Source organism: Ornithodoros turicata, chromosome 8 (genome assembly GCF_037126465.1).
Source record: "Ornithodoros turicata isolate Travis chromosome 8, ASM3712646v1, whole genome shotgun sequence".
Classification (NCBI taxonomy): Eukaryota; Metazoa; Arthropoda; class Arachnida; order Ixodida; family Argasidae; genus Ornithodoros; species Ornithodoros turicata.
In genome coordinates, this window is record NC_088208.1 from 2974652 (window position 1) to 3046740 (window position 72089).

Genomic DNA, 72089 nt, shown 5'->3' on the forward strand with positions numbered 1-72089 from the left:
CAATTTTTGAAGAATTCGGGTAAAACCCGATATCTACCCGAAATCCTTGCGGCCCTTGTCAACTTGTCGTTCTAGGTAAATCTTCGGAAAAGTGGATCATGATATCAGCAAAGGAGCTATTTGTGACAACCTATTTGTCCTCCTTTTATAATCACTTCCTGCGGGAGTCAGAGGCGAGCTTTTTGGAGCTCGTGCAAGTGTTTGAATACTGCAGTCATTCACTGCCCCAGTTCCGAGCGGAAATATAATGATTCTTGTTTCTCGTCCCAGTGTCACAGCAGTGGCTCGTTTCCTATGCCTTTCGTTTCACCCGAAAATTCCCCAGTGACATATCAAACAGAGATCACAGCGCCCAATTTCTCCCCGAATTCTGGTGCATAAATAGCACCCGATTTTCCCCTCCCGAATTTGTGGAATCATAAAACCCGAAAATGAAGAACCCTATATGTTTGTGGAACACAGTAAAACCCGTCTTTGCTGGATGATGAGCCTCTCAATCGCAGTTTGAGTAGCAATCCCAAAACCGTCCACTGTCGATAACATCAGCTAGTTGATTCTTTATGATTGTTCTATTCCCTTTTTCAAGTTGAAACTGTGAGCAATGGTGCCATTGCTCACTGTTTCAACTTGGGAAAATCTTTATATCCTATTTATACGCTGTGTTGTTGTGTAACAATACAGTGTGCAAACAGGAGATAATTTCGGTGCTTCTGTATATTGTCATAAACGTTCCTGAGAAACTATAAGCATTTTTCTCGAATCCTTTTTCATATTTTCAGGACCTGATTTGGAAAGGCAGCTTGGTGTGTCAAGTGAGGCTTTTCATTAATGAATTCTATACACCGATCAGCTCCCAAATACATCGCTCCTGTTCTTTTACGTATATAAATATATACGTTAATTTTTATGGTAACTACCATCACTTGTTTTGTGTGTGGCCCCCCATGATATGGTCTAAGGTCAATGCAGCCCGCGGCTCGATTTGAGTTTGAGGCCCCTCCTCTAAAGGAAAAAAAAGTGTTTTGAAAAACTTGCAAAAAGGTGAGGATTACATGAGAAGGGACCTTAGGCACTGCACCACAATGGACATGAACCACTTCCTTGATACTGTCACTGATCATTTAAAACATTATGTTGGAAGCATTAGTGAATACCTTTATTGTTCATTCTGCATCGCACCGACGAACTCATGGATCCATACACTGCACTTATAAAGGCCCTCATGTCGTGGTTGCTTTAAGCTGACCACTGCCTCGTAATCTTCTAGTCCAGCTGTTCAGGAACAACAGGACCAGAGGCAATTAATGCAAATTAATAATGCAACAACAAGGTCAGAGGAGAACCTGCACCATCACTAGCAATGTGCTAGTTGCCTAGCTGGAGGAAATCCTAATTTAAAGGAGAGAAAGAAAAAAAAATCGTTGAAACTGCGCTTGATGAATTGTCCCGCTACCATGCGGCAGGACACGAAGGCGAAACCGTATTAGTTTCCTTGGCTAACGTGGATCACGAAATGGACGACAAAAATTAGATGGGAGAGCTGGTAGAACCAATCTTCTAACCCAACTTGAGCCTTACGGATAACTATATGTCCTACCTCCCGCTTTCTCATGACATGAAAGCATGATTGAAGTAAATGCAATCCACCTTTCCCCGACCTTGTACCAGAAATCGCTCTCATTTGCGGCACATGTTCAACTTCCCAGATTGAACATTGCGCCGATCATCATGGCCGGCTGCACACCTCGAGGACGTAGGCTACGCTAGCTAAACTGTCCCTCTATCCATTGTCATTGGTGCTGATTGGAAGATTACCAATGAATTGCCAATTGAATATGAGGTAGAACCATGGGTAGAAGCACGCAGAACACGTTGTGGAGCTGCATATTCTGGGCTGTATTTTTATGCGTACTAACCACGATCCCGCAGCAGACGGCATTTCGGAGGATAGGCGTAGATTTAGCAGTGATACGATGTGGCCAGATGATATGATTGCTTACGGCCCACGGCCAACCGATACTTACATGAAAGGTTAATTTCGTAGTTTCGTAGTATCAATCGAAACTTTTTCTTGTAAAATAGTGAACTGATATCATAAAACTTTACGCATGACTTATCTATTTATTTTTCTGTTTTAGAATACACAGAATGGATACTCAAAATTTCCCATATCTTGTGTTGTATTCTGGTGCACATGTTGCTCCATGTTACTCAAAGTGGTGAGTGACAAGAACGACAAGAACCCCTTCTCGGTTTCCTTCGAAACATTGTGTTGCCGTGTTTATTGTTTGTATTCCTCACATATGCAAACGTAAGCATGGGAAACGATAATTCAGAGGCGATTGTCAAAAACTTTGAAAACATGCTGTCCAAGGAACCAAATATGTCTCCAGCTGTCACGGCGTTGCGTGTACTTCTGGAATTCTTGGAGAAAGACACTTCGAAGACCATCAACGGTTTGATCGAGGAGTTGAAATCTGCCGCTGACGCTATGGTAGCAGCGAAACAAGCTGTCATCTGCGTTCGTTCTGCCTGCGAACTTTTCCTTCGCTTCGTGACTTTGATCAAACTGGACGACGACATCGACGAATGCAAGAAGCTCATGTCCACACGGGGACGGACCTACCTGGAAAAAATCGACGCTGCCCGACCCAAAATCGCGCGTCTCGTAGTGCCTTTCATCCTCGACCGATCCACCATACTGACACACTCGACGTCGCGCGTCGTCAGGGATACTCTCTTAGAAGCCGCGAAAGGAAGCAAACATTTTCACGTTTACATCACCAAATCCGCACCGGATGACAGCGGCAAGCATCTATACGATGTCCTCGAGAAGAACGGTATAAGTTGCACGCTGATCGTGGACGCTGCAGTGGGGTACATCATGGAAAAGGTTGACGTGGTTCTCGTCGGAGCAGAAGGCGTCGTTGAAAGTGGCGGAGTCATCAACAAGATTGGGACCTACACGTTGGCCATGTGCGCCAAGGAGAAAAACAAGCCGCTGTACGTGCTTGCGGAGAGCTTCAAGTTTGTCCGCATGTACCCTTTGAATCAGAGGGACCTCGCGGGCAGCTTGCGCCAGACGGAGGAATCTACCGCGATGGTGGATTACACTCCGCCGGCGTATGTGACTTTGCTGTTCACGGATTTAGGTATTCTAACACCTTCCGCCGTGAGCGACGAGCTCATCAAGCTGTATGTGTGAAATAAACGCTTTTCGCAAAAGCTGTGTCTCGTCAAACGCGAATCGGATATGTGGCGTAGAAAGTGATTGTATCGGAAGCAATAATGTACCGCATGCAGACGTAACACCTAACAACAAAGCTCGCTATGCTCCAAAGCGTAACGTAGCACAGTCAAGAACTGTAGTGAGACGGGTTGCTAGCACGTATTACTGCGAGTCTATCCCTTTTGAGGCCAGAATATGGAAGCAGAATCGTCACGTTAAGGAACTTCTCGACGAGTTCAAACTTGGCCAGATAGGAGCATCGGTGAAGCAACGTCGTGGCAGAAAGATGGCTTGCTAAGTTCATACCTTGTAGCCTGAGTTTGGGATTCAAGACTCACCCCTCAAAGACCTATCACAGTTGACTGTGAGGTTGTCCTTTATGCAGGAGCACTCGACATTTCACAAACAAGTGTCCTTCTCCACTGGCATGTGCTCGGGAACATCAGGACGTGTCATCATACGTATCGTGACATGTGATGAAAATATCTCTTTTAGACACGGTTTCACCAACGTTGGTTAAGTTTGGACCGAGACCAAGGGTCGCTAAAACTTGAAATTAACACTCAATTCTCTTTCACAAACGTTAGTTAGTGGTGAGATGAATATTTTAGTGGCAATGACTCCCTTTAACGAAGCAGAATTAAGCTTTAAATTACAGTGAACGGACCGCTGATTTCGGTTCAAATGTTAATGGCGATGATGGTTCGGTTCAAGCGTTAATGATTGGTGAAACCGGGCCTTAGTAATTTTCGCACAGAAATGAATGGCTCGACCCAAGTCTTCTACCACAGTCTGTTGCTCAAACGGGGAGTGCTCTGCACAAGGTGGTGATGCACGTGCGGTGATACATTAAAGGGGTTGTGAAACCATTTCCAGACTTTTGAAAAAGTAACGTCGTAAATATTGATTTATGTCTGCTAAACATGCACATCAAAATGTCTTGTTTCTGCAATCCCACGTTACAAAGCTATTGCACTCTGAAGGCCGCGCGATGGGTGAGCTTGTCAATCTCTCTCACCTCTTTAACTCCTCGCCCATTTCTGCAGTGACGTTTTATCGTAGAGCAATGAGGTGAATACATTTCCCCGTTTCCGTGACGACACGGGGGTTGTAAAGGGAACTGGTCACATGGGAACGACCTTCGTTATAGTGACCTTCAGGTGCTTGAGGCAAGTGCGCCCAGCTAAAACGTCACTCCACCCGTTTCGTGCCACCCTCAGCAGTGGCTCGAAAAAAATCGCAGTTTAAAAAAGCGAACAGTTGAGGAACACAACAGAAGAACAGTCTCTGTTTGAAATATTGACGGCTCTCACCCTGAGGCAATTCCCTTCACCCATTCTACAAAAGTTGAATAAAACGTTCAATTAAGAATGTGGGACTTTGCACGTGAAATCCATCGACTACAACGTATGAAACAGAGCAGTACATTTAGTGCCCAAATGGAGCTCTGGCATCACCATCATGCTGTGCTCTACTCAATTGAGGCGAATGTATGCGGCTTTGTGCTGAAAGGACCCTGACGTGCTCAATGGATGGGTAGAGGATTGGGTAGGTGGATGGGTCCTCCTGCAGCAGGACAGCACTTCACCACCGAGCGGTGTCACACCAGCACCCAAAGTTTGACACTACGACTTTATTTCGAGGATTGAAGATCAATGGAGTCTCTGTCGTCGGGGATTAAAACCGAACCTCCTCAATGTATCAATACTATGCGTGATTCACCCTAGTAACAGTGAAGCTGAAGATGACAAATAATTCGTAATTGTGCCAGGTGATGAACACTTTGTAAGCCACAAGTTTCTTGTGCCATTAATAATACATACATGGTGTCCCAGAAAACGTGTCATTGAGTTTCAATTTAAAAAAAACTATGCCTCAGGCCCTTCTTTTTGTGCAATTCCGCGATTCTGCAAAAATTTGCGGAATTGTGGGTCCACCGCGGAATATGATTTTTTGCTCAGAATTTTGCAGAAACCACGCGCTTAAGTCAGTTTATGCGCGAGATAAACAGACTTTGCTTGCACCGGGTCGGCTTGCGTTACAGCGTAGATGTGCCAACTGGATTAGGCCACCAGGCCGTGATATGGCCCCATCTGTGTGCTGGAACAACCCTCTAACATATTGGGATTCTGGAGTGGAATGCAAATGCTGACCCCTGCTTTGGTGTCCATAGCTGTCAAGTTCCTCTGTGCGAGAGTAAACTCTGTACAAGTGTCCGTACATGCAGAGAGGTAAACTCTGTACATGCAGAGAGGTCACCTAGCAGGTACTATTTGATAGTCAGTGACAAACGTTACTCTGTCTCAGAAGAAGTCACAAAAGTTTTTGAAGTTGTAACCATGTTCCTCCACACTAAGAGCTAACAAAGAGTATTTTCTGTCTGAACTAGGGCAATTTGCCTTTCACCGTGGAAAAATGCAGAATTCATAGTTCCTTGCTGCGGAATTCAGGATTTGCCGCAGCAGGAAGAGAAGGGCTTTAACTATGCCACATAGAATCATGCGGTCAACGGCATTTGTTTTTACTAGGTTTTTGCCACCTCCTGATGTGCATGCCATGTGACCTAAGTTTAATTATGTAAATTTTTGTGAACTCAACTAGGAAAATTGGCACGGAAATCTGCCTCGGAATTTTAGTAAATTTGGCACGCTCTTCATGTTGGTGGGGTAATAAAGTGACATTTACTTGGGAAATTTCTGAGTTCACTTCGCAAAAATTTACATAATTAAACTTAGGTTACATGGCATGCACATCAGGAGGTGGCAAAAACTTAGTAAGAACAAATGAACAGAACTTGACTGCATGATTCTAGGTGGCATAGTTTTTTTTTATTAAAATTCAGTTATACGTTTTCTGGGACACACTGCATGTGACAAAATTGTGGCAGTGATATTAAATAGATGCACAGAGAAGACCATAATGATTTAGAGACACAGTGTATTGTTTGTAGCCCAAAGTTTATTATTTAAATTGTACTCGTGCACAAGTGTAGAAACACACATGGTTACATGTACAGCTGCTAAGCTACTTATCTGCAACTTCTTATCTTTAGGGTCGTCAATAGCCATGTTTTTTTTTGGGGGGGGGGAAATTGGGGAGTAAAAATGAGATGAGATAAAAATTTGAAAATTGGGGAGTAAAGATGGGGCTTTATTGGGAGCCGCGAGACAGGGCAAAAATTCAGCAATATTGGGTGGAAAAGCATATTTCCGAGTGGAAAATAAAAATTTCTCTAAATCAAAAAAATAAAACCTCGCATTTTAGATGAACATAAGCTGTGGAACACCCAAGCTAAACGTGCATAGCGTTCTCGACTGGCTATACTGATGGCTGTATTGGCACCATGCAAAGTTTAAATGCGTGCACGCATGCACCACGCATGAAAAAAAAAAGAGCCCCATTAGCAAACGTAGCTAGTGGTTTTAGGTGTAGCCAGAACTAGAAACACATAAAATTCTTGATAACTGCAATATAAGGATGATGAGGGGGAGTCTTTGTACAAGAGGGGCAAGCACTTGGTTGAAATCGTTGAACATTCCCTCGTTCCTTGCAACGATATGGTCTCCTTTTGGTTATCTGGCTACTGTCTACTACCTCGACCATGACAGTCACCGTGTATTCACACGAGCGACATCCCCACGGAATATTCCAGTGGAAGAAAAAGCGAAAACACTGCTCATAGAGCCGAAGTTCCGTCCCGTGTTACGTTGACTATTCACATGGTGCGGAATATCGGGAGTGGCGTACTGCGCATTTAGCAGACGACACCGTCAGGGTGTTTTCCTGTCGTCTGCTACGGAATATCTTGTGGCTGTGTAGCAAGATATTCCCCACGGCTAGCAGTGTGCGTGAAGACACGACGTTGAGCGCGAGCGCTCAAGTGACAGCAGAAAGCTATGACGCTTTTCGCATCTTCCACTTCAGGGGGAATGTCGCTCGTGTGAATACACGGTCACTAGAGCTGAGTGAATAGCAAAATTTCCATTGCAAATAGTTTACCAATATTTCACTTGCACTCCAAACCGAATCCGAACGATTTCTTCAGACGGCAAACTTCAGAAGGTCAGTCGAATTTGAATAATCAGAAAAGGCCCAATTTGAATGATTTCCAGTGGTGAAATATTTTGTGGCATCGTGCTCATTCGATATGATGTTCTGCTCCAAACTTGTGAGCCTTTTCACCCAGCATAGCATATCGTGAGAGAAGGGTCCCTCTGTGTTGTGCATGGTAGACTGCATTAGTGGGATGACCTGCACCGAGAGTTAGTCAACATGTTCCACGCAGCCTGCGTTGTGTGCATCTCCTCATTTTTATGTTTACATTGTGAATTTCCAGTACTTTTTTTTTAGAAATTGCACATACTTTCATCTGTTACTGAACGTAACACTGAAAGTTGGGAGCACATTTACTGAAACATGCAATGCCGAGAGTACAGTGTTGACCACGAGGTCACAGAAGTTGTAGACTTTGGTGACATATAATATTGTAAGCAGTGTAAAGTGGGCTTCACCTAACACTCGGGTGTAATGAGGCAGAGCCCACTTTCAGAATGGCGATATAGCGATACCTCGCTTCTGTAACTATTGAAAAAATATTCGAAAATTTTGAATAACTGAAAATAGGTTGTGAATAGCATTCGAATAGGATCAGATGTTCGTTTCATATTCGAAATAATTTCGAATATTTGCACAGCTCTAACAGTCACTATAATGTGAGTTATACTTTCCATTAGGGATGGGCCAACCGTATCCCCGTGCAAAAAAAGGGAATTGAACCTTTCGAATACACACACAAAAAAATGTGTGTTTCTTTTTAAAACTGGCGCCTCTGGAGTCCGCCGAAAGCGTGCTTGGTCAGCGGGTCCCCGGCATATAAAAATTTAAAACTTGAAAACAGCCGTGTTTTCAACATGTTTGTTTGTTTACATTGCTCTGGACCGTAAAAGAGTTCAGGCAGGAACTCTTACATTACAAGTTTAAAAGTAACATGGTTTTACATTTGATTGTTTCTTAGTTTTATGGAAAGAATTCAGACTCGAGAGTTTATGTAATCTCCTGTAGTCGATGAACGACACGTTAAGTAAATTATACATTTAAGAAGAAGTACATGGGTATGTTCTCTCCTGAAAGTGAACTATCAATTAATTTGTTTTTTTATTATACAACGATATCAAATTCTGCTTAAAAAAACTTTTCAGTAGATTAGTTCTTTTTCCTGGCTTTTCAAACGCTTTTTTTTTAAGAACGGATTCGAAAGATTCGTAAGATTTGCAGAACCTTCCTTGGATTCAGATTTGCCCCATCTCTACGTTCCATATAGTATACCAGGATTAAATACTTTATCAGAGAACTCGTTCCATGCCAGACTCAAACGTTCATTACGGCAACATTACGGTCCCTTGATAGTACTGAGTGACCGTAGTGTCGTAATACCCTGGGCTATCTTCAGTTTCTTTTTTTTTTTTTGTCTGTCTCTCTTCTGTTCAGACACTATGGCTGGCCAAAAAATTAGTGAGAACAAGGTTAAGTAAACTGTTAAAACCACTTTAAAAACGTGGACGGTCTTTCCTGTCTCTTCCTCGATGGCCGTAACCTCTACAAATGACTGAGGCGAGACACCGTGATAATGGGTAACAATTTACAATGTTCGATACAATGTAATCTTTTTCTTCTCCTCTGCTACAATTAAAATGAATTAAAATTAAAAAGGACGCGAGAAAGTTACCATGCAGTGCAACTGTAACGACAAGTCTTTAAAAATCATTAGGAGCCTCTAGAACGTTATGCAACGGAAACTTTAACGTAAAGTCGTAAAGTATACTTGCGCAATAGTCAAGATTAGAAAGCACTGTCCATATGTACAATATTCCAAGAAGTCCATCCCAACAGTCGCTCAATCACCGTGGTGTGCTACGTGTCGATTGCAGAAAAGCTGTCGCATCGTCTTCACAAGCTGACCGAGGCGTTGGTGCCGATTTAGATCATCAACAAGGTCTGGAAACTGCGGTACCACCGGATTACTTTCGATGGCTGCGAGGTAAAAATAAACGTGCATTAGACATTTGCTTGTGTGGTGACAGGCAATCCTAATTTCGTCTTCCTCGAAGTTAAACTATAAGCATTTTCCTGTCTGTGCAGCAGACCTGTGGTGCACGAGGTTATTAACGAATGTAAATATTTATCAACCTCCATATTCGATGAGCAGACACGGAGGCTACTTCTGTGCCACTTCTCTACAGAGAGGGCATCTACGACAGTTGATGTGATTGAAATTGGTGTGTTGCTATCTGAGGAGAACACTCCAGTTGGTGAGCTATAAGAAAAGTTTGAAGTACTCAAATGCCATTAACCAGAATTCAAACTGTATAGTACAGGGTGTTTCACATAATCTGAAAAAAAAAAAAAAAGAAAGAAATCGTACTAAAAATACCTTAATACCTTACCCTAACCCTTGAAATTGTTCCCTAACCCTTGAGCACTTTTATCAAATTCAATTTGCAAGAAATTGAATTTTCCTGATTCAACTCCAAAATTTGCACAAGTCAACCTCGCATATATTCAGAGAGTGCATGCTGGATACACCCCACACTATTGCAAAATTCATTCACTACTACAATGATCATAGCCAGGGAAGAAGTGTCGTTTCGAGGCGTGCAAGAGGCCACGCTCAGATCTCCGAAAGAAGCGATGCGAGGAGGTCATATACCTGCCCCTCCACTTTCTCTTCACCAAGCTTCTGCTGATAACGTCAGCGTGGTTGTGACACAAAGTTATCTGTAAGAAGAGTGAGAGGGAAACAGGGAGGGGCAGGTAATTGTTTTTCTTTTGCCACATCTTGCAGTAATTTGAAGGAGAATTGAGCTCCACTGACAATTTGTGCGCCTCGAAACGACGTCTTTCGTTGTTGTTTTTTCTTCTTCGTCTTTTTTTTTTTTTACTATTACCAAAGGAATGGTACTAAATTAAACTACTACTAAATCCAACCTGCGCTTTTTGTTCGTGTCAAAAACAAACACGAGGTTGACTTAGCAAATTTCAATTGGGAAAATTCAGTCTCCCAGGAATGACATTTGATAAAGTGCTCAGGGGTCACGGTAGACCAAATCTCCCCCGAAACGCTGCTCTTCCTGTAATGTTCAGATAAGTGATTTTAATTTCTTTTTTTTTAATTTTTTTATGTCACGCGAAACACCGTGTATAATAGTTAGCTGCGCCGGATTCACAACAACGTACCGCAACAGCCCAAAATCAGCAAAAACGTTCACTCTCCAAGAGGACATGACCACAGAAACAGGACGCATGGGAGGAAAGGGGAATTGTTCACCAATAATATAGAGAACAGGGTCAGCGAAAGTGAGGAGGTCAGAGGAGGCGTTTGAAAGCAGCGAGAATAGACACAGTCACTATAAATAGGGGTACAGAGTATCGCAATCCTTTTTCGCATTTTTTTGTGTCCGCGATTGGGCCGATCGTGTCACGTGGTTTCTCCTTCCCAGAACACGTCGTCCATGTTGAGTCCCCTCCATACAAAACCGGTTCCCTCTGCGCTGTTCACATGTAGAGAAGGGGGAGATTGGCATCCCGTTGCTCGGCGACGCAGCCGCGCAGGGACACAAGATGGCGGGCACGCTCACTGGTGTGGCTCAGTGTCGTTACTCTGCTCCCTATTTAGTGACTCTTAATAGACACAGAGGGGCACCTAATACACAATTACCCACACTTTCTTGCCCACACTAATACAATTACCCACGGCCTCTGAGCTTCTTACTTTCGCAGACCCTGTTCTATTCCCATGCGTCCTGCTTTTGTAGTTGTGTCCTCGTGGAGAATGTTTTGCTGGTTTTGAGCTGTTGTGATGCGTTTGTTTCTTCGCGTCTGCTCGTGCTGAGGCTCATCTACTATAGAGCTTGTCCACCAGCTTGCCCGTATCTTCGTCATATTATCCGTCACGCTTATCAAAGGTAGGGGCAGTGGCGTCACTAGGGTATGCGTTGCACCGTCACCCCCCCACACACACACACCCTGCGCCCGCAATAATGTGTCCCTTTCCATCCGAGGCCATAGACGATGAATAACAGTACCATATCGTACGCAGAAAAAATCATATGCTCACGAAGGGCTTCTTATGCTGTTTTTGGCGTCACCTCACTACTGAAGAAGAGAGGAGGAGGCGGTACTGCTGCTGCACGTCACCCCCTACTATAGCATCCCCCGGTGCAGACCGCACCCCCCGCACCCACCTAGTTTCTGCAGCTATTGTCAATCAAATCAAAGCCCTTAAAGAGAAAGGAAATGATATTGAGAATTGCTCAGGACCCCCAATTAATTCCCCAGCAGTCTAGCGGGAGCAAAGCTGCTTAAATTACTTAAACAGTGTAACTGGGTTACAGTTACTTGACTCTGAAAGTATTTATGTTGAAGGAAAAGCTGAAAAGCTGAAGAAGCTGAAACTAACTTCCCAGTTACCCTTCTTGATCACGAGCGAAATGCGTGCAAATATTTACCTTATACTATTTATAAATATTTATAATATTTATTTATTTTATTACTTATCTATTATATAATAAATATTTATAATTATTTATAAATATTTTTACTTGTTTTCGCGTGTGAGATCTTAAAATTCTGTTGTCAGCAGAGGCATGCTCACCATGCCAATGCCAAGGCTCACGGAACTGCGTTAAGTTCACGTATCCAGAAATTTGTTTTCCGGACGGTAATCGGTGAGAATAGAGGCATCTGGGTAAGCCAGATGTGACTGTTCGTACAAGTAAAATAAAAACAAGAAATGAGAAGTATTGCTGTTTCTATACAAGAAACAAAAAACAAAACAGAGAAGATGCTGCAAAACAATGAACTGGTTTCTCACCCCTGTAGTTTCCGTCTTCCAGAGCAAGCACGAAGCTATATTCCTCTGACGGCTGTTCTGGGTCTATCAGAGTGAAAGCAAACTTGATCTCGTTTCCTGCATGAAGCATAAGGCAGTTCTTAGCCCACATATTGCATAATGTAATGGGATAATGCATGTGGCTACGACACACGGGAAACGCTTTGTAGAACACTACGAGGATCATCATTCGGTTTCATTTATTTTGATGTTATTATACTCAAGATACGTCTTAACGGCGAATGATAGAGATGGAGGCGCTAGAGGGAAACACCCGGTTGAAGGCTCCTCCTTGAAAAGTGCATCAATTACAGCAAGGGCACAAATCGTAAATCGTACGTGTGTCGAACATGACAGGAAACATAAGTATCAGTAACTGTTAATTAACAAAACATTTTTTACCTGTCTTCTAAAAGATGAATAAGAACATCCATTTCTTATATCAGGCGGCAGCAGGTTCCAATCACATACCCCACGAAACGAAAACGATTGCCTGCCGTAGTTTGTACTGATCTTTGGTAGATTCAACGTTCCACTATATATATAAGTGGAATTGGAAGAATGCGGATGACCACGAAAAATGAAGATATTCAATAAGAATCAGAAGTGGAGACAGTTCTTCTACAGGGAACAATATAAAAGGGGGACTTTATTAAAAGCTAAGAGGGCGTATTCGACGTTTCAACAGCGCCGCTATTTCTTATGGAATATATATATATATATATATATACCGGGTGTCTCAGTTAAATCCCCGGGCTAAATAATTCGCGAGTGGGTGCACCAATCGAATAACTTTCTTTTTTACAAGTATCTGTCCAGTACCGCCTACAAGATGCGCACCGCGTGAATGAGCGGGAGGCGCTCATTATTTAAATAAAAATTCAAATGAGTTTCGTGAAAAAAGCTAACTTCTAAAGCAGGGCGCCGTCGGCATTAAAATGGGTACTACCCCTTTTGAGACCTTCAGTGGACACCTTTTAGAGAAAAATCTGCCACCGAAGCGGGTCATTTGTTGCAGTAATAAATTGGTTTCGGTTTACGTATTTTTGCCACGGCTGGTCGCGGCGAATCGCAAAAGGATGTAATTCATTGGTGTAATTCATTGGTGTAAGGACGTAATTCATTGGTGGACATGGGAGTGAACGAGCGTCCTTTTGCGCTTCACCACGACCAGCCGCGACAAAAATATGTAAACCAAAACCAATTAATTACTGCAACAAATGACCAGCTTCAGTTGCAGACTTTTCTCTAAAAGGTATCTACTGAAGGTCCCAGAAGGGGTAGTACCCATTTTAATGCCGACGGTGCCCTGCTTCAGAAGTTAGCTTTTTTCACGAAACTCATTTGAATTTTTATTTAAATAATGAGCGCCTCCCGCTCATTCATGCGGTGCGCATCTTGTAGGCGGTATTGGACAGATACTTGTAAAAAATAAAGTTATTCTATTGGTGCACCCACTCGCGAATTATTTAGCCCGGGGATTTAACTGAGACACCCGGTATATCTATATAAATGCTCATCGAGATAGGTTAACCAGAGAAACCTTGGAGGCTTTTGCTATCTGTGCCTCAGGTGACCGTCGTACAAGCACACCTTCTGCCGGGTTATCAGAGAAGGAAATGTCATATCTTTGCACGTGCTTACACCGAAGGCAAGCAAGGCTCCTGGTTGAAAGAGTGGGGAGTGTTAATGGATTTAAGAGCTGTGTCTGCCTGATGTTTTTCATTATAACGTCGGAAGTAGCGCCTGTCTCGTCCGTCTTCTTTGCCTACCTGTCCGTGTCTACGATGAGCGCTCCCATTCAAGCGCATGGGAGGATACACAGGGACTGTACGCTACCGATCCGTTTACAAATGTGACTGAGGACTCCCGAATGTTAAAGATAATGGGACAGAAAGAAAGACAATGACTAATATAACGGAGGGTGCCGCTAATTTGCTCCCGATTCCGATCGCTGAGAGTGCTAACACCTGCGGTTTCGAGACTGCAGTTATGACTTTGGATAAAGAGAATTTTCACAAGCAGATCCATGAGAAACAAAAAAATGCAAAGGTAGAGGCTTTTCGGGGACTGTGAAAAAATTCCAGGGTTTCCTATTCCTTAAAAACAGCACTTTTCAAATTCCAGAGTATTGGAGGGTTTCAAGGACCAGTGGGAACTACGGGGTGAAGTTAGGAAAGGTTACACATTTCGATCGAGTCGTAAAAATACGAGACGACATCTCTGGTGCTTCAAACTGTGCAGTCTGACAGTCATCCGCCTGAAGTTTTATCCATATCATTTTTCAAATGCTATCACTTTGTAGAAAAAAAGATAGAAGCAAAGCAAAATCTCGCCCCATGCATTTTTTTTCCTCTGTCTGCTTCACGTTCACATCCCCACGTATAAGGTTGTGCTGCCTGGTAACGAAGCAAAACCAAAACCTACGGAACAAACGACAACCAGATGGCCCAGATGCTAGGTTTCGATGCAGCACCACCTATACATGGGAATGTGAACGTGAAGCAGACAGACGAAAAAATTGTGGTTTGCGAGTGGTATAGGCCATAGGAAATGCATGGGGTGAGAATTTGCTTTGCTTCAAACTCTCTGTCTACAAAGTGACAGCGTTTAAAAAAAAAACATAGATAAAACTTCATGCAAATGACTATCAGTCCGGAAAGATTGAAGCGCCAGAAACGTCACGGTCTATTTTTACGACCTATTCTTACCTTACCCTGTACCTACTGAAATAGACGGGTACCATGCTAAAACCGGCATTCTCCTAATTACGGGTGACAAAGCGCACTTGTACCCACCTGACTTCGGACAAATTCTGAATCCAGCCCAGTCCCTGACTATGTCGATGCGCTCTTTGTATGCCTCGTAGAAGTCAGTGTGCCGTGTCTTCAGCAGATCGACTGCCTCTCTGTGGTGCTCCAGAAGCTTTTCCTTTTTCGAGAGAGTGCACTTCAGTGCGTCAACGTGCTCCAGAACTCGCTCGTGTTCGGACTTTGCTGCTTCGAGTAACTTCTGCTCCTCATTTAGCTTTTCTTGTAAATTTCTAACTTCTGTAAAAATTTGAACAAGATATCACAAATCATACATCATCGTACGTCATAAAGGACATTCGACATCCACGACTCGCTATAAGTTGATGAGGTCACAATAGTAATAATAATAATAATAATAATAATAATAACTCGATACCACCTACAAGCTGCGCATCGTGTGAATGAGTTGGAGCCGCTCATTATTTAAATAAAAATTCGAATGAGTTTCATAAAAAAACGTAACTTCTAAAGCAAGGCGCCGTCAGCATTAAAACAGTTACAACCCCGTTTGGGACTTTCGGTGGACACCTTTTAGAGAAAAATCTGCCACTGCAGAGGATCATTTGTTCCAGCAATTAATTGGTTTCGTTTACATACTTCTGTAACACCTGGTAGCGGCGAAGTGCAAAAGGACGTAATTCGAGAATTCGATATATTTTCTGCTCCCGTATTTTATGCTGCTTTCACCAAATGATTTGGTTTTCCGTTCATTCAACTAGCAGATGTTCAAACTTCAAGGACGCACCCCTTGTACTTGGCTCATTGAAAGAATGGAACTTTGGAGCTTGGATGTATTTCTGAGCACTCGCGCGTGTACCTCTATTTTTGTTAATTAGCTTAGAAAAGTTAGTTCTTGAAAAGACAGAACTGGGGTACATAATGCATTCTCTTCTCCATGACATGAAGCGACGGCCATAGGCGCGTTTTCAATCTGACGGGGGGGGGGGGGGGGTAGCACAATGCCCATCTCCCCCCCCTCTCCCATGCACAGTAGTCGGGCAGGGTGGAGATATTCAAGTTCACTCGCACGATGCATGCAATTAGTCGGATGGATATCCCTTGAAACGATCATTGTGAGTGGCAACTGGGTGACTATCGCATGTGGCAGCAAAACACACGGTTTTGAAGAAAAGCATGGACGGCGCCAGCAACATAAACAATGCCTACAGGGCAGTATCCCTTCATGCACCTGCAGTATTCCTGCAGGTTCCTACCCGGCTTCCAACTACAGCGTACTTACCTACGGAGGCTTTCAACAGTTGTTTCGTTGCAGTACCAGCTGCTTCAACCGACAGGCACAAGTCATTCTCCAGTTGCCGTAATAAGGCTTCTGTTTCTGCAATATCATTGCCTTGCTGAGCTTCACATTCTCTGAAGAAACGATCAACTTCGATAGAATAGTCGCCAAACGCCATTCCTTTGGTCTTTGTAAAAGTTTGTATACTACGCTGGTTGTCTTTTTCCACAAATCAACAACCGCGCGCCGACAAGCCGGCAGCTGCTTTGTAATCCGATGAATGGATTGGATTTAGGTTGGATTGCAAACCGGCGGAACGATGTTGCCAAGTTGAGAGGGAAAGTAGTCGGAAAATCCGTGTCATAAAAGGATAAAAGGTGGAAGTGGAACTTTCTGTAATGAGTAATGACGGAACATGTGACGCTGCTTTGGCTAATGCCTTTTAAATTTGCAAAAAGAAAAATAAATAGCGCCTGGCTTTTGTAAGCGCATGTTAAATGGGTGGGTGCGCTGTTCGGGGCTTTCGTTTCATCAAATTGCGGAAGCGCAGTGTACAATTAATATCATTTTTCTCACTGATGAACGACTCTCCTGAACATGCTGCACCAGGCCGACGTAGAAAGTGTGTCACGAGCAATATGCCATAGCCTCCTATAAATGTGCTAATACTATAATTGCCAGTGCACAGCTACGGAACCAATTGGCAGTTTTATGCCCTGATCGAAGTAGTCGTGTAAAGGGACGAGACATACAAAAAAGAAAGAGAATGGCAGTGGAATCACGTGGTTTTTAGCTAAGCGAAGTTTTTCACGAGACACGTTCGCACGGCCACGCGCGCACTGTTTCCGAACGAGCGCCGCACCTCGAGGCAAGATTCATTCATTCTCGGGATTCATTCGCAGTTGGCCGCTGTCAGCAGCACAGGTAGGAGCTCCTCCTCGCTTGGACAACCCAGCGGAAAAGCGGGTAAGCGATCACCTGCAATGTTCGAGATTTCTGCATCTGACGCGCTTTCGTGATCTTTTTAGTTTCGAAGCTATCCGTTAGGGGTGCCCAGGTTTCTCCTGTGTCTCCGCGAACGCTACGTGCGTTTTCCGAGCAGCCATGGTAAGGAATCTTTTCGAGCCGTAATTCGAATGTTTTGTCTTGCTAGTTTCTTTTCTTACACACTGTCGGACAAGTTTCGCAGCCACTTCTGCGTTCATGTTAACTGATGTCGTACGAGTGTCACTTGCTGCGCTAACATCTTGGCGTCAACGACTTGTGCGTGAGAACACCGGGATGTCACTTATGTTGCCTTACTGCTTGTTCCGCAGGCGTCCGTTCTGCAGACCATTGATACTGCTCACGAAGACATGATTGTAAGATTACATTACAACTGATTGCTTTCTGCAGTGTTGTAATAGCGAGTAATTTCAATTGCTTACAGCATGATGCTCAGATGGACTACTACGGCAGCCGGCTAGCTACGTGCTCATCGGATAAGTCCGTCAAGGTGTTCGACATTCGCAATGGAACGCAAAAACTGGTTGCAGACCTGAAGGGGCATGAGGGACCCGTGTGGCAGATCGCTTGGGCCCATCCCATGTTCGGCACAGTTTTGGCCTCTTGTTCTTACGACCGCAAAGTAATCCTCTGGCAGGAAACCGAAGGCACTTGGGCCAAGTTGAGAGAATTTAACAACCACGATTCCTCCGGTATGTTATTGGTGAGACTGTGTCGATGAGCGTTAATCGTGCCATGTTTCAGTGAACTCCATCTGCTGGGCCCCTCACGAGTTTGGCCTGATGCTGGCGTGTGCCAGCTCTGACGGTTCGGTCTCCGTTATCAGCTCTTCCGGTGACGGCGAATGGGAAAGCTACAAGATAAACAATGCCCATACTGTGAGATAATGCAGTAATGGAATGGGCAAGCTTTAGAAATTCGGTTTTATTCTGCAGATTGGCTGCAATGCAGTCAGCTGGGCTCCATCCTCTAGTCCTGAAGCAGCACCCATGGAAGACTCGGCACATGTGAAGTCTCCTTCTCCCGTTAAGCGCTTTGTCACCGGAGGGTGTGACAGCCTCGTAAAAGTCTGGAAGTTTGTGTAAGTAGCAGTTTAATTAATAAAACAAAATGTGTTGTGAATCGATTCTTCCCCGAAATTGCATCATGAATTGAAGGTTGCCCCTTAGCGGGTTTTTACCCGGCAAACCACACCTGGGACACACACCAACTCCGTACCGGACCAGTTCAGAACCCCGAATTGTACTGGACCCGAATTCGCAAGAATTTCAGTGCAGAGCCCTGTAATTATGTGACCTCTTGCAGGGAGGTCGATAACAAGTGGACCGAAGAGCAGAAGCTGGAGGCCCACAGGGACTGGGTGCGGGATGTCGCTTGGGCACCTTCCCCTGGCCTCTCGAAGAGCATCATAGCTTCCTGCTCGCAAGACAAGCGTGTAATCATCTGGACGAGCGACGACTGCGCCACCTGGTCTCATCAGGTGCTGGCCACCTTCGATGATGTCATCTGGCACGTATCCTGGTCCGTGACTGGCAACATCCTGGCCATTTCTGGTGGAAACAATAAGGCAAGTGTTAACGCAATAAGGCAGAGTATCTGGTGACTGACAGACTAATACTTTCAGGTAACCTTGTGGAGAGAGACCCTTGGTGGGAAATGGATGTGCATCAGTGACAGCTCCAAGAAGGAAACCAATGAATTGGTTGTGCAGTCTGCATGAGCCTACTATCTGGACCCCTGTACAGAACTTCAGAAATAAACCAAAATTGTTCAGATAGCTGATGTTTTTGTGATGGCCAACCGATGGGATGGGCCAACCGATGCCCAATCCACCCAACTTTCCAATCTGCCGAAGCCTGATTGGCCTACAGTTTCTGACACACATAGCTGGTGGCTAGCTTATAAAAAATCCAGAATGCTCAGATTTTCACAAAATACCAGTGCTGCGTCACTTTGAACTGTGGGAGTGGGAGCCAAAAGTTTTTCCTCAGATTTTTTAATAAAGGGTTCCAGAACATTCCTTGCATTCAGATTCGGAAAATTCACTAGTATGACGGTGACACAAGTGAGATGGTGACACAAGGTGAATGTAAACTGGTAGCGAAGGTATAGCGCCTAGCGAAGGCTGGAATCCAAATATGACCTATAGCGATCCTGGGTGTTGATGGTAGGGGTACGATCTAAACACAGAATATCACCCAAATACGTTTTGGTACCGTAATTCGGTATCGTAATAGTATGTACACTTTTTGACTTAGTAGGTTCAGAGCTGTAGAGCAAGACTATTAACATGGCGAGGCCATTGACAAAGAGCTCTGCTAAATATTTAGGTGTTACGATTACAAGCGATTGTTCCTGGAACGCCCACATAGATAATGTGGTTTCCAAGGCGGGAAGGGCACTTAGTCCTATTCAGCGTAATTTAACAATCGTTAAAAGAAACAGCGTACCTGACTTGTGTGAGGCCCGTCTTGGAATATGCTTGTGCAGTATGGGACCCTTCCCAAATAATACTGAGCAATAAACTAGAAAAAATTCAAAATAGGGCAGGGTCGCTACGGCCGACGAGACAGTTGCACGAGAATGAAAACTATATTAAATTGGGAATCACTCGCTTCCCGCAGGAAAAAACTTCGTTTGAAATTGTTGTATTTAATAATAAACGACAAAACGGGTATTAATAAAGATACTTATTTAGAGAGACCACATTATCTATCGCGGCGACTAGACCATAACTTTAAAGTTAGGGATATCCATGCTAGAACCAACATGTATGCAAATTCTTTTTTCGTTAAAACCATTGCGCAGTGGAATCGGTTGTCGCAGTCGCAAGTGTGCTCTGCAAATGTTGATTTGTTTGTTGCAAGTTTACGTCTGGAATAAAGAATAAAGGAACACGTGTGAACACATATCCCCTGTTGCCGGACACGCGAAAGCAGGAGTCAGCTGTGAAGCAACGATGTCATTTTTTTGCAACAGACCCATTATGAATGCGCTAGCATTACAGTGGTCGCTACTATAGAGTTAGTGACCCTACTCGCTACGAAAGAATCTCGGCGTGGTCTGTCTGTCGCCGCGACGCGCATGCGCGGTTAGTGGCGAGGGAAGCGGGGGCGTGTGGAGAGTGTGACGCGGCCACGGCGCGTCGGCAGTGCAGCTATACGGTATGGACAGGTTTCTCATTTCGCATCTGTATGGTCATCACGATGCCCTGCTGTTTGGAGTTAGCACCTATGAGAATTGTATGCATTTCGAATTTGTTTTGATCAGTTCTCGTCTGGTATTGTTGCCCTAGGTGAGTACGGTTCAGTCAAGTTCGGTTACGCTGGTGAGCTTTGGGATGTTTGTTTCTGCTATTCGGACACAACGCAAACGAAGTGCGCGCATGTAAGCGCGTCATGGATAATTATTATGCGCCGCTTATTTATTATCCATACCGTTGACGTCATTTATATAGAATCGTAGTGGTCGATTCAACGGATGGATGGCGCTGACGCGCTCCAATATAGCGAATGGAAGGGCGCTATTCGCTACCTGTGCCTGTGCTTTCCTTCTTTCTTTCGCAAGTTCTCGCTCCCTTTCCAAAACACGAAGTTCACCGCGTTGACGGAAAATGTGCAGGGTGAGACGTAGAACGAATGGCATGCCGTACGCTGTAGCTGTAGCGGTGTGTGGGTTCTCGGTGAGTTGTACCAAATTGCTCGTTTAGACTTGCCTGATCTATCAGATGTTTGAAACGTGGTCCATCCCCGCCCAAAATGGCGCCCTATTTTTCTGTCGGCATTGGTATTGTCGAGAGTGGGGACAGACATTTAAAATAAGAGTGATTTGGAGAGTATACAAGAAGTAACTGGCATATTTCTCGTGACATAACGATTCTTGTTGCACGTAGCCTTCGTGCTCAATGGAGAGATATGTTATATCATGTTATAATTGTGTTACGAAGGCTCTCGAATATATTTATGGACGAAATGGCGTGCAAAGCGATTTGGGATAAAAATACTTTCGTCACATCCCGTTTGCATTGTCTGCGCTGCTACCTGCTGCTTCGAAACGCAGGGCACCGTAGCTGGATCGTTTGACCCAGCTTTCTTTTTTGCAGTGGCAGTATCACGATATATGGTGGTCAGTTGTGTCAAATTAGAGCAGAGGTCTTTCTCTTGGCCTCGTTAATTTTATGCTGCAGGACACACGCCAACGCGCAAGTTTCGAGTAATAACCGCAGACCCAGTTTTACGTGGTACATCACTTCTGATTTGAACCGCCGAGCTTTTCAGCAAAAGAGAAAGTTCATGATTGCGTGCGTGCAAGTCAGTTTTGGTTCTTACCACTTGCTGTTGCTCTTCGGGTTTCTATTGCATCGACGGTTCATTTTCTCAATCGCTTACTGCATGTTCTTTGTGGGCACTTGTTGGTATCATCTGTGTCATGTATGTCCAGCATCTTTTGCGCCAATCCTGTCGGACGTTGTGCTGCGATGACCTTGTAGGCTGGTACTTCGTCATTTATATCTGGATTGGTCCAAAAGACAATCTGTGACTTTGAAAACATTATGCAATTTATTCAATGTACCGGTTTGTCTAAGGTTCATGTTTGTAACTCCAATGCATGCCGGTCACTTGCTAACATCTAGTGCACCGACAGCTTCACTTATTATTATTAAAAATCATTTAGTCGAGGTATGTAGATGTGGCCTAAATGTTTTCCCCTGTCTACTATGCTACTATGCTCTCAGCATCACAGCCCAGAAAACAACGAAGATCCTTGTGATGTTCTCCAAGCGCTTGCTCCTTAGTACCAACTGTGCTATTGTCTCCTTGTGCATATCTAATAGTCATATCTTCTATCTATCCTAGTCATATCTAATAGAAATTAGACTGTTGCGATGCCTTTTTATGCCAATAACAAAATTTCCAGCACTCATAAATTGAGTGATTCGGTTAATGGAAGCAAGGTGATGAAAGGAGGGCGTCGTGAAAACTTGGTACAAAATAGATTTCTGAAAACACAACTACCAGCTTGTTCTGGGTGAACATTAAAGGGGTCGTGAAATGATTATCCCGCTCTTTGGTGGAGTCGTGGCGGTTGGTATTTGTCTCTGAAATACATACCAAGCAAGGTCCCATGCAGATGTCATGTCGCGTTCGGAACTTACGGCGCACGAAAATGCAGCACTGCGAGAGGGGTGCCGTCGCTCCCTCCCTCAGTCCCCACAAATATACAACGTGTTTGCTCTAACGTGTCCAGAAATTATATTTCAGGCGAGCGATAAAAGAAAAGCAAGCGGTACTTTTCTGCTACTTGAGTAAGAAACAGGTACTGCTTCACTAGTAGCGCCCGTTTCTTAGTCAAGTAGCTGAAAGTTAGCGCTCGTTTCTTTTTTATCGCCCGCTTTAAATAAAATTGCTGGACACAATAGAGAAACACCCTGTATATAGCTCTTCATTTATACATATAGTTTTAACAATTTTAAATATTTTTTAAAGATATATTTTCAAATATATCCCCCGCCGGGGGCCGGAACAGGAGTGGACATACTTGTGTTAGTGGAATAAAATATACACGTTCAACAAATACTCTCTACCAATATACAGGGTGTTTCACCTAAGGTGATAAAAAAATTCTAACTGGTGACATACTCACAGGAGGATTGTCGGACTTTCAGCATTTACCTTCTAGAAACCTTTGCCACCATTGAGGAAGGCTTTGGACAATTTTTAGTTGCGGGAAATTTTTTTTTTTTTTTTCAATTGAACTCTGAAAGTTGCCAAGCGAACCCCACTTTTTTTTTTACAGAAATACGATGTCGTCCATGGATAACCGCAGACCCAACAAAAACTATGCACAGTATCGCAACAGAAATAGTAAAAAAAAAAATTCTAAGACTTACGCTTTAGCCCCACCTGCTTGATTTTCGCAGAGAAGTGCGCACAAAATCTGTGTCTAGACGAGAAAATGTTATCGCCTTCATTTGTTTTGACTTCTTTGTGATAAGTCGGTTGTTTTGTTTTCTCTGTGATAAGTCGGTTGTTTTGTTTTCTCTGTGATAAGTCGGTTGTTTTGTTTTCTCTGTGATAAGTCGGTTGTTTTGTTTTCTCTGTGATAAGTCGGTTGTTTTGTTTTCTCTGTGATAAGTCGGTTGTTTTGTTTTCTCTGTGATAAGTCGGTTGTTTTGTTTTCTCTGTGATAAGTCGGTTGTTTTGTTTTCTCTGTGATAAGTCGGTTGTCACCAGCATCAAGGTCAACGCGGGGGAAAGAAAGGTAAAACAAGAGGCGGGAACACTTCCTCCTCTCCCCACAAATACTGTGCGCTTTTCATTGCGACAATCAAGTAGGCGGGGCTAAAGCCGAATTTTTCCTACTTTTTTAAGACTATTTCTGTTACGATACTGTGCACAGTTTTGGTTGGGTCTGTGGTTGTCTGTGAAGGACTTCATATCCCTGTAAAAAAAAAAAAGTGAGATTCGCTTGGCAATTTTTGAAGTTCAAATGAAACATAAATTTCCCGCAATTAAAAATTGTCCAAAGCCTTCCTCAATGGTGGCAAAAGTTTCCTGAAGGTAGTTGCCGAAAGTCCGACAATCCTCCGGCGAGTACGAAGCCAGTTAGAATTTTTGATCACCTTAGGTGAAATACCCTGTATACCTGAAGAAGTGACTGTATAAGCTATGATAGCTTTAGAGTCCACTGTCTTCCGTGCAGGCATCCCAATATTTTATCTCGGGCGTTCCTCACTTTGGTCACTTCCTGCACTTCACTGCGAGGATCAACGTTGAAAGCTGAAACTTCTTAAATATTGGAAAGCTATGCAGAGCAGCACATTAATGAAATCCGCTCAGAAATACAGGAAAATTGAACCTCTGTATGCAATAAGGGGATAAGTCGAATTATCCCCTTTTTAGTGTTTTTGTTGCAATGACATCTACATACCAGTATGTACCTGCTAAATAAAATTTGGGACCATAACGCAATTTATTGACTCGCTACAGGAAGGTAAGAAACGGAAAATGCGTGTGTGTCAATGGGATGGACAGCCAGATCAGGCCCATTTTCTACACATGCATACAAATGGCGTACCCTAAATTTTGCTACGTGGGGAAATGAACTTCGACTTCCATTCGAAAAATATGTTCTTCCTACCTCACCTGACCGTGTCAGCAGTCCTGCTGAGCATTGTAATCGGAAAAACGTGCGCATTGTGCTAATAAGTCATATTTTGCTGGCCCTGCAGAACATTATTTTCAAGATTGTGCTCGTTTAGCAGCACGATAATCACGATCTAGGCTGCTCCAATGCACAAAGGTAACATCGGCCATCCTGCCGTCACCGTGGAAGTCCGACTCGTGAAAACAGTTTTTTCCTGCACAAAAACCCTGCGCGTGCATTGTTATATTGAAAAAGGGGATATGTCATGCTCCTGGATTTTGTTCAATTTCTGCTAAATCACACACACACAAATGATGCGAATGGGACACGCACGTAGAGTAGACACATGCATATGTGTTACACATTTCACACAATATGTATTTGCTTTATGCGAGGAAACCTATCTGCAATTAATTTACCAAATATTCACTCGCAGTTTTCTCGGTTTAGGATTTTTAGACTTATCCCCTTATTGCATACAGAGGCTGAATTGTGCTACAGGAAGAATGCATGACTGGGATGTCAAAGCTATCCTCCTTGCTTTTTTGAAAACTGCTACAGCAAAATTACGCAGAAGTAAACAAAGAAGTAATGTGATACAACAACGCCTATATAGCGTATTGTGAACGATGCCTCAAGTGTTCTGGGTGGGTCCTCCAGAATTTCGCTCGCGCTCGACTTCTGAACAGATTCCGTATCGATGCGCGTCATTTAATCGGATGGTCCGCACAAACGATTTGGTCGATCGTTTTTTTCTCCTTTGTCGAACAGTAGTTCCTTGAATGAACGTAATGTGACGCTCTTTGCCTGAAAGTGCTTTCTGGTCCCCTATTATGGATGCACATTACAGCGCGAGTCTTTATTTGCAGTGGTAGCGTCGTCTGCTCACTGGGAAAGGGTGGAGGCATTGCCAGCGTGGCAGACGTATGCTTCCCACCAAAAGGGAGATCTCAGACGGCGACGCTGCGACGAGGTCGCCGTGGACGTCGCGGGCATGCCGGGGCCCTGGTCACCTCTCCGGGTGGCACTTGTACTGCTTGCAGCTGCAGCCATCATTGGAGGGGCCTTGCTGCATGCCAAGCTGGTGTAAGGAGGATTAAATGTCCCTTTTTTTTTACTCTTTCACTCGCATGAAACTGCCACTGGTATCTAGGGGCGGCGCTAGGGGTGTGCGGGGCCTAGGGTTGCCACCTTTCGTAGTGAAAAATACCGACTGAGGGAGGGGAGGTGGAATAGAGGGAAAGGAGGAAAGGCTCGTGGGTGAGGGGTGGAAGAGCGCACACAGAAAACAGAGATAGAGAGAGAGCTCAAGATAATACGAGGAAACGTATGTTCCTGCGTGTAATAACAATAATAATAATAATAATAATGAATAACTAAGGAAAGAACTGGTGACTGCGGAGTTGGGTCTGTGCTCCAGATTTATTCAAGCTGTAGTGGAATGTTGAAGGGAAAACCCCACAAAAGCCCATATGAAAGGTCTTGAGTCACAAATACCCGCAAAAGGCTGCCGGTATCTCTTTCCTACCGGCAGAGCGAGTAAAATAACCGGCCGTGCCGGTATAATACCGGCCTGGTGGCAACCCTAGCGGGGCCTCAGGCAAAGGCCCATTGCTGCGCCAGTTTCACACCGGCAGTAATGAAAAGATGAGAAATGATAAGATAAAGGGAGATTTTAGGAGTACGGGAAATGGCGGCGGGAGAGAAGGGTGCGAAATCCTCGGTATAGCTTGCAGGGTTGGCAGATTATCTTAAAAGGGGGACTTTTTCACATGACATGACGGAATGGCACATAACACGATTCTTCTCTCATTTCTGTTTTAGTCGAAGATCGTGTGTGCGATTAAGTGCATACTTGATATTAAAAATAATAATAATAATCCCTGGTTGAGGGCTTCGTGCGCGGGGCCTATGCGAGCGCGGGGCCTATGGCGGTTGCCTAATTCTCCCCCTACCACCAGCCCTACGGGTATCGCAACTTTGAACCACGTCTGCACCTGTTCTTGGTGTCGAGAACATACCATAGTTGTCAAGTGTGTTTGATCAGGTTAAGCTCCTAAATGTAACATGATAGCTATTTGTTACGTTTCAGATTTGAATTCGAGTGGTAGTACTCAACTAGTATACGTGTCTTCATTGAACACACAATGGACTTCGGACTTTCTTTCTTTCGTCATTTTGACCAAATACCTACGTATTGTCAAGGGGGGCCCGGCAGTAGAGATGGTAGCAGATGCCAGTGGATGGTATCGTCTGCCACTAAACCTGTTTTCATAACTTGTAAAGCACGTGTTATCCCAGCAACCCTCGTTCTTTGCTAAAATTTTGTTTACTGTGCCACCTAAGCTCAAAACGTGCCATCATTATTGCGAAAGAAGAAATGCAGCATTGAAACTGTCACCTTGGCCTGATACACGCTGCTCTCTGTTATGCAACACTGGTAATGCTGCCACCACAATAGAAACAAAGACAAAGTGTGACAAAGTATGGCGTGGATGCTTCTCTGTAGGTATATGCATGAGAACGTGACACGTGAGACATACTTGTGACGTGGACTTGTTCCCAGAGGCACTCCAGGAGTGCAAATGTGTAGGGTTCTTCGGATTTTATGATTTTTCGAATTTGGGAGGAGGGGGGTGGGGAATCGGGTGCTATTTAGTATTTACACACGAGAGTTCGGGGAGAAATCGGGTGCTACAATCTCTGTTTGATATGTCATTGGGGAATTTTCGGGTGAAACCTAAGGCATTTGAAACCAGCCACTGCAGTGACACCTTTATACCTATAACAACAACCTATACCTATATAACAAGAATCTTTATATTTCCGCTCGGAACTGGGGCAGTTAATCACAGCGGTATTGAAACACTTGCCCAACCTCCACAAAAGCTTGTCTTTTTTTCTCTTGCAGGAGGTGATCATAAATAGAGGACAAATAGGTTGTCACAAATAGCTCTCTTTGCTAATATTATGATCCATTTTTCCGACGATTTACCTAGAACGGCAAGTTGACAAGGACCGCAAGGATTTCGGGTAGATATCGGGTTTTACCCGAATTCTTGAAAACTTGTTCAGGTGGGAACTATTGTGAAAAATTAGGTTTAACCTGAAAACGAAGAACCCTACAAATATGCCTATTGTAAAGTTTACGTTGGTCGTTGAAAAACAAAAGCACCTTCAGGTTGTTCATAATTAAGGCCGCTGGTTTTCTGCTGCAGCAAATTCAAAATTCTGAGGCACTGACTCGTAAATTCCGCTGTTTTCCACGGCAAGCAGTCAACGGCTGCTTGAAATGGGAAACACTTTATTTTTCTTGGATGATGTGGGGACAGAAATATTTTATAAAATTACATCTTGAAAGCAGTGTTGTGGCTCTGCATTACATACATGATATCTCGATTTCCCCTCTGAAAAAGACCTGCAAAGGTCTGTCACCTGCAATTATTTTATACTTGCTGAAAGATGTTTCGCCATCTACAGAGTTTATAGGGAGTTTATAGCAAGATTATAGGAAGGAGCTTACAATACATGCTCTGTGGAAATTTACAGACACCTTTTTTGTTTCTGGGCTGTAGGCATTATTTAAGAGTCTTTAAAGGCAAACTTCCAAACATAAAATCAGAATCCCCCACTGCAACCGCTAAACTGCACACGGGAGGGTGGCCTTCCCTTCCTCTGGCGGAGTATGCGCAGTTAACTTTGGCTAATGTTATCTTGACCTAAACTACAATCTGTCTGTGTTGGGCCCTGCAGTATGGACAATTTCGTAAAGCAGGCTTCACCTCATGCAGGGAAGCGTCAGGTGAAGCCCACCTTCGTGAGGGGTCGTTCATACTCTGCGAATAGTCGGATATTCGGAAATCCGAATGTTGGGTATTCGATTCGCGAATGAAATACAGGGTGTGTGCAGAAAAACATGACCCGCATTTAGGCACATAGCTTGTTGCCTACCTAACTAACGAACTTCCGGTGGCGCACGATGGCGCATTTATGCGTGCGAAATCTGCAGAAAAATTGTGAAAGCCATACTCAGCTTAAAAAATAAACGGAACAACGAAAACGTCGGCTTCCGTGCATCAGAATAGGGCAACATGGTGGACAACAGGGTGTGTGTGAAAGGGCAACATGGTGGACGTAGGAGAGTTGTGTTCAAGTACCGCTAGGGGAGCTATCGGTGCATAAATCGAAACGATGTCCCACATGGATGCTCATCGGCAGTACCCCTAGCGGTGCCTGCACATAACTCTCCTGAGACCGAAATGCACTATCATGCACTGTCATGACCGCCCTTTTCTAATGCATGGAAGCCCATGTTTTCGCGCTCTGTTTATTTTTTTACACTGAGTATGCCTTCCAGGATTTTTTTGTAGCTTTCGCACGCATAAATACGCCGTCGTGCGCCACCGGAAGTTCCTCGGCTAAGTAGACAACGAGTTACATGTAAAAATGCGGGTCATGTTTTTCTGCACACACCCTGTACTTCGAGTGATTGATATTTGATTCGAATTCGAGAACTCGAATATGCGCACACCACTAAAAATAAGGGGTTCTGTGAAATTCCATGCCATGGAAAGGAATCTCGGGGGGAAACCCGGGGTGTTATTCATAACTAGAGCCTGAATTTTTAGGGTTTTACCCGATTCTTCCCCGAATTTGCACCCGAAATTGAAGGTTGCCTCTTTAGGGTGAAACCCGATTTTTACCAGGCAAATTGCCCTCTCTGGGATGTCTGTTGGAATGCACCAGCTTGCTTGCTTGGCAGAAAAATGCAGTTACATCACTGTTTGTACCAAACCGCTACAGTTAGTTTGAATAACTGAGCCCGATTTCTCCCCGATTTTAGTGTAATGGAAGTTTTTTTAACCCGAATTCGCACGAATTTAGTGCACATGTTTATTTACCCGATTTTTACCCCCGAATTTAGAAAAAAAATATTTCCCGAAAACTTCAGGCTCTATTCATAACCAATGCTTGCCGATGTGAAGGAACATTTACCCGACAATCCCTGTGCGGTCGACTTCCTGGTTGATTGTGTGAGAGATAGTAGGGATGACTGATGGTTTGTTTATTTATTATTTATTTATTTATTTTATTTATTTATTTATCTAGCAACACTACTCACGCCGACGGGTGCTATAGTGGGACAGATGAAGCGCAACAAGGATTTTGTTCATTTAAAATTCCCCCAGTACCCCAAGGGTGGCTGTTATCGCGCTGGGAAATGGGACTGAATTTTTTCCAGCGAGGGACACACGCCATTCGTAAATCGAGGTTTGACCATATTTTTGAATTTGCTAAAAACAAAACAAATCGCTCCGCTCTCTACCATTTAAAGTTCGAGGTTTTAAATTTTTTTTTCTTCTGGGTGCCGTGCTGGTGAGCACTACGTCATTGTGGATCTGATGAGTGTGGTATATGCATCCAAAACGAGCATTACTATGCTTGGGGCTTGCCTCAGGGTATGACGAATTACATTCAACTTCTTCCGTGACTCTCCTTTTATAAAAGTGGCACTCGGTGCTTCCACGATAATTCACCATCTAAGATTACACCTGGGTATTTATATTCTTCTACACCCATTACGTGGAAATCATGGAGTTGAATAATTAAATTTTTGCACATTTTTTCTCGGACCTAAACTGCCACTACGGATTAAATCTTGCGCCTTCAGAATCCTACCAAAGTTACGTTACTGAAAACGTTCTCGTCTCGCTTTATACATTCCCGAATAATATTCTGGCTCCCCGTGACGCGAAGGTTGGAGGAAATTAATTTTTATTTTTGAGAATGGAGCGCCCGAATCTCATCTTGCAACCCCCCGCTTCTTCAGAGGGCCCACTTTTTTTGCGCTCCGTTAGTGAAGGCCCATATCCTCCGACCTCGGAGAAAACACAAAGGAGGGAGAAGACCTCTCTCCCATTTTCCCCTCTTTCGATGGGCGTCACCTGACTTCTCCACCGCGTGACCCTCCCCGGACGCCGGCGTCGTTGCAAGGCATAGAACTCTCATAATGACTAGAAACCAAGCCAGCGAAGAGGAGCACCTCAACATGTGAGCCGCCACGATCGATACGGTAGGCCTAGCGTATTACGAACGCTGGCACCTACGAGTTCCCTGGCCCGTTGTTTCATGTCACAGCACAAGGCTTAAACCGTACGATACTCGTTCCCTAGAGAATCCAAACGCACAGGTTATGGCAGACAAAACAAACACACTTCGCCGCACACGGCATGGCACGCGGAGCGGAGCGGAAGCGGAAGCGACTTGCATTGGATCGGATACCACACGTGGAAAGGCTGTGGCGGAATCCGGCCCAATCCAAAATATGGATCATGGCGCCGCCCGGACTTGGACATTTGGAGAGCGTCTTGCCTCGGTACAACTCCCCCTCCCCCATCACTCTCTCTCCCGGCTTTTCTTCTAGCCTTTCTACTTATGATTCCTATGTTGCAAGGAGACAAGCGCTCCCTACAAAACATGACATCACTGCAGTTTGTGTGCAAGACATGACCTCACCTGCTCCTTGAGTCGTAGAAACTGGCGGAGGTCAGTAGATCTTCAAAGATTGATAGAAATGCGCAACGCTCGCAAACAGAATTGAAATTTCGAGTATAGAATCCTCAAGGCACCTTCTCCTCACGGACTAAGTAGGATAAACACTGTTTTCAGAGTCCGGAGTGGCACTTTAAAGGCATTCCGACTTATTTCTTAGCATTTCATATTCATTTGTCATTCTCGACACCATCTCTGCGTTTCTTGTATGTTTGCGTTTAAAATAAGCTGGTCCTCTGGCATAGATACATGCGTGGGTACAGATTATAGTCATCAGCGAAAAGCTTAAAGTCGCATGATACAGATTGAGTTAAGTCATTTGTATAGTATAGGAGAGATAATAACGGTCTCGAGACAGCCCCTTAGGGACAGCTGACAATACATTTTGTTTGTTTGAGTGAGCTCCATCAAATGAAACAAACTACTGTCGAGATGTCAAATAGACTGATATCCGCGAGGCTAATTTTTGATTCTTAAAGGCTTTTACGGCTTTTATAATTAGTTTAGAGTGTGACACCTTGCCAAACACTTCTTCAAAATCAATAAATAGGACATCACATTGTTTCTCTCAGACACGACTCCCAATCGTGTTTCTCTTCAATTAATTGTACGGTCATTGAAGATCCTCTTCTGAATCCAAATTGGTCATTACTTAGTATTTTATTCCTTTCTAAGAATTCCATTATTTGCTTGTATCTTGGAGCACGAAGAAGTCAGTGAAATACAGTAGGACTATAGTAGGAACAGTAAGTTTTGTCACCACATTTGTAGACTGGGTTACTTTAGCTAGCTTCCATTCGCTAGGGATTCGCCCAGATTCATATCGCTGCCTGAACAACCTTGTCAGCACAGGGGTAGTATATTCGACGTACTGCCACCACAAGAATGTGTTATCAACGTTGTCTGTCTCATGCATTGTCATGTTCAGGTGTGCTGGATTGAAAGCAGTACGTATAGCATTTCCTATTCAAGCCACACTGAACAAGAGTAACAATGTCATGCCGTATGACTGCAGCAAAAGTATCAAAGTATGCGCATTATGCCGTAGAAATTGGCGAAAAGGTGGGTTGATAATTACATTATCCGTCATGATACCGTGTCTCCTATGCTTAAACATGCTGCATACTGGAAAATCTGCTGGACATCCATCTTTTATTTATACTACAAAGGGTGGGCTTAGTAACTTGTACAGTTACTTACAAACAACTGTTGTAAGTTAACAACTGTTAACTACAACTCTTAACTACAACACTTGCTATTCTAAAACAACAAAAAGTATGTGTACAAATTTGGGTGTGTGGTGCATCGTAGACGACAAAACCCTGTCTGTTACAGTAGGAATACACTGGGCATGTTTTTGGCCATTTCTAATTTACCTACATTAATGGTAGAAGTGCAAGAGTGCAGGCGAGCTGGTACATTGTAAAACGACGATAAAAACCGGAGACACGGAACAGAAAAAAGAGACAGAAAGACGAGACTGAGAACGTGTCGTGTTGTCTCTATTTTCTGTTCCGTGTCTCCGGTTTTTATCGTTTTACCTACATTGTTTACTATGGTAGTGGTAGATGTTTGTTTGGAAAGTATGTTGTAAAGACCGATGAGGTGAAAGGTCAACTTTATATTCCTTTCTAAAAAAAAATGAACGCAGAGAAAACGTGCTCACTAGTGATGTGTGAGTCTGTGTCTCTAAGGAAGGGCCACGTTTATGGCACTGCACTGTGGGGGGGTGCTGTATAGGGCCGACTAATGTCGCCGAAGAATAGACTACGTCCTGTATCAGTCTGTGCTGTCTAAGAGTGTCATGAGGAGCAGTGCATCATTGACAGTTCAATAGGAGACGTGACGCATTTGCCTCCGCAGTGTAAGCGGGACAGTTGAGAGAGTGCAGTTGGAGCAGCTTCAGGAGAAATGATGGGATTCATGTAACGAGACTGAACAAAGCAGGCGGAGGCAAGTATGCTGGTGCCTCGTAGATAACAGTGGCATTTCCTTCAGTTTGAGGAAGCCGAGAACAAAACATGCACAAAAAAGAGGAGCATCATCCTGTTTGGTATTTGTGTCTTTCGTTCTCAGCTTCCTCAAACTCGAAGTGTCACCGTCTCGTACACCAAGGCCTACCCAGGACACATGCCATTCTATTCTCCGTTCTTGGTAATGCAACAGTGGAAATTCTCTTACTCCAAGGGGCCATGATTATTATGAAGAACGCAGATTAAATCAATAAGAGCTGCACAGCTTCCTGCGAGCTGTGCCACCAGTAGGGCCCGGAAATTTAGGCACTAAAAAACGATGGAAGTAGGCGGGTATTTACGCCCCCCAAGACACCAAAATAGTCGATGAAATGCAAAAATAGGCACGTTAATTTGGTACACTCTCTGACTGTGTTAGTGTTTGAGGATTCTCCGTTCAGGAAAACATGCTCATTTAAAGTCAATACGGTAGTGCTAGATATTTTTAAATGATACTTGATATGAGATAATACTCAGACCTTTAATAATATATATATATATATGATAATACAGATATATACTTATATAATACTTATATAATGATAATACAGACCTTTTTATCAGATATACATGAACCCCTTCCGCAAACCAAGGTTCTGAAGAAAGCCAAACACATGCACAGACAAAAAAAATGAAAAAAGGAAAACATAGAGAGAACAAAAGACACAAACAAGTAGAAACAAAAGCAAAATGCAGCACCTCAAAAAGAGCCGGAAAGGCGCGCTCGCATTCTAATCCATAAAAAAGGCTGTTATGGCATCTAAAAATGCTAAAAATTGCCACCATTTACTAATAGAGTCAATAAAAAGGAAGGCAGCCCCGAAAATGTCGCATTTAGGTGTTTGTGGGCATTTATAGACAAGTGCCTAAAATTCCAGGCCCTAGCCATCAGCATAATCAAGCTCCCCAAATAATTGCGTGAGTGCTGACGAAAGCAAAATAATTACGCAATTTTGAATTGTCTCGCACTGTCTAGAAGCGACAACATAGGAACATTGAAACATAAAAAACAGGCTAGCTATAATTAGAGGAAGGCGTGGGTGCAGTTATATCCATGTGGATGTCTGTGTCACATCCTGGTTTATGGGTAGAAATATACAATCGACCTGCATTTAACTGGACAGCTGCATTTCCTGTGAAAATGTCCTAATAGTGGGGAAACCAGATAAGTGAAACACAAAAATCCAGAGTGATCCTAATGGGACATGTTTATTGACCACTACACAGAAAACTATCCATTGTCATCTGTTTCATTCTAATACACGCATCCAGCTCTTGCATATCTTTGCTAATGGCATTAGCTTGCGAAATATTGTTCTGTTGTTCGAAAAATACTAGCGCTGTTCTCATACTAGCGAATACTAGTACTAGTGAAATACTCATACTAGTGAAAAATACTAGCTCTGTAGTGTCGGCCGCTAATTTTCTACCGTCGCAGCTGGTGCATCCCCGCTTTCATCATCAGGCTCTTCTTGAACACTATCGGAAGCGACGACACTGTCGTTGTCGTCATCAATGATTGCAGCACAGGGGTCCTCGTTGCGGACCTTCTCAGTCTGAAATGGCCAGACTGCTCAGGTGGATTACTTTTGTGTAACTTGCAAAGTGGGAAAGGGAGAAAATTCTTCCTAGCGACACCCTCTTTGTGTCAGTAAAAAGGAGGCCACGACCGGGGTTCTTGACCTCGCTTGACCAGGTGTGGGCCAAGTGTCCTTCCTGGACAATGGCCAGATAACTGAAGCCAATTGTTGGGTATTAGTCACTTCCGTTCCCTGGAATTCTCGTCCGAGTCCGGAAGCTGAAGTCTGGATAAACGAGGGCGAAATACATGGGGAGAAATCCGTCACCATGCTTTTTTGTCCGGATAGCGCAGGATCTCGATAAAGGAAGTCCGGGTAAGCGCGGGTCGACTGTATAATGCTTTGAAATCCACGCGTATAAAGGTGCGGATAAAACTGCACATCCCTGAGGTGCACGCGGATAGCTGCTTTCTCAACTAAGCATTAGCGTCTCCTAAAGGAGCATGGAAGTGACGTTTAACATGACTCGAAATCCTGCTTCCTGCTTGTGAAGCTGTCCACAAGGGGTCACCGTGCAAAATATTTCAGATCTGCGGCACAAGGTCACTGCGCAGTACACTTTACAAAAGACAGTCGGAGAACGGCAATCGCGGGAGAGAGCCCCGAGAGCGGGAGAGAGCCCCGTGACGTAGAAGCTGCTCGGTGCCTTTTTTCTTTGTTTTTTCATCTTGGCTCGCGCGCCGCTTATACATGTTTCAGCTGTGCCATTGGACGTCACTGGTCACGCGCCGTAGCCCGTGATGCATCACGCCATCTTCAGCTTCTCTTCGGCGCTCTTCTGATGTGGAGAGCGTTCTTTAAACGTGTGCGGAACGGAGCCTTGCGCGTGCTCTCTGGGTTATCTGCGCTCATCGTTCTTTCGCAGCAGCTCATTTTATTTGTTGTAGAAGACGTTGCAGCGGAAAACTAAAAATATTTTGAGGGTAACTTCCATGCTCCTTTAACATCCATCGGTTGGAGCCATAATTGAGAGCATGCAGTGGATGAAAATGGTGTCTATATGTGTCATCCTCTCCATTGCTCCACCCCTGTAACTGCATTGTACTAGACCCGTGTGAATAGTGGTTTGAATACGAAGCGAATAACTGTAGAACCAAAACGAGCACGAAGCGAATAGTTGCAAAATTGAACGGTTTGCACACATGGGCAGAGTGGAAATAAATTGCAAAAGTAGAGGAAACATCAGCGGAAAACAGATATATCTTCATTTGCTGTTGTATACAAGTACCGAATCTCTGTCCATACGCACTCAGGGGGTGGTGTTGCCATGCAGAAACGCTAACTGCTCTTTGTGATCTGGCAGAAATCTCTCCCTTCTCGATGTCACGGTAAGGCCAGAGACGGAGAATAGTCGCCACTTGAGTGGCTGGAACAGAAAGATATTCTGTGCCCCATTGGCAAACTTGTTGTACAGCTGGCACCCTGTAGTGTGCCATGCGCTGCACCGTGGTAGTGGACTGTCTGTGCTCTATGCACTCGGCAAACCGCAAACCCCCAAGAAAAAATGAGGACGACCCAGTCAACAAAATTTGTTGCAGTAATACCGCGGCAATGTTGCCATCTCATATTGATGTCGTGTCGCTAATGTCTGCCCTTGTTACATTGCAGCAACATTATAGAAACGAGGCTGCGAGAACATTGCATTGACAGATCGCATCGACGTTCAAGGAACAACATTCACGGGTAATCCCACCCTCATATCCTACAGTCTAGAATTCAACATTTTATACATAACGCAGCGCATCCGCAGTGAAAACACGAAAGCAATAAACGCCGCCGATCCGCTTGTCTGCGTCATTTTGCTCCTTTCGAATTACTCTGTCCTTTGTCATATCCGGCGTCAGCAATGTTCCTGTGACACTGTCGCAACGTTGTCCCCACATCATCGTATCGGCAACCTCGCTGCAATGTTCCGTCACAGTGGCATTGCAGACGTTGTTACAGAAGCAAACTAACAATGTTTCCATAACGTAACCTCCGCAGCATTGTTTCAACGTTGAGAAAATGATATTGTCATAACGTTGCGCTTCGTTGTGAAACATTACTGCAACACTTCTGCAACTTTCTGTGTTGACTGGGCGAAGCAGACTGCTGTGCCCCCTCGTTTTGACTTAAAGTAGCACAGAAGTCGTTTTGAACACCCTGTTTTCTCCCTGTAAAACTTTTAAGTAGGTCAGGATGCACCATGAGAAGTAATTCATACCACAGAGTCATAACTCTTGCAGTTATTGCATAATTATCAAGTACGCAACAAAAAGTGATCATGCGCTAGAGGGTGGAGAGCAGTGCCAGCCTGTGATCTGTCTGGGACATCGCACTGACGCTACAAGGGCCACGCTCACTGATTGGTTCAGAGAAATGTTGTCTGCTAATCAATTGTCGGCGGCTACTTGGCTGTTCGGGGTTCTGAAAAAGCATTGCTCCTGGCTCGGTCATTATTCGGTCGCTCCTTCTGTCCCCAATCCTCCGGGGAACTGGCAAAACTGGTTTACGGCGGCAAAAGGACAGGGCACTGACCCCCACTGACCAGCCAACCAGAACGAGTTGCCCCTGTAACGTCATCGGTGACGTGGCATCTTCCCTTCTCCTCATTATACCCGAAGTGGCAAGTTAAGGGGTGAACGTGCGGAGCCATGTTTATGTGAGTTATTTTTATTTTTTTCTGGAAAACAAATTGCACACATCAAAACCTTTCACGCTGTTCGGTAAAATGACCTACACACTTTCATCAGACGTCTTAATCTGAAATCTTTTTGGATGGCACTCTGTACTCCTTTAAGGAAGTACACTTAATCAGTGTGGTTTCGCCGTAAATTAACTGTTTGTTCTTGCGTGGCTTTTTGCGCAGCAACTATACAAATATATTCAGTATGGAAGAAGCATTCGATTCGATTTCAAATACTGAAATTCGTATTCGGTACAAATATTCAAATTTTTCGAATGTCGAAGCGAATACTTATATGTTCGATTCGACATTCGAAAAATTTGAATATTTGCACGGCACTACATTGTACTGGACAGTATTGTGGGTGACATAATGTTCCTGCGTGATTTGCATGAAATGTGACCAGGGAGGAAACAGCACCAAAGACAGGACAAAAGAGAACAACCACACAGACAAAGCACTGACTAGCAACTGATGGTCTTTATTATTTACCCGGGGGAGAGCAGGAACAACGGAAAGGACAACCAGAATACCGTGCCACACAATAGCAGGTCAGGCTATTGCTGTGGCGGAAGCCATATCAGTCACCCAAATATCTCATCTCCTTTTTTAGCAGTCTCACGGAGGGCACTCTTCGTCTCTTACGTAAATGGGCTGAGCCTAAAAAATTTCCCTCGCGCGCTGGTCTTTATATCTACGCTGGGCACTGGTTTCATCGAGTCTTTGCGTGCGGCCACACTCACGGCAGTGAAAATGTTTCTAACATAATATTTTCAGTTACGACAATTAGCCGAGGCAATAGACCTCTACATGTTTGTAAACAAATGATGCCATAGTGTTCGACAGCGCCACCAATTTGGTAGAGTTGAACTACGTTCAAAGCTAGTGGCGAACAAGGTCGCGGCCGAAAGCCACGGTCTTGAGGGGATTACGATACTCTCTGAAAGGTTCGCGACCTTCGGTCCTGCTTTTCTTTCAATAGGAGGCAGCGAACAATTGCCCATTCGTGGAACCCAGGTCTCCCCTTTCGATCTGTTTCAGTTTCGGTCTGTCTACCAACGTCATGATGATGTTTGTCGGGTAGAGGTTTACACCGGCATGGTGTAATGGTAGCAGTCGTGACCGGGAATCAGGACAGTCTGGGTTTGATTCCTGGTGTCAGCATCTTTTTGTTGAGTTGCTCGAATAACATTTTCTGTCGTGTTGATTTCTTCCCGCAAATACAACGGCCATGGATGTGCAGATCAGTGATGGGCAAAGTATCAAAAAATTATACTTGAAGTAAAGTACCAAGTACCTAGCACCTGTTGTACTTTAAGTATCGTACAAAGTACCATACTTTAAAGTACTCGTCGAGTACGTTACAAATTTAGATCATATCGCTGAACTTTCAACAGCTGTGATAAAACGCAAGGTAATTATGTTTTGACTGTCATAGCTATAGCATTCTCGTCAAGCTCTAGCTATAAAACACGGATAATTTACAGCTGATTTATTAATATGAGCCGAAAGAAATGATTCTGCGACCAAGCTTTCAGTTTATATTGGCAATGGAGCACCGGAGTACTTGAAAGGAAAGTATCGAAGAAAAGTACTTAAAGTACAGTACAAAGTACATAAATTGAACTGTACTTTAAGTAAAGTACAAGTACTGAGAAATGTACTTAAAGTAGTAATTGAGTACTTGGTACTTCAAGTACTTCCTATCACTGGTGCAATGATTGATCGGCCAGGAAACACACCTGTTTGCAGTCAGGGTTACGCCACTGTTAATATGACGTGCAAATCAGTTCCTTATTTTTTGCAAGGTTTCCCTCCAAACAAAGCAGCTGTCCTTGTTTAGGTCTAGGCATCCTTTCAATCTGCCTTTGAAGTGGGGGTGCTAGAGCATTATAGCAAGAAGTGGGCGCGGCCAACGTCGACAGTATGTATCTGCATCGATGCTCTACATCCGTGACCGCAACCACGCTAGTTGAGTATATCTGGTCCCATCAGCCAAACATCGGCAGGACATTTTAAACAGATGTGAGGTTTAACAGACTTTTTCACTCTGGAATCACTGTCTGAAAAAAAAAGAAAAAAGAAAATTGCACCCCAGCAGACAGAAGAAAGTCTTAGGCGGGGAATTTGCGCATGTGCTCTTCTTGTTTTCTTATGCACATATCATGGGTGCTTCACCTTGTTGCATCAATGCCCTGTGCTTCAAAGCTCTAATGGAAATCGATAAGTGATAAGAAGTGAAATAGCAAAACTATTTTTCAAAACTTTGTGAAAATTATCTGGACTTTATACATTATACGAATTTGTCTCTGCTGAGGGGGAGAGGGTAGAGTTTTGGAGAAAGGACGTGACGAAGCGTGTACCCACTCACAAGGCACAACAAAGGGGGATTCGTGGGTGCTTACATATTCAGCGCGGGTCCACAGAAGCAATTACACGTGGGTCACCATAGAATCCCCTCCCTTTATTTGGGAGGGGAACCAATGACGTGGCTCCATGGGCAATAGGGGAGAGAGGGAAGCTTTTGGGAACTGTGCACATGGCTGAGCTGCTTGCATAGCATATTGCCAACACCACCTAGATGGAGAAAGCCTGGGCATTGCCTCCTCTCTCTCCTTCAATTAAGAATCAGAATTCGTCTGCTACTGCAAGTCACCGTTCTGTGAATTCAAAGACCCGCAAACGATTGCCGCTCACCTGGAACCTGCAGACCTAAATGTTTAGACAGAAAGTGCGAGACACTTTCCAGAAAATCAATTTTGAGAGAGATTGAGACTGTTTTGCGCTTCATTTCCAAGTTTTCCTGTTTAGTACGCGGGGACGTTCAATCACAACTCGCAGACGACGGTGATTCTTCTCCTTGGCCACAACCGCTGAAAGCATGTTCGTGATTGGCTGTGGCCATTGAAAATGCGATCCTGATTGGCTGACTTCTTACGTCATGTCGACGAGAGCGCATGCTTTCTGCATCTAGGTGGCGTTGGTATTGCCCCACCTTACTAGATCCCAGCTCACTTGGAATGGCTTCTCACCGGACCGTGAAACATTGAAACGCAGGTACCCAGCAGCAGACGTGCAGCCGGACAACGTTACTGGCGCCACCTGTACCCCACAGCTGAGTGTGTGTTTCCTGAAGACGCACAAGTGCGCCAGCTCCTCCATACAGAACATAATGCTACGCTTTGGAGATGGCCACGACCTGTCCTTCGTGCTGCCTCCAGCTAGCAACTACTTGGGTCACCCAGCGCCCTTTCACCGTTCCATGGCTCCCACCTTGGCTAACACATCCGGCTACTTCGACCTGCTCGTGCATCACGCTCGCTTCAACGAGGCGGAGATGAGGCACGTTCTCGCTCCCGGGGCAAAGTTCGTGACCATAGTTAGAGAGCCGGCTGAACTCTTTGAGTCGCTCTACTCCTACTACGATTTGGTGAAGCAGTTTCGGGTGAGGAACTTCTCCTTTGTTGCGTCTCTTGTGCCTCTTGTCAACAGACCACCCGCCGCGGCACGTCACGTCCACAAACGACAACCGTATTTTCCGGCGTATAACGTGCGCGTTATACAATAAAGAAGTGTTCTGAAGAGGTCCTGCTCGTTATCTAACGGTACGCGTTATACACGGAAATATTTTCCTGCAGAGTTCCTATTCAGGTCGGTGACGTACAAATTCTAGCCTCTTCCAGAGTGTGCTGTGGCTTTCTTCCATATCTCTTAGGGTCAGTTGACAAAATTGGCAAAAGGGCACTGAACTTGATAAAAGGTTAGTGATGCTGCCTTAGAATGCTGTTAAGCAGTCAATAATCAGAATTCATTTCAGAAGAATGGCGTGATTGAGAAGGGACGCGAAACGAAAAGCCGAGAGGAGACTGAAGTATACCATGACAGCGACGCTGTTTCAAATATAGCATATGCATATATGATACACCACTTTTATTTATTGTGTATACTTCTGTCAGTACAGAAGGTTGTAGCACCATTGCAGTGTGCGTTATGTACCGGTGCGCATTATACATAGCACATTTTTCGAATTCGGCCCATTTTTAGGGGTGCGCGTTATACACATGTGCACGTTATACACCGGAGGATACGGTACTAACTATAACGAACACTGACTATGACTACCCATACCGACTATAACGACCATGTCATAATCGGCAACCCCTATGAGGAGCCCCTCCGCACGGTCCGCTAGGAGCACATCGTGATTGAATTTTGGACGCGCAGAAGCGAACGTACGACTACTGTAGCAGACGACAGCAACAGCTCCTATGAAAGCGCGTAGAATGATGATGATAATGAACTTTAGAAAGAAGCATCTCCCATAGGACAGCCACCACTTGTACAAAAATACTAAGGTAAGCTGAAGTACAAAGTATTGTAGAAGTTGAGGAAGCAATAACGGGGTCAACAAGTAGCGCCACCGCTAGCTTCCAAATGCGGCACTGGGAAGGGGTGCCTGTGACATGGTCATTATAATCTAGTAGGTCGTGGTCGCATCAAGATATCGTGTGATTGGGAAAAGAGATCATTGGCAAAGCAAGCCCACGTTGGTATCGCCGTCGTGTAACTTTGTGGCGTTTGCGGTTCGTGCGATGACGTCAGGGTAGTATCTGCCTCGCATGTGACGTTCTCCTCCCTATCTACTTTGCACAATGGCATCCATCGTCAACGACAACCATCAAAACAATGCGTGTGATCGACGGCTGCCAATGCATGCAGCATATTTTGGCGCCGACGCGTCACGACATCCGGCATTGTGACGTAATTCGTTTACAGACAGCGGGTGGTCGATTCATTAAGGGGCGTCTTCAGTGCATGACGCTTAAGTTGATTGTTAAGTATGAGTTGAGGGGGAATGACAGTGCTGCATTGAAATTGTAATTACTCTGTTTGAGCATATTATTACCATGAACTAGGCATCACAAGAGGAGCCATTGCTTTGGTATACTGGTCATACAGGTCACATACAGGTCATATAGGTGCACCTATGTGATGATCTCAATCCTGTCCCTTCTTCACTACGTGGTAGCAGAAGCATGGGGGGGGGGGGGGGGTTAAAGGGGCACTAAAATGCAAAAACAACTTGCTCTCAAATGAAAGTCCGTGTTTCAATTGGTAAAATTCAAACAAAATTGGTTTACAAAACGGTACCGTTTAGAAGAAAAACGCAATGAAAACAGCCATCTTTGGCGGCAACGAATGGGATGCCTAGCAGGCAAAGATTGGTGGCATCCAATGGGATAGCAGGAGAAGCGCGCGAATGCCTGTCGTGGGCGTGTGGATTTGGAACGGGTCCGACCGTAGTGTTCCGTATATGTGTGGCATGACGCACATTGCTGCATTTTTCGATACCGTTTTACTGAATTGTGGCCCACAACAGCTCTCGCGAGTGTTCCGAGGATGTCCTTATGTGCACGTCCTTTGGACAACAACGCCCGTCTGCTTCGCAACGCGCACTATGTTTTTCACCGGGACTGCTCCATGGCATGGCACGCGCAGCATGGACTAAAAAAACCGATGCACGAGCTGAAGCGTCGTTCACTGCTTAACGGCGAAGCAAGAAAGAGTCCGGTAAAATTTTTATTGTAGCTTCGTAACGGAATCCAAGTTTTGAATCATGATAACCAGTACGAAATTAACATAGCGTGTAACGTAATTCGAAGCCTACTTATTTTTGCATTTCAGTGCCCCTTTAAGGGGCTTTGGCCAATGGCACCTGGAAACAGAAGGCCCGTCTAATGTCTCCTCCCACTTCCCCACTACATGGACCCACAAGGCTGCAATTTCGTCTCGTTGAGCCGATTGCTGCAGATGGTTTCAAACACAGGTTACCGTATTTTCTCGATTATATGACGACCTTTTTTTTCCCAAAATCCAGTGTTCCAAAGTCGGGGGTCGTCTTATATTCGAATGTGCGCGCCACAACGAGGCCAGGGGAGAGGCGGAAGCGGGTAACAGGATCAGCCAATAGTGCGGCGCGACCGATATCACGTGTTGCGGTGTCAGCGCGATGCAAATACGGCGATACGGGCACAATGGCCGGGGCGGCGTTCATTCTTCATTCGCTGTCATGCCGTCGGTCTCCGGTGTTTTGATGAAAAGTTAACACTTTCGTAAATACAGCAACAATTTAGCGGTGGCAAGGCGGTTTCAAGTATCTTCAAGACTCGGAAATACGTGTCACAAGTTTGCTAAAACAACAGGGAGAGATCAAGAATTGTGCCAGCGCAGTTAACTTTGGACACTTGGTGCAATGTGCCTGACAACGTTGTCGACGTTTGTCTAACTTTTTGGACGGAACAGAGGACAATGAGCTGTGCGCAGTTAGCAACAAAGAACACTGTAGCGTAGAAAGTGATGATAAATAAACGGTATTGTGCGTTGATTCCAACTGCTATTCTGCCTCCCAATCCCTGTTTACTTTTTTTCCAAATTCGTGTACCCTAAATTCGGGGGTCGTCTTCTAATTCGAAGTCGCCTTAGATTCGAGAAAATATGTTACCTGTAGGTTATCACCAGCTTGATTACTATAACGCTTTTTTTTAACTGGATTTCACTATCTAAGCGACACTTTGCACAACGCAGCAGTACGGCCATGATGGGCGTATCATAACGCAGATCACAGCACGTTTGCCTCTCAAGAATTCACTCTATTCATTAACAATCCCAGGTGCCTCACACACGTGCAGACAGACACACCGTTCTCCGGGCTTGGGCTCGTCAACGCCTGGCAGGCAAACAGCTTGACGCGGTTGCAGATTCGCCTCCTTCAGCCGATACCAGGAGATGGTATCGAACAAAGGTTACCTGTAGCTACCAGTGGCTGTCCATGTGGCTGACTGCAGATCTCCTACTTAGCTACAGCTGCCGAAAGCATGCCATGAGAATCTAAATAGAGTCTTTTAATGGCTATGGCACATAGTATAACTACCGTCACTGTTTCCAAAAACATTGAATTCTGTATGCAGAACGGATACTCTTTTTTCCTCATAGTATATGTGGCATTCTGTGGATGGTAGCACAAAAATTTCAGCTCTATCTATAGAAATGGTGGATACGGTGGGCCCCTCTTAAACGGAACTCCAACAGAATGGATTGTTCAGTTTATCAAAAGTTTCATTTAAGCGAAGTGCACACATTTAATGAAAGTCAACTTCATTTCGATATACTGTATCGCGAGGACCTATTTTTCGTGGATTTAAAGTCCCGCGAGATATGACAGAAACCGAACCATATGTCGAATCAATGACAAAGAAATACGTGAACAAGATATGTAAGAAATTTGACCCAGGACACTGAGGCAATTTATGTACACGGGGGTTTCTTTGCGCTATTTCACTGCATTGCCTCGCAAAGTGTTCAGTTCGCCGCTGCAACTGGAGACAGTAGTCCCGCCTTCATCTACGAATCCCGCGCAGATGTAGGCGTCGTGCGTTCCAGTTCCTTGTAAGCCTGGATCATCCAGCAAGCGTGTATGCACTCTGCCGTGGGGATAGGCCTTTAAAATTTGCCGCATCACTATCGAGTGCCAATCGCACCTGCTCGATGCGATGACAAGAATGACAGGAGGCAGGGCAATTCGGCAATAACGCATATACAAGCCGAGTAGGACCCCCTAATCGCAGCCCTTTCAGTCAGAACTCCTCAAAAGGAAAACAAATTGAACGAGTTACCCAGTTTCGATATCTTTTATTAGCTTCTTCCAGGCACAACAACAACAAATAAATTTCCGTAATTTCACGCATATAAGCCGCAGGACGCGTCTTTGGAGGAAAGCTTTGAAAATTTTCTGGCAGATAAGCCACGGGCAATACGAGACGACTGATTTGTGCGACGAAGGAGACCGTAGAGAAGGCCATAAACCCTGTGGTCCATACTCTGGGGTCGGCTCTAGAGTTCTACCAAGATCGGATTGTGCCCTTGTTGGGCATTTTTCGTGGATTGATAGGTCAGTGGTCTTCCAGAGGACGTGAATCACTGTCACCACTTTCGTTAAAGCTGTTTTGGGGAATGCACCAGGAAGATTAATCTACTCGAATGCGGACCCATCGCACTGTTCGTGCATCGGCAGGGCAGTGCTGTTCCAGAGACACTGTCGGCCCTTTCGTTAAAACCGGCGTATGGTAAAATACCAGGAAAAATAGTCATCAGATAAGCTGCACCGGTGGATAAGCCGCAGAGTACCCGCGAGAAAAAAACAAAATCGTGCATAAGCCGCGGCTAATACGCGTGAAATTACGGTAATGATAATGAATGGGAAAATTCGCCACATAAGATGTGGCCCACTACACCAAGGCACAATTGGCAAGGATGAGATGTGTCCTGATGACGAGGTGATGAAGGTGAGGAAGTGGCGAAGTTCAAGGTAGAGGGCCCCTAAGATGCAGGGTCAACGAACCGCGGTATAACGAATTTAAGGTTCCGCAAATAATTGCCTGATCCTGGCTTCTCACAAATTCGCGAATTATTGAGACCGCAAATTTATTCACTTATACAGTAATCAATTTTCACTACTGTGGGTATCAATGAGGAAAGAGAGTTATTGGCTCTTCTCTCACGATTGATTTTTTTAAACTAAATATTCATGCATGAGTCAAGCTTGGAAAAAATTTCATGCACACCTCAATTGTCTGTACAATAAGGATTATCTTTATGTTCTCCCGGGCGAACTTTGCATCCTCTTCCCGCGTCCAGGCTTCTGATATTACGTGTCTGCATCGTATGGCATTGTCCACATCCCCAGTCAATGCGCGTGCTGCTATGATGATGGCGTTGACTTTGGCATATGAAATTTCACGGTTTCTATTTTTGATTTGCTCTCACGATCATGTCCCCGAATTATCCGCAAAACATTGACGCAAGCGAAACCGCTTTGTGTTTTTTTTTCTTTTACAAACTTCACGAAGACTCATGTGAACAGGAGCTAAGCCTAACGTTGTGCAAGTGACCGATGGATTGGATTTCGCTGGATATGACTTTTGCCCGGGTTACGAGACGTGAACCATAGTCTTCCAGGATCGCCTGCACCTCCCCTACCTCCACCTTGTTCCCTTTACCCGGAGTACACAAAACGGGTTGTTTCAATTGTCCAAATTGACCCTATTGTTCATTTTTTTCCGTACTTTAGATTTAACAGAGTTTCGTTTAGTGGGAGTAGGAAGGTGGTGAAGTGAGTGTACCGTGAAGTGAGTGATGTTTTTCGGAGTGTATGATTTGCAGTTCAGCTAACATCCACAATTCGGAGAAAACTTGACGACGCACGCAGGGTTGTGCAGCAAAAACGCAGTTATCACATTTATTGCTTCAACACTAAAAAGACACAAGCTTAATAATACATTTTGCGCGACACACACTGAGGTTCTGCAATTCCAAATGCATCCTTTCCGTGTGCTGTGCTCACTGTTATGTGGCAGTACTTACATACGACAACCTCTGCATCGCGATCGCGGGACTATGTGAAATTCTCGAGATCTTGGTACTCCTTACTGCAGACACCAGCTTTTGCTTTTGCATGCAGGGCAGCTTTTGCTTGCGTCCCATCTTGTCGCCATCACTGCAACTAGTTGCCCTTTCAAAAAGACCACTCCGTACATGGAGGAAGGAAACACAGGAGCGCCCTTCCTACATTTTGTCATTGGGGCGGGCGTACCAACTTTGCACTGCATTCTGGGATGCTCCTGTCTGCCATGTGACCGCTCATGTGACCCCATGAGCATGCGCAGGCCAGCTCCCAAAGCAGACGACAGGAGTCCAGCTTGTCTTGCAGTTCAGTCTTGCAGTTTAATTCAGCAATCAGCATTGTGATGAACGCCGCGCGTCCACTTTTATTTGTGTGTGTTCGGAAGTTTACTCTTGGTTTACCCTTCTACTACAAGACCGGTCACAGTCTGCAGGACAAGCACGCAGGACCAGATACATCATTCGTGGCAGCGACCTTTGTGTGACGACACGGCCACGTTTTGTGTGTTTGTTGCTGAAGTGGTAAAGCATGCCAGTAATCAAACTTGTACAAGAATGGAGGAAATCAAAACGTTGTTCCCGCAACGGTGCTCACATTTTAAGAGTAAATGACTTTCGAAAAGCACAGAAAGCTGCGCGAGCAACAAAGCGTTGCTAAACCAAAACTTTAGAGAGGATCACGTGGTGAACAGGAAGAAATGGCGGTTTTGACAGGAGCGACTGCCAGAATGCTCCAACGGAAATCTGTTCGAAACGGCCACTCCTGTGTTTCCTTCCTCCATGACTCCGTGCGACCTCGGTTCAATGATTATTTTAGTGCTTGGGTCACATGTAGGACAAGAAAATCGGGAAAACAGACTGGGAAGAAAACCCGGGAAGTGAATCCTGAAGTGGTCGCGATGATCGCCAAAGAAAACCAGAAAGTCACGGTAACCATTATTATGTTGTGGTGGGGCCGGTGTCCGTGGTCAGAAGAAACCCGGGACACAAAATGAGGCCAAGAACAATAACACGGTTATCAGGGAAAAACATCTGCCAAAGCAGAGTTTTTCGTATGAATCTGCATTGCTTAAAATTTTACCGGAGCACATTTTTCGGATAAATCCGAAAACCCGGAACCTAATTTATACGTCCAAAAGATCGAAATGTTCCAAGGCGTCACTGAGCATGGGAACCAGGGAGGTGCAGGTGGTGGGTCATCTTTGTTTACACGACGAAACGGAACACTAGTAGTGACTGCTTCCTGAATCAGCTGCGTCGTCATCCTCTTCGCTGGAAGAGCTCAAAGATTCCTCAGAGATTCCAAAGGTGACCTCGCGGAGAAGTACAGCATCGAAAACATAGTGTGCACATGAAACGGAACATCGTGGGCTTTTGGTACCGTTTGGTCTGGCTACCTTGGTACTGACAAGCAGACAGATGTTCAGAATTGACCTCATTTCCCGGTATTACAACAAAATCAATGTATAAGCGTCTCACATTTTGAATGGTTGATGGCGTGCGACGTCAAAATGACATGTCGCTATTGTCGCTAGAGCGTCGCAGGGAGGGGCATGAGCGCGAAAGAGTGCAGCGAATATTAGGTCGGTTTAGAGCCATTATTTACATTTTTGCTACAACAATTTTTGGAATACGTTCACCGTAGGCAATGAATCACGCTGCATTAGAAAAAAGATGTACAGCTTGGGACAAAAGTTTACGGAACACCCGGGTGTCGCATTTGTCCATTGGGGTGACACCCAAGCATCAAACAGGAGTGGAGACACACACAAGGAGATGGACAGAATAACCGGTCATCCGTTTCTTATTTGAACTCCTGTTGATAGCTAGCACGAGACGGCTGGGATGAAGAGATACGCAAGTGCTGTGTTCCGTAAACTTTTGTTCCAAGCTGTACCTTGTGAACAAGTTTATTGCCACTTTAAGGGGTCGGACCTTGAGGACTACCCTGGTTGCGAGTCAGCTGCACGAGTCCAGGCATGCAGGAGGTTAAGCAATCGGGCATTGTTCACCCTAGGTGGTGCTTCTCCGGCCCCCACCCCTGCCCAACTGTAGCTGATGAGTGGTGGGTGTGGTGCTGTTTCTTCACAGATGGTAGCTGTCTTTATTATGAGGAAACTGAAATAGACCCCTAGGGCGAGTGAAAGAAACTGAGAATATGATCGAATCACCAAATGCATTTATTATTCGCTCAGAGATCGAACGGTGTCTGCGCGCTGCGGAGAGTGGAGAACCACCGTAGCGTGGACGCGTCGTCTGCTTTTACGCGTTTATTCCGCATTCAGGGCAATAGGTGGAGCATTGGGGAACCGAACAGTATTGCACCATCGCGACACAAGTGATCTTGAAAGGAATCATCAATGGAGAAAGGTGACAGTATCAACACCACTGCTTTCTAGATGCAGAAAGCCTGCGCGCTCGTCGACATGAAGTAGAATTAAGAGTCAGCCAATCAGGACCGTGTTTTCAACGGCAGCACCTAAGCACGATCGTGCTTTCAGCGGTCGGGGCCATAATGACGAGCCACCGTCGTCTGTGAGTTGTGATTGAATGTCCCCACGTACTGAATGGGAAAGCCTGGAAATAAAGCGCAAAAAGGTCTTAGTGTTTCTCCAAACTGATTTTCTGGAAAGCATCTTACGCTTTTTGTCTAAATATTTAGGTCTGCAGGTTCCAGTTGAGCTGCAGTCATTTGCGGGTACTCGAATTCATAGAACGGTGAGTCGCAGTAGCAGATGAATTCTTACTCTTAATGTCCACGTAGCGAAGGAGGGAGAGGAGGCTTTCTGTATCTAGGTGGTGTTGACAGTGTCGCCCCCTACAGGTCGATCTGGCAGCGAATAGCCCTAGTCTTTTTTTACTGGATTTCGCTATCCAAGCAACACATTATGCATGATGGCCGCTTCATAATGCGAATTGAGGCGCAGAAACTCACCTTATTCATTAACAATCCCAGGTGTCTCTCGAACGTTTGACCAGCAGCAACGTTTCCATGGCCTGGGTTCGTCAACGCCTGGCCCGCAAACCGCGTGACAAGCTCGGCCTCAACCAGATGTCCTTCGACCTGGGACTCCATCCTTCCCAGTTCAACGACCTCAATGCCGTCCAGAACTTCATTCGTCGCATCGACTCTGCCTTCGACCTCGTCCTCGTCGCGGAGCGCATCCGCGAAAGTCTCGTCCTCCTCAAAGATCTTTTGTGCTGGACGACAGACGACGTCGTGACCTTCAGGCACAATTCACGTGCAGCGCCTTTTCGTAACCTGCTCACCGCGCAAGGGAGGGCGCGCCTGCGCGAGCTGAACGCGGCAGACACCTTCTTGTACGACCACTTCGCCAAGCGACTCGACGAGCGCATCCGCCAGTTCGGCCTGGAACGAATGCAACGAGAAGTGAAACGTCTCGACGAGAGGACAAAGTTTTGGTACTCGAGATGCGTGAGTGGCGTGCAGCCAGTCCGTCATCTGATCAAACAGATTAAAGGTGTCTCGAAGCAGAACCGGAGGTACTGGACGAACGCGAAGGTCGTGGGTTTCCAGGCGAGGGACTCGAGATCGACGGAGTGTCACAGGTATCTGACGCTGGAGTTGGTGTTCACGGATGAAATCCGAAAAAGGCAGGAACAAGTGCTGCAGACAAAGAGGCCAGCGGTGGGAAGCAGGAAGAATTCCAACGGAAGATGATGGTGTGTCTGTCCCTCTCTTGTGCAGGGGGGAATTGTGTGTCTTCCATTTCGACGAGACGCTCCGCCGCGGAGGCTGGTTGCTGGCTGGTTGCCACGCGGTGCTGTAGGTCCAGTGCGGAACGTGTACAAGGGCATGTGTATGTAGATTCCTTGTTTAGACCTTATCCTGCTTAGTTTGCCTCGGCAGACATTTTCTCTCGTGAGAATCTCTCTCTCCCTTTTTTTTTTTTTTTTTGCGGTTTCTCTACTTTTGTAGGTTCACGTACAACATCTCTATACAGGTTTAGATAGAGTTTACTTCATTTTACAAAAAGGCCTCTGCTGTGATAGCTGAACACGTTTTTCTCGACACTCTGAGCAGTAGGCCCTCTGCAACAAATCTACTTGTGAAAGTAACTTACTGCCTCACCAGGTAAAAAGAAACACAGCCTCTCCTTACAGGCTTCATTTACATAGACATTTACATTATACATAACTTTTTTGATAGCGGTCACAAACTTGCAAGTTAAACAAACTTAAAAGTTGTCTCTTTTATGCTCTTAAGAGGTGGCGTGGAAAATGGATGTGCAAACAGTTTCCAAAACTGTTTTGCACTGCAGCAAAATTTACTCGAACTTGCGTGTTAGAATTAGAACTGTGCAAATATTGATAATTTGAGCTTAAATTATGTTTAATATCCGGCCAGAATTATAAACCTCAGTGTAACGAAGCCGGAAATTCCTCCTGAGCCACATCACACTTATCTGATACCACAGTGATTTGCGTGATATTACAGTGTAGCGTACTCTCTCGTATAAAAGTTGAGATAAGCGGGAACATGTAGATCCGGAACAAACTAATAAAATATGACTCGCACGCTAATTTCTCGCATCAGTAACAAGGCAATCATACGTTTCATTGCACTTCCAAAGAAAGCAGGTTGGCGTATACTAAAATACGACAGGCAGAACGGGGTGACAGTGAGCAAGTGCCATATAGGAAGACGATGAGGAAAAAGTTATTTGAAGCTTCGAAGAAGCTTGCGTTAGAGCATGTTGAGGGAAACATGGAAGTGTGAACGAGAGGTAAGAATCCGCTGTAGGCATCTCTGGCCCTTGTTGAAAATTATAAAATTTTACTGAAATATTTGCACAGTCCTACATGCTGCATTAATGCCATTATTCCCAGCGTCAATGCCTCGAATAGACTTGGGGGGGGAAGCTCGTTAATTTGAATTCATGCCTTCCATTACATTAATTTCGGTTTGCTCGTTAGGTCTGGTTTCTTGCAGCTTTATATTTGTGTGGTGCAGACATGGCCAGTGATCATGGGAAGTGCTGTAGGTGTCAAGTTGGGCGGATTACACGAAGTACTTTTCTAAAACTTTTTTTTTTTCTGTGCGTCCCTGTTGGGATTGTAATCATGATGATGATGATTTCCTACATTTGTTAGTGTGTCTCATAATATTATCAACATAAAGAGTATAGACGACAAACAGCAATATTTTTTACAATGCCACCCCCACATTGTGACTGTCTAGATGAGTGTTTTTTGTCACATGTTTGTACTTTCAGATGGTAGTTTTTGGTTTTTGAATACTCTTTGAATTATATTTTATGCAAGTTTGCTCACATGTGGTTTTGTAATATTAATAGGTTTAGGCAGGGGGAACAGATGATATGAAAGTGTTGAGAATCGATGTTGAGTGTTCGAATTATTGTCACAAATTTATCAGAAATATGAACTGGTGATATCCTAAGAAAGTTGAAAGTGCTGTTGCCTTTGTGTAGCTCGCTTTTAGCATATTTTACAGCGCACCTGTCCTGGTGGAAAATTAGCACGTCACCTATTGTGTGTCGTGCTCGCAAGGCCTCTGTAGCAATGCGAACTGTTTGAGAAGCTAGTCATTTTGTTTAGGAAATTTCTGAGTTTGAGTCATATGATTCACTGATGACACATTAAGGGTCTGACAAGAAAAGTCACTGTGGCGGACGGACAAAGTTTGATGCACATTCCAGGTGTTTTTCTCAAGAATTTTGGGACAGGGATGTACGGTACGTGTAGGCTCACAGTGTTAACAGCGGAAGTTTGTTCAATGACACCGATGCTTCAATGAAATGATGCCGGCAGAAAGCCTGAGATTACAGTTCTCTATATAAGAGCTGCCAGATATTTCGTGAAATTAAATTGAGAAGAATCACCAGATCAGTTACTGTGACCTGGCACCTTTTGAAACTAAAAGTAACTATAAAAAGAAGCTTCCTCTAAAAAGGCTTAAAAATTGGGCTGTTCGGTTTTCTGGAATCATGATTGAAAGCGTTAAAACCCCAGTGGCCGGGGAGCTAAAAAGACAGACACGTACACGTGCACATTGCATGTGTTTTTGTCTGTCTTTCTAGCTCCCCGGCACTGGGGTTTTAACGCTTTTAACCTTCCTCTAACTTTTAATTGAGAAAAACAGGATTTGAATATGCTTTGGGAGCCAGGGCCTCCACGTAACCAGGTTGTATTGTCCGACTGTGTGTTGCCCTTTTCTTTTGTAGCAGTGCATCAATATATGCCAGATAAATAACCAGCTAAGTATATCGCCCTGTGAAACACAAGCTACAGCTAAAGGAGCAGAGAAGAGAAGCAATCGTTTCCAACACCAGTTTCGGCATTTTTAACGTTTCTTCTGGTCGGCGTCAACTACATGTAAAGAGCGACTCCCATTGAAACTATTTTTGCAAGGTTGCTTCACTTTTCATCCTAAATTCTAGCGCAATATTCTAAGGAAAACCTAGCATACGTTGAGCCAGATAAATTTAAGGTTCTCGTTGGTGTTATTTGATCGAAGCATCGTATCTCGAAACGTGCCTGATGCATCACTAGACTCAATACTCGTTGACTCTTGGCGACTATTAAACGGCTATTTTTTTTCACTTCGATCTGCACACCATCCGAGGAACCACGTACATCAGCGAGTCCACAGGCTGCTTGTACTGTTTCTTTCTCTCTGTTTGTGAGGCTTCTGTAGTGTTTCTCACTTGCGAGAGCAGCTGCATGCAGCTTGTTGCCTTCTTGGCATGCTGTAGTTGCCAACACTGTTGCTCAGATTTTGTACGATGTCAACCCGATGCTGAACTGTGCGGCGCTCACAGTTGCAATTCTCTGTAGTCAGCAGAGTAGCATGTAGAGAGAGAGAGTGCCGTTTTTAAAAGACATTAGTGGAGGACTAGTTCCGTAGGGTGCTCGTAGAAAGCAAAAAAGCTTTGGAAGTCGTATGTTGTGGACGTAGAATCTTCGTAGCACAGAGTAGTCGTAGAATCATTCTAGAATGCCGTAGAGTGTGCTAGGTATCCTTCGTAGCCGAAGTTGCGAAAGGCAGTTGGCATAGGAACTGTGTTGGGTTAGACAGAGCATTGGTTACTGCTTCCTCAACAGCGTTCTGCTGGAGGATCCAGAGTGATCCCGTCTAGTGTAACAATAACGAGTTTGCTACTTGCTGTTACCTAATAGCCAATCTTTGTGTTACCTCGTTTAACTTGTGCAGAATCTTTTAGCACATTTCAGTGTATACGTGCCACAACAATTCACTGTACGGTCATAGTTCTGTTCACGTCCTCTTGCACCTGTTTATTTTATTTTATTTTTTCGGACTACTTACTGAGTATTGCTTTGCATTGCATTTTGTCTACTTACATTTACAGCCGCCAGTTATTGAATTGAGGTATTGCGTGATCTAGGATTGCTCACTCTCTATACAGTTGTCTGTTCCAGTATCCACGGGAAGGGGGCTGCGAAAACGGATAGCTATTTTTATACAGTGTGTTGCTTCTCTCAAGTACATGAAGGAACAAATAAAGCTATAGTTATACGCTTCTGTTCCACAATGTGACCTCTCTAATGCATGCACTTGGTGCCTGTGACAGTGAAGGTGCCACTCCACAGAGCCTAGTACACCGTTCACCTTATTTTTAAAGGAATACCGAAATGACATTCATGATTGCTGTTCTCCCACCTTAATTAATCGGAGCAGAAGGTCAAGGGAGGGTATGCAAAAGCTTTTCGCTAGACGGTGTCTTGGCATCGCGTAATTCAGTATATAGAAATGCCCCGAGAATGAACCTTGTGTGACCTTGCAGGTACAGCCCGATCTGTTGCCAATCTGTGCCCAATCTGTGGGGCGTAGATTGGCAACTGACGTGACTTCAGTGGGAAATTCCTTGCTGCTGCACAATGGGAAACTAGACTGACCTCCAATGGGTTTCTATGGGTGGTCTGGTTCCAAGTGGTCCTCATTGACATTTACGAGGATTTGTCATTGAGACACATTAAAATACCTGTTGGTTTGAGTACAATGTTTGTCCAAAATAATCTGTCTGGAATTGGAATTTCGCTCCATTTTCAATTAGATTTGTCTGCATGACATCCAGTTGATTTCCATGAGATTGTCGAGAAGTGAGCATAATGTGATGTAAAGGGAGCATTGCTATCATCCCCGCAAGGGCACGCCTTAGGAGGGCATTAGCAAACTCCTAAGGCAATATGTTAATTAACTTTCAATTATAAAAGCTTCGAAGTTGTCTCGATGAGAACATCTGGTCCCTTCCCGATCAAAAAATCCATCAAAACTCCATAAGAAATTGTAATGGTCCAATGGTCTATTTTGATGGACCATCCAAACAGCGTGTAGGCACATTAACAACACACACATTCATACGACGGGATTGACGCAAGCGGCAACTGTTGAACATGAGAGAACTGATGTTCTGAGGCTTTGTATGTATTTGTCCTTTCTATGTTCCAGCCTCAGAACATCAGTTCTCTCATATCCTTCAATCATATTTGGAGCAGTAGGTCAAGAGAAAGTATGCAAAAGCTTTTCGCAAGACGAATAATTAAAAGTGCGAAAATGCCCTGGGAAATGAAGCACGTGTGGTCTCTGAGGAACAGACGTGACTTCAGTGGGAAATTCCTTGCTGTGAGACTGACCTGTGTGTGTTATTCAGCGTAGTTCCATTGTTCTCTCTGCCTGTTTGTCGAAAGTAAGAGGCGTAAACCTCCTGTTTTCAACAAACCAGCAATGTCATTTGGGATGATGGTTGGTTTCGGAGGTGAAGTTACTGCCATTCCGTTTAACGCATTCAGTTTGTGGTTCTGCTACGGGCTGTCTTCGTGGGCATCACTTCCCTCGTCAGCTTTGTGAATGTCGATAAAGCTGTTGACTCCATTACTCAGGAGGCCATCATTCTCCCTCTGAAGCTGACAAAAGTCATTATGGAGAAGCTCGGCAATTTTATCGAGCACGACCTCAGCAACAGCATAATTTTTCCATTGGGGTCACTCCAGTTCAGCGCCAGACTTCTACCAAGAGGTGTTCCCCATTCTGGAGTTTTGTCCCCTATTCTTGTAAACTCGCTTTATCCGATATACAGGTTGTCTTTTTTATACTGATTTTTCATTTAAAAAATAAGGGCTGTAGACATCCTGTTTTCACTTCTCAATCTTTGGAACGGCGGACGCTCTTGGCCATCTGTTGCTCAACCGCCGAATGACTAATTACCTAAAAATCGTTAATTAACTTTTTAATTACTGTATAAATGCTATGAAGTTGTCCCAATGAGAATATCTGTTCGGTCGCCTGACATCGTAGCCGATTTTAGAACAAAAATCGGTTCGGTAACTCATCCGCAAAAAATTCGTGAAGGAACGCCATTTTATACTTTATTTTGTTCATTGCGCATATTCGGAGAAGCGTCTTTCCTTCACCCCAATGTAAGAGGGTGAAGGAGCACAGTGCCGCCTCATGCGTCGAATGAGCTTTACCTTGCTGAAACAAAGCAACAAATCTATCGGGTGACGCCATCGGAACTGCCCTTATCTTGTGTTGCATTTTCTGTTTTCTTTTAGTGTTTTTCCAGGGGCGGATTACTGGCCATTGCATCGGTGCGTCGGCCTAACGTGGCAATGCCCGCCGTCGTGCAAGCGCCGACGCGCGGTCTGACGTAGAGGCCATCGTTGGGAAGGCCACGCCGCCACGGGGCCAGCCTCGCTATGCCCGCCATAGCCTCGCCCTCGCCAGCGCGAGGAGCAATGACGCTACTCTCGATGGCAGACGCAAGTCTGTCAAGTAAAAAGCCTAAATTTGACGACATTAACTTTGTATTTACCTCTAAGAAATATACATTTTGTTACCGCGCGGAAAGATACCTTCTTGCAAATACTTCTACACACGTACGAGACGTATGAGCACGTAAGACATGAATCAGCCAATGCGAATGCAGTGCGGTATCGTCTGCTGCCGTCGCCGACTCGAAGGGAATCCTTCGGCGCTCGGAGCTGTCTCGTTTTCTTTTAATGCTACACATGTGTTGAGGATTAATTGTTTATTTTATTTTAACGGCACATTCGTAGAAGATGAGGACGGTGATCTGTGCAGTATACGCCGCGTGGAAGATTGCCATACTGACGAGGATAAAGTTATTTGGTGGACTTACGGTGTGCTTGCTGAGCTTTTCGAGTGACCTCCTCCTCGCTTTTTAGTTTTACTACCAAAGTAAGCAGTTATTCGGGTAAAAGCTCAGAACGCCACACAGCCTGCTGTGGCTTCCAGAGAGTTGCCGCCTACAACAAGCAGCCAAGCCCAAAATGTGGTGAGCGGAGGCAGATGTCGACGGAGGAGGAGGCAGGTGCCACCATCAGCATCGCACCAACTCCTTGAAGATAGAAGGAGAATGGTGGAACAACAACGGCGGACCGCAGGAACCATTGACCGCCTATACTAGGTATGCCAATCAGAGTTACTAACAATACGGACAATAAAATATGTGCTGGCTCATTCCCGTAGGCAGTGGCTCCAATATCACAATATTTTGCGCACAAGCTTCTGCAGAAAAGGCATACAAATGAATAGCGCAAGTATTGCTAGTTCGTTCTCTTTTTTTTTTTTTATTGCAGTGTCCAAATATTTCATAAATAAAGAAATGTCATGTTTATGCAAGACGATGTTAATTTCACAATGGTGGGTTACAAACACACTAAGTCAGCTTATACGGGTGCATAACATTCGCTACATTGGAAACACTCATGTCATGTCCATGTTTCCATATACATCCTGCATCCTGAAAGTATCGAAGATACGTATGTTGTCGGGTAGAAACCTATTCCTTTTCGGTTCAACAGACGTCTACTACTAATAATAATAATTCGTGGCTCAACGTCGCAAGACAACTGTTTCAACATAGTGTTGTTTTCTGGTGTTTTCTGTGATGAACCCGAATAAGCAAAAGGTACGGTCACAACTCACAAACGAATGCCTCAACGCAGATCACCCCAACGATTGTGACATATAGCAGTAACCCGCAACACTGCCGACGTCATCCAGCACGGAAGAATGCAAGCTTCGTGTATGGTGAGCTACTTCGTGGCAGACGACAATGCCGGGTGACGTCACAGTATCTTCCTCCGGGCGAACCGCTGTGCGCTTTGCATGCTGGTTTCGGTTTGGTATTTTCATACTTTACAAATTCATTACTCGCACAAAATGAATGCGAACGTTGTATTCGCTATCAAGGGAGCGGTTCACGGGGCTTAGTCGTTTCATCGTCGTTACGGTCGTTACAAGCTAACGAGTGGCGGGAAATTCAAAAAGGCGGGCGGGAAATTTAAAAAGGTGGGCACGTGATAAACCACGTGCACTGCGCTCTTCGCGCGATACGCGAAGGCCATGGAATACGTCACGCGCAATGTGGACCGGGGGGGGGGGGGATATATATTTATTGAATGGAAAGGTCTGCCAGACCAAGGTCGGCATGCTATGCTGTGGACCGCTTCCTTGATATGTTCGGTATGATGCTCACCTGATTTTTTTCGAATCCTTCCGAAAGGTAATAATAATTCGGGGTTTACCTCGCGAGACAATTGAGATCATGAGCGACGCCAGAACGGTCGGTCTGTGTTGCCCACCCGAGTGTTCTTTAACGTGCGGTGAAAGCTCATCACACGTGACACGTCATCCCGTATTTAACGTCCCTCGCGGAAGACGGCGTGTCTAAGCAACTCGTACCCTGCCACCGAGTTGCTGGCGTCCTCGGCCGGGTTTGAACCCGTGATCTCGGGATCAGAAGGTGAGGCTACGGACTGAGCCACCAGTCCTTAAAGGGGTTGGCACAGATTCGTGCATGTTGTTTATTACATCATGAACGCATTGCACCGCACTCTAGAAAGAGAAAAATAATTCTTCTACGTGTCATCCATAGCGAGATACAAGCTGTCGTACGCACTCCCGAGCGAAGCGCTGACCTCACAGAGCTCAGAGTTGCGCCCATTCCCATGACTATAGTCATGCGCTGCCTCACTGACGGCAGCAAGGTACCCATTTTCTCAGTCTCTACTACCGTCTTCACTGTGAAACTTAGCTCGCGTGGCTCAGTGGCTAGCGTGCTGGTTGGCCTTGTCACGTCGAGACTGGGAGGTACCTAGGTTCGAATCCCGGTGCCGGCTGTCCTGCCTGGGGTATTTCCTGGGTTTTCCTCAGACGCTTTCAGACATATGTCGGCACAGTTCCCTTAGAAGTCTGCCCAGGGCGCGCATTCCCCCAGGGCGTCTGTCGTGACGCGTTGCCCACCTCTGTGAGGCCGACAACGGCGAACCCTTTCAGCACTACCACCACCACCGCCACTGTGAAACTTACAATGCAGGTTGACATCGGTGCAAAGAACCGTCGTAAAGTTTATCTGAGATAACTTGGGATGATCCGTCTCATAGTTAAAAACTAGAGATGCCAATTTTCCTCAGCACACAGCAATTAAAAAAGATTGCTGAACGCGTGATTCAGCAATGCAAGTATGTACCTTTACGTTGTAAGTTCTGTGTCCCAGAACCCGCAACAGGCTGCCCCAACACGTGGTATGCGACCCGCGTATAGTTCCTCCAGGGCTCAATGCGGCCTGCATCACTCACTTACCTACTTGCGGCATCAAGACACGAGACTTACACAAAATAGGCTCCGCGCACTTTACTCCACCATAGAACGAGGACGACAGCATATGATTTTTTAATTAAATTTTTTTAACTGTCTTCATTTCACCGTGGCTATGGCAGTATTGTTTACGATGAATGCGACATGGGATAAAAGTTACGCCCATCATGGGTTGCGTAGCGTTTCCTAGCACACTAGAACAAAGTTAAAACTTGCAACAAAAAAAAAAACACTTATCGACACAGCTTATTCACAGCAACGGACAACTGTCACATACCTGCGCACAATTTCCTGATCATCATGTCCTTGCCTGCTACACGTGAAACATAAAATGCTGCTGCTTCATAGATCCTATTTTCTTGTCACCGAGCTACATGCTGTTACAGTGAGGTAGAGCATGCTACATGCTGTTTTCCTTTTCATGCGCACCAGTGTATTACACATCAGAGGCATTCAAATAGCAGCACAAAACATAACTACAGGTTTTCCCGCGTCGTATTTAATCCTTATACCGTGGAATTTAAGCCTCATGTCGCCACTTTTAATCATTGTTTCGCTGGATCTAATCCTTATACCGCCACTTTTAATCCTTGTACCGTGGGATTGAATCCTTCTCCTGTTAAATTTAATCCCTGTGCTACCAATTTTAATCCTTACGCCGTGGGATTGAATCCTAAATTCTCGGGTTATCTTTTCATTAATCCTTTCGCTACAATGCGACAGTGTGGGATTACCTGTATGATTTATGACCTGTTTTGGCTATTTCCTCGTTCACAGCCATAAATTGACTTTTGGTGACTATGCCTACTCTATGGACTGCCATGTGATGGTATGGGGCTACCTGCGTGATGTATGACCTGTTATGACTATTTCCTTGTTTATACCTATAAACTGACTTTGTTACAATTACTGCTCTACGCACTATAATGGGATGGTATAGGACTACCTGCATGGTTTATGACCTGTTTTGACTATTTCCTTCCTTTGACCTATAACTTGACTTTTTATTACTAGGACTGCTCCTCTATCCACTACTATGGGATGGTATGGGACTGCCTGCATAATGTGTCACCTGTTTGGACTATTTCCTGGTTTATGGCTATAAAATGACTTTTTATCACTATGCCTCCTCCATGCACTACTATGGGACAGTATGGGACTACCTTCGCCATGTATAATCTGTTATTACTATTTCATTGTTTATAACTACAAACTGACTTTTTGTGACTGCTCTCTGCACTACAATGGGATGGGACTACCTGCATGACTTATGACCTGTTTTGACTTTCCTTCTTGACAGCTATCATTTGACTTTCTATGACTATGGACTGCTCAATGCACTACACTGAGGTAGTACGGGACTACCTGCATCATATATGACATGTTATCAATATTTACTCGTTTACGCCTATAAATGAACTTTTTATGACTATGACAACTAACAGGCACTGCTATGGGATAGTATGCGACTACCTGGAACTAACGCGAACTACCTGGAAAGTAGTTGTTTCGAAGCTGGAACGTACAAACACAACACAAACTTCAAGTTGCCTAGGAACAAGAGCAATTGAAATATGACATTCGTCGAAAAAAAAAAAAACTCCTTTTTCACGCCTCCTTCCAAATGCAAGTTTGTCAGCAGAGACATGCACATCACAGTACCACATCCTGGTAATCAGTTCTCTACGATGCTCTACATGTTTCCATACAATTTATCGCTTCATTGATCTCTGCGCGTCACAGGCCTTCTTTGTTAAAATGACGTGAGCCCAGTGCTTGAATTCCCACATAGCAAGCGTTATCGTGAAGGTTAACCTTATACTATCCCATCGCGGTGTAAGTAGTAGTACAAATTATACGAAATCTATTTGTACCTGTCAACCAGGAAGGTGATCATAACATGCCATTATTCAGGCAGTCTTATATAGATTATCCCATTGGAGTGCAAGAAGTATACTAGTCGTATTTATTAAAAACAATAATTTGAAGTTGCGAACATGAAACAGTTATAACATGTCGTAAATCGTGCAGGCACTCCCATACTATTCCTGGCCGAATCAAGCCCACCAACGCGCCCTGCGCTCAAAGCTCTTTTGACCTTTCTGGACACCATCGATCCTTACTGTGAAGGGGCTCATTATTTCACTCCCCACATCACCCCCGGCAGGGATGGGCATAAATACATTTTTTGAGTATTTAAATATAAATACAAAATACTTTGTTGAAAGAGGTATTTAAATACTCTGCATAAATACTTTTCAACATGAGTATTTAAATACAAAATACAGTCGACCCCCGTTTATCCGGACTTCATTTATCCGGATCCCGCGGTATCCGGACAAAAGACACGGGAACGGATTTCCCTCCGTGTATTTTGTTCTCGTTTATCCGGACTTCAGCTTCCGGACTCGGACAAGAATTCCGGGGAACGAAAGTCGAAAATTCTTGTAATCCAGCTTCAGATATCCGGACTACCGTGAGTAAGAGGAGACGCTGACCCCGCTTCGTCACCCTTTTCGTTGTGTTGTGGTTATTCCCGTCACACGTCAGGGACTTACATTCCTCCGTAGGGGAGACAACCGTGCACGATGACCCCCTTTTCTATTTGTGTGCGTTGGGTCACGTTGACCAGTCGAGTCATTTGGAAATATCTCGAGCAACTGTCCGGTTCTAGAGGGGACAACTCCAACCCGAGGGCCTGCTGCTTACGGCCCGTTGGTCGATAAAGACATTCCCCTAGCTGAGCTGCGATCCCTGATGCAGAGGCTCACTGCACTGCCGTAGATGATGCTGCGGTTTCTGACTACGTTGACGTTGATAAGGATGATGACGCGTGTGCAGATATGACTGATGACGGTGTGATTGTTGCTGTTGCCACCAATGATGTGCAGCAAGACGGTGCCGATGACGCCGGTGAGAAACAAGGCTCCGACATTGACACTTTGCGTCCGTACTGACATTCTTCGAGCAGCGCAACGGCGTGGCTCAACTCTATGCAATTAGCAAAAGTTTGCAGGAATCGAGTGCCTACACTACTATGTAACAGCTGTCATTGACGAGATTTCTGTGTTTTAATTAAACCTTGCTCTGTAGGACGTTTCTATTCGGACGTTTCATTTATCCGGATGCCCCGGTATCCGGACGATTTCACCGGGAACGGCACTGTCCGGATAAACGGGGGTCGACTGTATAAATACAGTATTTAAATACCGTAACTACTACCATAAATACTGTGAGGAAAATGTCAACCGGAATTACAGAAATAACCAGGATCATAAAAACAAATCAGCAACGAACAATAGCATTTATTTGTTACATTATCATGACAATTTTAGTATTAGAAGTTTCTCGAATATTGTATCTGTTAGGCATCTTCTGTTCGGCCGTACAATCAGATTCGCAAATGAGAAGAGCACCTGCACAGGTGCCGATGAACAAATGCTTGTATTAAATTTGACGAAGATGCTTCGTACAACAAAGTAATTGGCTAGTCGCGACCGTTGTCCGCAACAACAGTGAAAAATTTGCCATCTAAAATTGTTTGTCGCATGTGCATGGTAGCACAAACTCTCCCTTCTTCCCGAAAGGTCAAATGGAGGGCAACTTTAAGATATGAGTCAGCATATACTGTATTTAGGAGTATTTACAAGAATAAATACCCAAAAATTGGTATTTAAATATAATTATAAATACATTTTTCAAGTCTGTATTTAAATACAAAATATAAATACATGTATTTATATTTTAAATAGTATTTTAATTACAATGTATTTACATATGCCCATCCCTGACCCCCAGCAATGGGGTGCAGCATCGCTTCTGGCCGTGAAGCTCTCCATCCTGCTGCTGTTGTACGAGGGTGGTTCCATAAGTTTCTGGCCCGACCAACTTTTAATAGTCATAGAGACGAAACAAGTGTATCACTTTTCGACATAGTCACCCTTACCTTCGATGCACTTTTGACACCTTTCAACCAGCATTCTTATACCCTCGAAAAAATAGTCAGAAGTTTTGTCCTCAAAATGCTGGAAAACTGCCTGTTGCACCTCACTATCGTTTTGAAATCTCCGTCCTCTGAGGCCCCTCTTCAAGTTTGAGAACAGGAAGTAGTCACTCGGTGCCAAGTCTGGACTGTAGGGTGGGTGGTGGATTTCTTCGAAGTCGCACTCCTTCAGTGCAGCCTTGGCAGCAGAAGCCGTGTGGACAACGGCATTGCCCTGGAGCAACCGGACACCTCGACTCAACCTGCCGAATCTCTTTTCCTTGATGGCGTCTCGCAGTCGGTGCAGGAGTGAAGCATAATTAGTCGCATTCACTGTGGTGTTCCTCTCTTTGAAGTCGATGAGGAGGATCCCGTGACAATCTCAAAATATTGTTACCATGATCTTCTTTGTGGATTCTGTGACCTTGGCTTTTCTTGGGAGTGCTTCTCCTGGTTTGCGCCATTCCATCGACTCCTTTTTCGAAAGGGGATCATAGTAGAGCACCATAGTCTCATCCCCTGTGACAATTGACTTCAATATTTCTCCTTCGTTCTCTTGACAGAGCTCCAAAAGCTCTTTGACACAGACGACGCGCTGTTGCTTTTGAACTGACGAGAGAAGTCGTGGCACCCATCTCGCACTGACCTTTTTCATGTGAAGACCCTCGCCTATGATGCGAAAAACGGTTGTTTTGGGAAGCCCCAGCTTTTCTGAGATTTCCTTCACCTTCAGACGCCTGTCGCTCAGCACTTCCTCCTCGACAAGAGACAAATTTTCTTGTGTCACCACTTCCACTGGACGACCATCGCATTGATCATCTTCAATGGACTCTCGCCCCAGTCGAAACTGCTTAGCCCAGTCTTTTACCGTTGTGTACGACGGAGAGGCTTCCCTGTACACGTTGTCCAGTCGCGCTTTAATTTCTTCAGGCGAAAATCCCTCTTTTGTCAAGAATTTTATCACAGCGCGGTACTCGATTTTTTTCCATTTTAACTGAAGAGTGCACCCTGGCTGTTTGAAATGCCGCTCTCCAACCGAAAAAAGCATGGCGAGGGTTGAGGGTGGTGCTCCGGCCCTCCAACAGATGGCGCCACGGGTCCTTAATCGCATTTTCAAATTCGCGCGCATTTTCTACCTCGGGCCGGAAACTTATGCAACCACCCTCGTATGCCATTGTAGTGCACACTGTTGTCGTAGTCACAAAAAGATCATTTGTATAGGTAGTCTTATAATATCCCCTTGTTGTGCAAAGAATATAGCTGTATGCATAAAAATCTATTTGTGGCTACACACGAGGAAATAGACATAACAGGTCATAGACCATGCAGGTATCTTAAATTATCCTATGGTAGTTCAAATAGTACTCATAATCGTAAAAACAAATCTATTGTTGTAAACACGGATTGCATGGGTACAGCTTGTGTATTATGTTCATAATAAATGTTTCCTTAAGAACAATGAAAAAGTCATAGCACATTATAGATTATGCATATGCTCCCACACTATCGCATAATAGTGCATTTATCAGCGATAGTCAATTTATAGCTGTAAACGATATAGACATAACTGCTCATAAACATTGCAGGTAGTCCCACATTACCCCATGGTAATGCATAGAGGAGGACGCAGTCATAAAAATTAAATTTATAGCCATAGACAAAGAAATAGTCATATCAGGTCATAAATCATGGTGGTAGTCTCATACTATCCCATGGCAGTGCATAGAGTAGGCGTAGTCATAAAAATTATATTTATACCCGTAAACAAGGAAATAGTCATATCAGGCTGTAATCGTGGAGGTAATCTGATACTATCACATAGCAGTGAAATGAGCAGAGATAGTTACAAGTCAATTTATAGCCGTAAACAAGGAAATGATAACAGGTCAAATTATGTAGATAGTCCCATGCTATCACACTAGTCATACTATCACATAGAGCCAGTGCAGGCTGCAAACGAGGAAAGTCAAAACAGGTTGCAAATCATAGAGGTAGTCCACACTGTCGCATTGTAGTGAAAAGAGTAATGAAAAGACAACCCGACAATTAAAGGGACTATGAAATTTCCCTAACCCCCGTACTTTTTTTTTTTTTTTTTGCTGGAAACTGTTCTTCCCACCAAGAAACTAATCTACCAAAAATTTCTCCCGACGAAATCGCTCCACTCTGTGAGAAGCGGACGCTTGAAGTGTCTCTTCCGTGTTCCTCCTCTCCCGCGCACATTCTCCCGTCGATGGTGTAGTGTAACTGTACGGACCGCACTTCTGTGCCCCGTTACGTCACCGGTGTTGCGCAATGGCAAGTAATGCTGCGACCCACTGTGGCTGTCGCCTTCCAGTCGCACATAGAAGGTCACAAGGTCTCTGGTCAAGGCAAAGCAAGCGAAGCATTACGTTTCCTTGGTTGGAGGCGTTCCGATAACACGCAATAACGAACAGCTTTTTGTGTGTGAATCGTTTATTACACTTGAGCTGGCAAGTATGACATGTGAGCTGTACTTTTTCATCGAATGTATTCGTCCTCTGCTCTGCGGCCGTTCACATCAAGGAACTCAAGCACCTCCGTGGCTTTGAGAGATTTGCTGACGAGTTACGTATGGGTCTCTAGCGATTCACCGCAATGTGTATTGGTTATATCGCCGTCACCAATAGAAAATGCCTGGTGGTTGCTTGGGGTTGCAGTTATATTTACGTCAGTTGCAGTTAAGTGTTGGCAATCTGACAACAAAGCGAGTGCGTTGTGAAGTGCGACTGTGATATTTGGAAGATGCCCCCTTTGTTGCTCGATTTGTTTGCACGAATTATCGTAAAAGACTGGGTGGTCTGTTTTGTTGTTTCAACTCGTGTTCTTCGTCATCAAAGCAGCTTCCCGCCTTCAGGCGATTCTGATTTCCACTCCGCTATTGTTCCACAGATGGCTGTATTTCCTTCCGTCGAAGGACTTTTTTGCCTAAAGGCTGATTCACATTACAGCGTCTACGGCTGCGTACATCGTCTTACGTGCACCTTCATTCTATCCTGAAGGAGGTTGCGTTGCAATGATTCGCTGTCAGCTGAACGTCGCTGGCACGCACGCATTGAAACGCAATAGTGTGAACCGGGCTTTAGAATATGTTTCATGCAAGAATTTATGAGCAATTCACGTATTCTGTATTCAATGTTGAGCACGTCGTAAATCTGAACATTTAGCATTGCCAACCGCCATGCCTACAGAAAATCAACTGGAGCGTATTGTGTAAGAGTATTCTGCACATCGTATTTATTTCTGATAACTGTTTGTGGTTTAACAAATTTTATTGCTCAACCAGGTTTCCAATACTGTGTAATACATCCGTAACCCTAAGACTGAGGGACACAATCTAACGACACCAGTTCGCCTGCTTCATTGCCATCTTATATTATTGTGTTACAGAAGCGTATACGAAGAGGGGAGTCAAGTCCTGTAGATCACATAAACAAAATACAAAAACCGACACTGAAGATTTTTGTTTAAGTTTAATTTGTACAAGCTTTCGCGTGGAGGTCCACGCTTCCTCAGGTACAAAGTGAAGTGGTGTACAAAGTGAAGTATAGACATATATACACAACCACTGCTGTACAAAGAAAGCGAAGGGGAAGGAGATATGGTGCCACATGTCTGTGTACAATGAATAGCTGGGCAGACGGTTAGAGGTCACCTATCCGTCTGCCCAGCTATTCATTGTACACAGACATGTGGCACCATATCTCCTTCCCTTTCTTTGTATAGCAGTGTGTTTAGTTGTGTATATGTCTATACTATATATACTTATGTGTGTCACCACTTCACTTTGTACCTGAGGAAGTGGACCTCCACGCGAGAGCTTGTACAAATTAAACTTAAACAAAAACCTTCATTGTCGGTTTCTATATTTTGTTTATATTATTGTGTTACATAAGCTTGAAGTCACCAGTCGAGGTAACTGGAAAGAACCAAATCCCCCAGTAGCCACGTAGCATGCTTGGTACTATTATTTCAAGTAAACTGCTTGTTGGTCTTCTGCCGGAAATCTGCTTTCTTTGTGAAAGAACTGTTCCATTTGCCACCGGGACAGAGTCCTCAGCTCTGCAGGCTCCTCCGAGGGTGTGGGCACTCTTGTATGTGCGTCAATGCAAGGTCGAGGGCATCAGGTTCAAACAGCTGAAATGTCTACGTTTAGCTCAGATAGTACAATAACTATGACCTAACATTTACATATACACATTATATATGCTATACATGCATAATTTTTATTTTTAATAGAACACAGGATATGTTTTAGTTTACACTGTCACACAGCTCATCTAACAACTGTATTGGCACCAGTGTTACCAGCAAATAAGGGCTGAAGTATAGCTGCACAGCCTTGCAGGATGCCCAGAGCAAGTTGAACTGGTTGAACACAGCAGTACACCACTGGTATGATAATGGTTGGTAGGGTTATTTTTTGGTAATGTGAAACAAAGCGCAGAGTTGTAGCAGGAACAAAATCTCATGAGGGCATAGTGCATCAAAGGTAGGTTCTTTTAATTTAGAGGTGACCTGCAGAGCACTTGCTGGAGTTGTTCTGGCATGTTCAGCGGCATCACTAGGGGGGTGCGGTCTGCGACAGAAGGAGGTGACGTGCTGCACCAGTGCCGCCGCTTCCTCTTTTTTTCTGTTGCGAGGTGACGCCAAAAACAACGTAAGGAGTTAGAATGATTGCCTTCTCTGCAAAGACTGGGAGGTTACACGGGTTCTCTGGGGGCTTTCCAGAAGAATGTCGACACAATTCCCCAGAAGTATGCTCAGGAGCAGGACAATTACTGAATATGTAAGCATACTGTGCATACATATTGCACATATATCACCAAGACTGTAGTGTTCCTCCGGGGTTGCTTTTGTAATTCTGCTACACTGTGAAATGACTGGTCATTGGCAATGTAGCATCAACATTTTAGTAAGACATCTTTTTTTTTTTTTTCAAGGTTGTTTTTGTAATATTGTTGCAAAATAACGAAGCCGGTCTTTAGCAATGTCAAATTTTTGCAATGTTGTTTCAATAACACTGTTGCAGCATAACGAAAGCGATCATTAGCAACGTAACATCAAAATTGCGTGCCAATATTGGTGCAATGCCACTGCAACAATTTGTGCTGACTAAGTGGGACAGTCTTCTCACAAAATTTGTTTTTGATTTAAACAGAGATATCAACTTCGGCTTAGTTAAGGATTTCCCCGCTCACGGGGTGGTGGTAGAAGTGATGGAGTGGTGGTCAGGTGCAGCCGCAAGTCCGTCGCGGAGTCGCAAGAAGACAGGCCAGGCCCAGGCGTGGAGACTGTGCACGATCTTTATTTCATAACGCTCACAATCCAAAGACCCTCTCAACCAGTCTGGCGGTTCCCTATATACATCTTCATCTTACCCACTCTCCCACGGGACACCCAGTCACGTGCAAGGCGCAAATTCCACGAACTGTCAATTCGTGATACACTCCAGGACGCGTCACAGTATAAATATATACATATACGTGTGGATGGGCCGGCACACGTGTTGCACGTTTGCCCACGTATGCCACGAGGGTCGTAAATAACGAAAGACGACACGGCTCTCAGGGAACACTGTCCCGTACTCACCACTGTCGTTATTACGAGTCAACCAGTGCCTCGTCTCATTTTCGTGTGAAACCAACGAGGGCTGCGTCTGCGGAGGATTCCCGGAATCCGGAACCCGTCGCCGATGACAGACACAGGAGTGGCCGAGGGGACCAGCCACGCAAGCCAGTGGCATTACCCTGTCGGTTTCTTTGACCACTGCAGCTGCAGCCAACCCGGCAGGGTGTTAGAAACTAACAGGCTTCAAACCTCTTTTCAGTAGAAGAGTTTTTTCCCTGGCTTCTTAAACTCTTTTTGAAGAAAAGAGTCGAGAAATTCTGGATTCGTCCCATCTCTACTTTTTTGCCTGCCATGTGTACCTGTCAAAGGGGGTGCCCTTGCAATTTCAGGTTCAGACCACAGCCTACTAGATTATAACGACCATGTCACAATGAGCAACCCCTATGAGGAGCCCGTCCGCACGATCCGCCAGGGGCGCTACTCATCGGCACACCACGATTGGATTTTTGAATTCTGAACGCGCAGAAGCGTATGTACGACTACCGTAGCAGACGACAGCGATAGCTCCTATGAAAACGCGTAGAATGATGATGATAATCAATCTCAGAATGAAACATCTGTGGAACGTCCACAGCTTGTACAGAAATACTAAGGTAGGCTGAAGTATAAAGTATTGTAGAAGTTGAGGAAGCAATAACTGGGACGATGAGAAGCGCCACCGCTAGTTACCGAAAATGCGGCGCTGGGAAGGGGTGCATACCAGTGCCGTGTATGCCACAGGCAGGCTGGCCATTAATGGGATCTGCCTATACCTGAGGCTCCACCCACTTTTTGAGGTATCTAGCCAATCACAGGTCGAAATACAGTTGTCTATTATTACATCCATCCAGTATTTATACCTCACCCTTATTTACTGGGTGCCACCATTTTGGAGAAACTCGATTGATTCGGATTGAAACGGATACCGCTGGTGACAGACCAAAACGACGGATTTTGCGCCCACTTTTATCAACGCCATCTGCACGGAGAGAGGCATGTTGGGAAGGCTCATAAATGCAGAAATGGTTGCTGGCAGAAGTGATTGACCAGGATGGCGGTACAACCGCTTCTTCGTAGCAGACGACAGCCGGTATGAAGTTTTATATCACGTCATGTAAGTACATTGAATCAAAAATGAGCAAAGATGATGTATAAATAAAATGCAATTATATAATGCAAAATCCCACTTATAAGGTTCGTCCTTCTTGCTATTTTCCTGGTATCACGGTCTTAACTAGGCCTAACGTTAGCGACGAAACATCCCATTTTCACGTAAATAATGATGGCGGAGCGAAAGTTGAAGCTGATTTTGCAGATGCGTACATGAGGATATATACTCACAGTACGGAATTAAAGTAGTCTGTGAAAATTTTTTGTCGCGAAATCTCCGCTTCGCCGTTCCAATCACCATCCTCCATCTTGGAGAAAATTTGGTGTCATGGCAGCCCCCATGGAAAACGGTAACCAATGAAATGCGCGTTTGATTGACAGGTCGAGCCTCTTTTTTGGGCTCCTCCTAATGGCCAGACTCCCTTTGGCATACACGGCACTGGTGCACACGACATGGTCGTAGGTCGTGCTTCTGACACGCCACTGCACTGATGTCACAATGTTATATAAGCACGCGTCACTCTGGGCATTTGCAATTCCTCTAAGCTACAGTATGTAAATTTAGAATCAGCGTATCAGAAGGGTAAGCAGTAGATGCTGCCTGCAGGCTTCATGCTGAAACTGCGCGCAAAACATTTCCGCCGTGACGGCCGCCGTGGGTGGCAACAACCTGAAAACTATAAAATTTTCCTGAGTAATGAAAAATATACCTTCCCACATGTTTAGATTTGTCGTTTGTAAGAAGGGAATTCCTTGGTAGATGTTACCATTTGGCTTCACCTAACACTTCCGTGTACCGCGGGCAAGCCCACTTCAACGAACGCTCGTATTGGGAAATTCTATGTTTGTAAATTTTGCGCAACTTTTCGATTCACTTATTTGTGTTGCGGGAAAGCCAACTTCAACCTGACGTCATAGTGTTTAGTAATAAATTAGTGCGGCTGAGGCAGCTTTATCTCCCTCCCAACCTGATTATTGGGGCAAAGCAAGTTGCCATGGCCCTATTAATGTAACCTAACTTCACTAAACTAACATAAGATATCACAGGCTTTGTTTAGTGATCAGTTAGGTTAGATTAGTGCAGCTATTACAGCTTGCGTCGCCCTTCAGACTTCATTATCGAAGCGGATTTGGGGGCAAACGTTAGCGTGTTAGCGCAGCGGTCAAAGTACGCGCGCACGAGATCGAGGATGCACGATACCCGAGACTACGACGGCCGAGCTAGACGGCCGGAAAAAGCTGGGGAGATTGCCGTCAGAGGCATTCGACGCCACTACCCATTCTGCAAGTCGGCTTCACGTAGCGCACAAGTGCATTACGTGAAGCCCACTTTACAAAACTTTTAAAAGCGATAAAACCCCAGTGCAGGGGACACAAAGCGACAACACAGACGAAGCACTGACAGACAGTGCTTCGTCTGTGTTGTCGCTTTGTGTCCCCTGCACTGGGGTTTTATCGCTTTTAAATGTACCACCAAACAGCCCGGTTTTTATCGCTTTTTACAAAACTACCGGTATGGTTAGCCTGTACGTATGTTTTCGCCGGGTGTGGCGAAATGTAACGTTTTGGTTTCCGTTGAAGCCCACCTTACGGAGCAGCTAATGTTGCTTCGCGTCATTTTCTCCCCTCGGTATTCTTTGTAAAATTATGAGCATTTTTTGGCACGCTTTCTTTTCTTCATTTTTTTTTCTCTTTCCTTTGTAACTTTAGTTGTGCATTGTTATCTCGTATTTTTTGCATTATCGACAGAAGAGGTAACAAATTTATACAGGGTGTTCAAAATTAAGCTTTCACTACTTTATAAATAGGCGAATAATAAGAAAACTTGTGCTATCTTTCTGCTCCTTGAGTAAGAAACAGGTGCTACATAATTAGCAGCACCTGTTTCTTACACAAGTAGCGTAAAGTTATCATCCGGTTTCCTGTCATCGCTGTGTTTGCGTAGCGCTCGCGAAAGCTTAATTTTGAACACCCTGTAGAAGTGAGCGAGCGGTAGCATGTTTCTACATTTTTATATTTTCGTTCTCGTCAAAAATACGATCATATCTCAAAAGTACAATGATTCGCAAAGTATCCTTACACTGCACCATACAGGCCTTGTCAATTGTTCTAGCAACGACTCAGGCAAAAAGAGACAGGTATGCTTCCCGAGTAAT

The 72089-nt window shown here is 44.6% G+C and overlaps 3 protein-coding genes and 1 long non-coding RNA gene across 4 annotated transcripts; all 4 read left to right on the forward strand.

Annotated features, from left to right (window-relative positions):
- The first annotated feature begins 2310 nt into the window (after positions 1–2310).
- LOC135365841 (translation initiation factor eIF2B subunit alpha-like) lies at positions 2311–3222 on the forward strand. The gene has a single exon (XM_064598537.1). It carries the CDS (start codon positions 2318–2320, stop codon positions 3203–3205), a length of 888 nt encoding a protein of 295 aa, XP_064454607.1. The 5' UTR covers positions 2311–2317; the 3' UTR covers positions 3206–3222.
- A 13767-nt stretch (positions 3223–16989) lies between these two features.
- LOC135365843 (uncharacterized) lies at positions 16990–17527 on the forward strand. The gene is made up of 3 exons (XR_010413955.1): positions 16990–17132; positions 17195–17273; positions 17483–17527. It is a non-coding gene; the product is annotated as an uncharacterized LOC135365843 (long non-coding RNA).
- A 43-nt stretch (positions 17528–17570) lies between these two features.
- LOC135365842 (protein SEC13 homolog) lies at positions 17571–18948 on the forward strand. Its single transcript, XM_064598538.1, has 5 exons — positions 17571–17863; positions 17916–18049; positions 18107–18252; positions 18477–18738; positions 18796–18948. The coding sequence occupies exons 1-5, from the start codon at positions 17608–17610 to the stop codon at positions 18889–18891; spliced, it is 894 nt and encodes a 297-aa protein (XP_064454608.1). The 5' UTR covers positions 17571–17607; the 3' UTR covers positions 18892–18948.
- A 1355-nt stretch (positions 18949–20303) lies between these two features.
- LOC135366357 (galactosylceramide sulfotransferase-like) lies at positions 20304–50267 on the forward strand. Its single transcript, XM_064599026.1, has 5 exons — positions 20304–20335; positions 25187–25403; positions 40184–40571; positions 43797–43928; positions 49542–50267. The coding sequence occupies exons 2-5, from the start codon at positions 25312–25314 to the stop codon at positions 50265–50267; spliced, it is 1338 nt and encodes a 445-aa protein (XP_064455096.1). The 5' UTR covers positions 20304–20335; positions 25187–25311.
- The last annotated feature ends 21822 nt before the right edge of the window (positions 50268–72089 follow it).

Excerpts from the sequence above, each read along its gene's own strand:
- LOC135365841 (XM_064598537.1), top strand. The coding sequence starts at position 2,318 with ATGGGAAACGATAATTCAGAGGCGATTGTCAAAAACTTTGAAAACATG.
- LOC135365842 (XM_064598538.1), top strand. The coding sequence starts at position 17,608 with ATGGACTACTACGGCAGCCGGCTAGCTACGTGCTCATCGGATAAGTCC. Across the intron at positions 17,864-17,915 it reads TAACAACCACGATTCCTCCG|TGAACTCCATCTGCTGGGCC; the intron begins GTATGTTATTGG and ends GCCATGTTTCAG. Across the intron at positions 18,050-18,106 it reads AGATAAACAATGCCCATACT|ATTGGCTGCAATGCAGTCAG; the intron begins GTGAGATAATGC and ends TTTATTCTGCAG.
- LOC135366357 (XM_064599026.1), top strand. The coding sequence starts at position 25,312 with ATGCCGGGGCCCTGGTCACCTCTCCGGGTGGCACTTGTACTGCTTGCA. Across the intron at positions 25,404-40,183 it reads TTGCTGCATGCCAAGCTGGT|GTACCCAGCAGCAGACGTGC; the intron begins GTAAGGAGGATT and ends ATTGAAACGCAG. Across the intron at positions 43,929-49,541 it reads GGAGATGGTATCGAACAAAG|GTGTCTCTCGAACGTTTGAC; the intron begins GTTACCTGTAGC and ends TAACAATCCCAG.